At 38.7% G+C, this 72089-nt stretch overlaps 2 protein-coding genes across 3 annotated transcripts; both read left to right on the top strand.

The window, feature by feature from the left end:
* The first annotated feature begins 19991 nt into the window (after nt 1–19991).
* On the top strand, nt 19992–29775 carry LOC106003410 (glutamate-rich protein 2). Its single transcript, XM_013051831.1, has 4 exons — nt 19992–20566; nt 20692–20737; nt 29461–29509; nt 29735–29775. Exons 1-4 carry the CDS (start codon nt 19992–19994, stop codon nt 29773–29775), a joined length of 711 nt encoding a protein of 236 aa, XP_012907285.1.
* A 4416-nt stretch (nt 29776–34191) lies between these two features.
* Nucleotides 34192–63198, top strand: ERICH2 (glutamate rich 2). 2 transcript variants are annotated; one of them, XM_045066777.1, is made up of 6 exons: nt 34192–34309; nt 37253–37359; nt 37886–38073; nt 51922–51979; nt 62270–62341; nt 62995–63198. In XM_045066777.1, exons 2-6 carry the CDS (start codon nt 37284–37286, stop codon nt 63114–63116), a joined length of 516 nt encoding a protein of 171 aa, XP_044922712.1. In that variant the 5' UTR covers nt 34192–34309; nt 37253–37283; the 3' UTR covers nt 63117–63198. The 2 variants fall into 2 exon arrangements, with proteins under 2 accessions (XP_044922712.1, XP_012907510.1); XM_013052056.2 differs by lacking the exons at nt 34192–34309; nt 37253–37359 and adding an exon at nt 34861–34962.
* The last annotated feature ends 8891 nt before the right edge of the window (nt 63199–72089 follow it).

Below are 72089 nucleotides of genomic sequence, written 5' to 3'. Positions count from 1 at the left end.
TTATTTATTTGTCAGAGAGAGAGACAGAGAGAGCGAGCAAGCGCACAAGCAGGCAGAGTGGCAGGCAGAGGCAGAGAGAGAAGCAGGCTCCCCACCGAGCAAGGAGCCCAATGCAAGACTCGATCCCAGAACCCTGGGATCATGACCCAAACCTAAGGCAGCAGCTTAACCAACTGAGCCACCCAGGCATCCCTTACAACTGTCTGTTTTGATTTTGAGAGATTACAGTACTGAGACACACACAGAAGTGCAAAGACCATGGGTATTATAGGCAAATTGCTTCACTCTTGTGAGATTAGTTTTCCCATCTATAAATGGGAGGGAAATTAGGAGTTTCTAAATGTAATTCCTTAGAACTCCTGGTGACCGATGGGATACCTCAGGAGTCTCCTTGTAGATGGGGTGTTCAGTTTCTGTTTCCTATCCTGAGCTCTTTTGAGAACTACCAACCAGCTGGATGATCCTTTCTATTTAGGTCACGAGTCTGTATCCCATACCCTACAGGCATAATTTAGGTCTTCCTAAACCATTAGCTGATACACAGGGTTTCATTCAAACACAGTGTTGAAGAAAGGAAAATCAAAGAAATTTGTGGAGTGGAAGAAGCCGCAGGAAGGAGAGAGAGAGAGAGAGATCAAGGAAAACTGAGAAAGAAAGAAACAAGTTGGCCAGTCCAGTAACGTGATCCAAGCTGACTCTTCAGACAGGCCCCATAGGGAGCTTCAGCTTAGAGGTTTACACAAATTCAGGGCTTTATCCCTCAAGAGTGAGATCTTTAGTGAAGATCCTATCTCTGGAAAAGCAGCCTATACTGTTCCTGTTCACAGGAGACTGCCGTGTGGTAGACATGTCTGTACTGTAATAGAAGAGGAGTCTAGGCTCTTGGTCTGCTACTAACTAATGGCATGATTGTAGGTAAGCCGTGTAACTCTAGGAGGGTCAGGTTTTTTTAATCTAAAATCTGAGTCAGTAGGAGTGGGTGATCTCTTGAGGTCCCTTCCTGCTTGAACATGGCATGATTCTTAGGATAACTTGTGTATAATCAAGTGTTCAGGTTTATCTATTGCTAAATGAAACCACCCAACACTTATCACCATAAAATAGCAAATATTGTATTATTCTCACACATTCTGTGGGGCAGGAATTCATACAGAACACAGTGGGGGTGGATTGTGTTCCACAGTGTCTGAGGTCCCAACTGGGAATGACTCACTTGGGGGTGACTCAAGGGCATGGGGATCTTCTTCAGACTGCCTCACCAATATGTCTGGTGCCTGAGGGAGAAAGACAGTCTGAGCTCAGTAGTAAGTAGTCTGTCAAGCAGACCACCTATTCATGGCTCCCCATGTGACTTGGGCTTCACAAAATAGCGTGCGTGTGTGTGTGGAGGGTGCACCTGAGTGGGTCAGTCGGCTAAGCATCCATCTCTTGATTTCAGCTCAGGTCATCATCTCAGGGGTGTGAGATGGAGCTCCACATTGGGCTCCATGCTGGGTGTGGAGTCTGCTTAAGATTCTCAATCTCTCTCTCTCTCTCTCTCTCTACCCCCTCGCCCCCCCCACCCCCAACACAAGTACACACACTCTCAAAAACAAAACAAAACAAAATCTAGCATGGCAAGTGGGTTCTCAGAGGGAATGTCTTGAGATTGAACATCCCAATAGTGAACATTGTAAAACAGGCAGAAGCTAATGGTCTTTTCAGACCTAGCCATAAAAGTCACTTCATGACACCTCTACCACATTTTATTGGCTACAAGCAAATCACTAAAGCTAGCCTAGATTTAAGGAAAGTGAAAGTAGACTCCAGATCTTTCTGGGGGGTTAGCAAGTTCACATTACAAAAGGGCCATCACTGCTACCACCTTTGGAAAAGTACAGCCTTCCACAGTTTGCACTCTGACAGTAACAGTTCACATCCCCCCTGTATACAAAATATCCCATCTCTCTTTCAAAATCCCCAGAGGCTCATTCTCAAGATCTTTATCATCTGTACCAATCCAAAGTCCAAGATCTTGGATCTAGTCAGGACTTCGTGCTGATAAGGACTCTCAGGTACAGCCCCTTCTGTATGGTTCCTTGACATCTGAAGACTTGAACCAAAGAGACAAGTGGTGCCTTACCATCCTTAAATGGCCAATTATTAAAAAAAAAGCCAATTATCTGTCTGAAATATTTCATAAGGCAGCACTTTAAATCTGTCCAAGATCTTAAGAAGTATTTAAAGTCACATCAGTGGCTTTATTTCAACCCTGGTACTATGTCTTCCTGATAGCACCTTGGACCTTTGCACTGAAGATCTTTCTTTGAGAATGCTTTATTGACTAGAAGACTGGGTTGAGTCCCCAATACTTCCTCTAAATTTTGCTGGAAAATTGAATGGTTCCTCTTTCTTCCACCATATTTTATCAGCAGTAACTAAAAGAAACCAGTTGGTACTTTCAACTTTCTGCCAGGAAATCTTAGCCAGATCTACCAGTTCATTCAGTGTATTTTCTATTTTTCATGTTACTAGAGGTGACAGTGTTGCTAAACCTTTTGCTACAAGATAGCAAGGTCACATTTTCTATCTTCCAACAATAATTTCCTCCCGTCCCTGTTGCCTTCACTGACAGTCTTCTCAAGGCCCATCCACATTTCACTAACAAACGTCCCAAGGTCATTCAACCTTGAGAGATTGAATATACAGATTATGGCCAGATAATATATAGAAATGGAACTCTGACTCACAATCTATGACAACCAGGCTAAAAAACTTACCCATAATCTACAGTAACAAGTCCAGGAAGTCAGCCTACTATAAGTCAAACTGGCAGGAAGTCAGAATGTCAATCACTAGCAAAATTCCAGAAAAGCAGACAGTAGCCCTTGTAACGATCAGCTAAAGTAACCAGGACTTGATTAATAACTAATAGCTTCCCAAATTTTTGTCACTGCTTCCAACTTAGGACCAATCAGAAAAAGCTAGATATGTACCCTAACCAATCACACAGGATGTCCTGCTTCTAGCTGGCCCACCCACGGCAGCCCCATGCCAACAGCCTCTAATAGAACAAACTCAATGTTTTCCCTTTTTGCACTAAAACTATCCCACTCCTCTGTCTGCCTTTGAGTTTCTGCCAAAATTCAACTGATGGTGGCTGACTCCCTGTAACAAGTTCTGAATAAGGGTTCTTGCCTCTTCTTGTGTGGTTGGTTTTACTTTACTTCCACAAGCTTCTTCCTGCTGCTCAGTAAAAAACCAACGGCTTCTGCTTTTGTTTATGTTATTGTTGTGATGGAGTAATCCCACTTCCAGGTACGAAATTCTGTTCTGGTTATCTATTACTGCAGAAAAACCACTCCCACCTGGTGGCTCAGTAGGTTGTGTCCAATTCTTGATCTCAACTCAGGTCTTGATCTCAGGTCATAAGTTCAAGCCCAGCATGGAGCCTACTTGGAAAAAAAATAGTGACATAAAACAACCATTCTAAAACTTAGTGAAATAAAACAAGTCACCTTATGTTCACAGATTCTGTGAATCAGGAATTCTTACAGGGCAAATAGGGATGGCTTATCTTTGCTCCACAATGTCTGAGCCCTCAGCTGGGAAAACTCCTATGGCTGGGGGCAGGAATCACCTGGAAGGCTGCCTCATTCACATGTCCAACGCTGGGGCTGGGGCAACTGAAAGCCTGGGCTCTCCTGGGGCTGGCAACCATTGGCTTGAAGACTTGCCAGCAAGGTGGCTGGGTTCTGTGAGGGAGTGTCCGGAGAGATACTGCCAGACCATGTTCTAAGACAGAAAGGCAAAAACTACACAGTCTTTCCTGAATTAGCCTAGGGAAGCAAGTCCCTAAAGCTCATGTAAATTCAAAGGGAGGGAATTAGACTCACCTCTTAATGGGAGAGTAACAAAGACCCTCTGCACAATTACGCAGAGGATGGGAGATGCTGCTGCAGCCATCTTTGGTAATTGGGATTCGCCACTCTGGGTCACCTTCTTCCTGACATCTGTCTACTCATTCATTCCTACCATCACTTACTTTTATCCTGCTTCCTCTCAAAAAGAATTTGAGGGCACTGGGTCATAGGTAGAAGGAAAGGGCTGGTGGGCATGGAAACAAAACAAATAAAGTTGATTGATCGCTGGTGAAAATCTCATACAGGTATTCATTTATTCATTCTATAAGCATTTTTTAAGCATTAACAGTGGGTTGGACACTGTGATCACCTCAGGAGATGGGAGGTGAGCAAAATTAACTCAGTTCCTGCTCTCATCATGTGTAAGCCCAACTGGGGAGGAAGACATTTAAAAATAATCCCACAAATATCAGGTGCCTGGGTGGCTCAGTGGGTTAAAGCCTCTGCCTTCGGCTCAGGTCATGGTCTCAGGGTCCTGGTATTGAGTCCCGCATCAGACTCTCTGCTCAGTGGGGAGCCTGCTTCCCCCTCTCTCTCTCCCTGCCTCTCTGCCTACTTGTGATCTCTGCCTGTCAAATAAATAAATAAAACCTTTTAAAAATAATGATAATCCCACAAATATATAGTGACAATCTCTCTCTCTTTTTTTTTTTTTTAAGATGATTTATTTATTTATTTATTTATTGAGAGAGACAGAGAAAACACAAGTTGGGGGAAAGGGACAGAAGGAGAAGCAGACTCCCCACCAAGCCGGGATCCTGATGTGGGGCTTGATCTCCGGACTCTGGGATCATGACCCAAGGCAAAAGCAGACATCCAACCAACTGAGCCATCCAGGTGCCCCTGCAATTTCTGTAATCTCATGAGCATTACACAACAATCGTAACAAGTGGACAACACAGAAGGTTGGTCCAACCCACAGAATGAGAGATTTCCCTGAAAAAAAAAAAAAAAGCCGTTTAGGTTAGTAACTCAAAGATGAATCAAAAGGCAGGTCACTCAACTAGGAGGTTCTCAGGTATGTTACATGAACCACTGGTAGCCCCGAGGTGTGTTCTTGTTGTCATTATCATGCTTTTATTTTACAGCCTTGTGTGATTTGTAACAAGTGATACTGCTTTTCCGGATTTGTTAGCAGGTAAGGTTTTCTTGTAAGAATAAATATTTTTAAGTCTAACAAAGTTGTCAATTTAAAGAAATTTGGTAAGTTAAATACTAGGCTAAGCCTTACACAAGAAAGTCAAACATCACGCAGGTGATGGATAGCTACCTGAAGCTTAGGATATACTGAGTTTGATGTGTTGGGGGATGGAGTAGGGAGGGGAGTCAGGGGCAGGAAAGGGAACATCCTGGTGCCAAAGCACTGAGGTGGAAGCTGGGGGAAGGGCAGTCTGAGAAGCAGAAAGGTAGCTAATATGGCTTGAGCAAAAAGCAAGAGAAAGTAGCTCCTAGTGAGCTGGGGGAGGTTCAGGGACTTCAGCTCACAACTGAAACCTCCAAAACTAAAACTGAGCAATTGTACTTTTTTCCCACCTTAAATATTGTACCTGTGGTAGGTTTGTACAAAATCACTGGCATTTGATTAGTACCCTTGTAACAGAACAAATTTAGACTATAGATAGTCATACTGACATTTCAGAGGCTGGGAGCTAATATTCAGTGGAAATGGTGTCATTTAACTTGTTTTTATTATCCTAATAGCAATGGGAGATCACGGAAGAATTTGGGAAAGGAGAGTGATAAAATCTAACTTGCAAGGTCTTTAAAAAAAGAATTTTTATCAATATAATCCATGCTTTTGAAAAAATTCGTACAGAAGAGCTAATAGTACCAATGCCTGGATGGCTCAGTCGGTTTAGCGTCTACCTTAGGATCAGGTCATGATCCCAGGGCCCTGGGATCGAGCCCCATCTTGGGCTCCTTGTTCAGCAGGAAGTCTGCTTCTCCCTCTCCCTCTGTGATCTTACTCTCTCACTCTCTCTCAAATAAATAAATTTAAATTAAAAAAAAAAAGGTAATAGAAAGTAGTATTTTTACTCTCCAACCTCTTCCCCACCCCCAGAAACAACCGCTTGAACTTTCGTTTTTATTCTTTCCGGACAGTTTTCTTATCTCTATATATGAACTATATATGCTTGTCTCTCTATTTCTTCTTTTTTTTTTTAATAAATCCTGATAACTGATAGGGCAAGTGTCCTCTTTTTCTTTTTTTTTTTTTTTAAGATTTTATTTATTCATTTGACAGACAGAGATCACAAGCAGGCAGAGAGGCAGGCAGAGAGAGAGGAAGGGAAGCAGGCTCCCTGCCCAGCGGAGAGCCCAACTCGGGGCTCAATTCCAGGCCCCTGGGATCATGACCTGAGCCGAAGGCAGATGCTTAACCCACTGAGCGACCCAGGAGCCCCTCTCTATTTCTTGATTTATGGAGTTCGGGCTGTGCACAGCACACACCACATGTGCTTGCTGAGATGTCTTCGGGCTCACCTTCCTCCCAGTCTCGCGGCTTGCCCTGCCTAGGCCAGCCCAGTTGTGACCACTAAGTCTGAGCTTCTGGTTCTGCTGCAGGAGGCCATCAGGCCCAGTACCCAGATCTGGCTTCCCCAGTGGGACCACCGTGCAAGCGATACAACCTGGAAGGGGGTGGGGGTGGGTAACGCTCCTGGCAGCACATTTTGACCGATGGAACGCAGAACACAAAGGGAGGTTACAGTTATACTTTCTCTTTTTTTCTCTCTCTGATGAATTCTTCTGGCACAGTATTTCCATACAGGTCCAAAGAGGTCCTTTGTGACTGAGCCATCACCTGCTAAGGAACCAGCTACGCTTATTGGCAGCCCTTTATGAAACCAGGCTAGCACAGTAATTCAACGCCTTGGATTTGCTGCCAGTCCTTTCCCGATTCTCTTCTCTTCCTGTTTCCTTAAGTCTCGAGGAGCTGGGACGGCACATCCTAATAAAGCATTAGCTCTTAAGCTTTGCCTCAGGCTATTTTCTAGGAAAATTCGGCTCAGACAGATATTGCCAATCTTATCTATTGATTTACAGCTATGACTTAACACCATCACTCACGTCGTTCTCCCGTGTTCTTCTAGTTAACTCCTTGTTCTTAGTTCTGTGAGCTATGCTTGTAGCTTCCAGCTTTGGGCTTATAACTTTACTTGTTTTTGGAACCACCAGAGACAGGATCTCTGGTCTCTGGTGTTTTGCAGGATGAAGACACTGGTATCCCTTTCCTTCCTTCACTGGCTTTCCTTTCATTCCAGACTTCTGCATCACACTTTCACATGCTGGCACCGGACAGCATTTATATCCTGTTCTTTAATCATGGTCGCCATGAGCACACTATGAAGGCGCACACTCGCGTTATGTCTTTCCACGATGTCAGCTTTATTCCATCATAAAGCAGTGTTAAATCACAACGATAAAGCAGGTTTTGAATTCCAAACTCAATGGCAATTCACCATGTGATTAAACCTGGCTTCTCGCACAGCACACAAACCAGGACAGGAGACAAGCCACACAACGAACAAGACAATTAAGGAACCAAACTTAAAATCAGTCCTCGGGCATGTAGTTGAGATAAGGCCTCAGTCTGGTCCCAGTCAGCTCTCGGCCCTGACTGCTTCTGATGTTAAAGCGGTGAAGGATCTCGGTTCTGTCCAGAGATCCATCTGGCAAAGCCTTTGACGGCAGTTGCCTTTTTAAATTGGTCAGACACAGAGGTCATGCCTGAAGAGTCTGACAGTTTGCTGCCAAAATCCTTTCCTTTGTAGGGGTGCCTGGGTGGCTCAGTCCATTAAGCATCTGCCTTTTGGCTCACGTCATGATCTCAGGGTCCTGGGATGGAGCCCTGCCTCAACTCCCTGCTCAGCAGGAAGTCTGCTTCTCCCTCTCCCTTTCCCTCAGCCATCTCTTTTTCTCTTTCTCTCTCAAATAGATAAATAAAATATTTTTAAAATTAATTAATTACATTTAATTTTTTAAAAATCCTTCCCTTTTTAAATGGATGTAAATCAGTTTGGGGCCTCTGCAGACCTCCTCTGGTTCTGCTCATGATCAGTTCTGAGGTGTCAGCTGACATTGGTCCCGGCGATATCTCTTAGCTGTGGTACCTTAACTGCTTGTGTCATTACTTGACATAGGCTCGCGCTTGACATGAGAGACTCCATTTTGTTCTCTACCGCTGTCTTCTGTTATTTCCCTCAGTGCTGAGTCTAAATTTGAAGGTCAGCGTGCAATGCATATACTATGATGACTACCCGTTGAACAATAAGTGTTCACTGAGAGTTTACTGTACTTTAGGTGCTGTTCTCTAGGCTGCAGGGATAGAACCATGAACAAAACAGAAAGATCCTTGCCCTTGTGGAACTCTCACTTCGGTGGAGAGACAAAGAATAAACAAGATAAATATGTAAAATATATAGTTAATGGAGAAGAACTAAGAAGAAAATAAAGCAAAGAAGGAGAACAGGAAAGGTGCTGAAATTTTAGATAGGCTGGGCAGGGAAGGTGACCATACAGAAGTGAGGGAGAAAGACAAAGCGCCAACGGAGCAAAGGGAACAGCATTCAAAGTGAAAGGAACAGTAAGTACAGGGGCCCTAAGGCAGGAGTGTGCTTATCATGTTGGCATGACAGCAAGGAAGCCCATGTGGCTGGAGCAGATGCATCATGGGGGAGATGCAGAGGGGAACAAAGAGAAGAAATAGGGAGCAGATTGTCTAGGGCCAGTGCGGACACTGGCTTTTGCTGTAGGAGAGATGGGGCACCTTGAGAGGTTTTCAAGCAGCGGGATGACAGGATCTAGTATACATTTTGACGGGATCACTCTGGATATCGTGTTGAGCAGAGATTGAAGGGGGCAAAGAGGAAGCAGGAAAACTAGTTAAGAGACTGTTGACATAATCTAAGCAAGAGAAAAAGGTGGCTTGAAATAGAGTGGAAACAGTGGGAAAAATGAGAAGTGGTCAGAATCTGGATACACGTTGAAGGTAGAACCAACATAATTGGTGAATGGTTAGATGTGGGAGAGTGGAGTTAATAATGACTATGGTTTTTGACTCGAGCAATGGGAAGAATAGAGTTTTATGCTGAGACAAGGAAGACAGTAAAAGCAGGCTTTGAGGGAAAATATCAGGGACCCAACTGTAGCTGGTTTGGGCTGCTATTTTGGTTATCTACTAGGGCATAATAAATCAACCCCAAAACTTAGTGGCTTAAAACAGCAATAATTAATTGCCATGGCTCATGGTTTCTTTGAGTCAAGATTTAGATAGGGTTCAGCTGCACAGTCTTTTTTTAAGGTTTCTCATTGAAACTATCCTCATTTTAGCACTGAAAGCCCTGGTTCACTGGGACACCCCTTCCAAGGATGCACAAAATCATGAGTTTCAGTGATGAGTGCCAAATTTGGTCAGGGAAGAGTATAAAACCCATATGGTGGCCAAAGAAATAGGGCGTGAAGGCAGCACTGTGTTTAGTGCCAATGAATATAGTATAAACTCTCAGCCCAAAGTAGTCACCACTGATTTCTCCCCTGACCACTGATGTTGGCAAACATGATTTTCAGTTCACAATAATGAATCACCTGTTGTTACCTCCTTTCAAGTGATAGGAGTTAAGTTTACAACTCAAGTGCATTGTGATCACATTATTAATAGTCCGTGTGTGACAGGGCTCGTGGATTCACTGTTGTACTTTGTATTAAGATTCTTGTGGCCCCCTGGAATAATCAGGCTCGAACCCCACCCAAAATTTGGTTCAGATGTTGAAATTGATGCACACATGAAGAGGCTATGGAAAAGTTAATTTATTTACATCGTTGAAGTCTCTGAGGGAGAGCAGGACAGCCATCTCCCCCAGGCCCCAGGGAGGGCAGTGACAGGAGACAGACTGGCTTGGGGTTTCTGTGGTGAAGGGGTGAGCATGGGATGAGGGTTCCCAGTATGGGTACAGGTTGTGTGGTTTGAACCTCCCACCAGCACCAAAAGAGAGAGCAGACTTTCATAGGAGCTTGCCCAGATGGAGGGCGGAGGGGGAAAGGGAAGAGAGGAGGTTTAAAGCTATTGGCAGCCCAATATAAAAAATGGATCAGCCTCCTATTACAGAGAAAGTACTAGGTTAAATTTTTTTTTGCACTACGTTAATTTTTAACACTGAAAATATTGTGACAATATTTTTAAAGGTTCAGATTATAAAAATGGGAGCACCTGTAACATACAAGCATGATCCAGATATCCCTGAAAGAAGGAGGCTAAATGTATTGTTTTATGACAGAGGGAAAGACACATCCAGCTGGACCAGGGAAATAAATAGCCCAAATAGAGCACGAGGTACAATATGCAGAAAATAATTTTAGGTTGGGCACCGCAGAGGAGGAGACTGTGAAAACACACACGGAGACTGAATCTGCCAAGTCTGGTATTGGACAAGGAAGCATTAAGTTAGTCAAATGTTTGTCCCTCCTAGGTGGCGATGCTCATTTGAAAATAGTGACCACAGAGTCCTCGTGGGCATACCACCTGAATGGACCCACATTACTTTATTATGCCTTTTATGGCTCTGTGGACGTGAGTGCAGTTACATTTATTGAGTCACCGGCTGGAACTAAAATATCCTATGGGGAAATTTGAGAACAAATATGCTGGTCTCTGTATGAGGTTGTTAGGGCCACCATAACGAAGTCCCACACCCCAGGTGGCTTCAAACAACAACAAAAAAAATGTTAGTCCCTCTCAGTTCTGGAGACTGGAGGTCTGAAATCAATGGGTCAGCAGGGCTGTGCTCCCTCTGCGGTTCTAGGGAGGAATCTGCTCTGGCCCGCGTCAGTTTCCGGTGGCTCCTGGCAACCCTCGCCATTCCTTGACTTGTAGCTTCATCAGTCTGGTTTCTGCCTTCATCTTCCTGTGGCCGTTTTCCTCCTGTGTCCAAATTTCCCTCTCCTTAAAGGACACCTGTCATGTTAGATTCAGGGCATGCTAATCCAGTACGACTTTATCTTAACTTGATTATATCTGCAAAGACCCTATTTTCAAATAAGGTCACACTGAGAGGTTTCAGAAGGACATGACTTTTGGGGGGGAGGTTGTTCAGCCCAGAACAGCTCTACAGTGTAGAGCTCATTCTGTTGGATCATACCTGTGATTGCACTTTCTATAATATACTAAAAAATGCATTGGATTCCAGCAACAACAAAAAATGTTCACCCCCCCACTTAGGTATTTTTTAAAAATTTTTTTATTTTTTAATTTCTTTCCAGTGTACCATAATTCACCGCTTATGTACCACACCCAGTGTTCCATGCAGCATGTGCGCTCCACAATACCCACCACCAGGCTCACTCAATCTCCCACCCCCTACTTAGGTATTTTAATTTGAAAAATGGAGTCTCAAAGGATTTTCTTGGTTTCTATGAAGATTTTAATAAAACTACAGAAGACAAAAGACAAAAGATTGTTGATATCTTGCTCAAATAAAAACTAGACTTTGCTCATCTATCTGCATATTCAGCAGAGAGTGCAAATGTAAAACCTGGTAAACTCTTTTCAGTCTATAAATTTCTATAAGGCAGACTCGATACTAGTAGTCAACATGGATTTACATTTGACTGTATTTAGTTTAACCACTACATAAAAGAAAAAAAAACCAACAACGATGTCTTAAAGACTGTAGTCAGTTCAGAGAAATATTATCAGAAAAGGAAACAGAGATTCAAAATAACCTACTTATAAGACAGAAAAAAAGCATGTTGTTCTTATTTTTTATTAAATATAGGGTATACCTGTTTAATTAATGCTACTGTATGTATGTTCTTTTAAAATATCTTACATTTGCATATCTTAAGATCTATGACTACATAGCCTATAAAATGTAAATATAAAGTTTCAAAAGAGATAAAATAAATAGCTATATCCAAGGACAAGAAGGAAATTGTTAAAATATTGTTGCTTTTCTCAAACATATTTGTTTAATTAGTCTGATTAATTACTTCTAAATGCCATTGTTGACTAGTCCTATTATTGTTTATTTATGTACTTATTTTAGCATTTATGTTTATGACCACATATTGATCTCTACCCTTCTGCTTTTGAGAGTAGTTTTCAAGTAAAAATTAGAAAGAACTCCATCAGTTTTAGACATCATAATCGCATTTTCCTATGTATTTAATGAAATAATCTATAGCCAGATGAAAAAACAAACTAATTTGAAGCTAGCAACCATTTTTTAATAGAAGATAGACATATTTAACATTTTATAAGGTGACGATTAATTGTAACTGAAATAAATATTTCATTATATGATTTAATAAAGTGGGTACTAACTACGTTATTTAATAATGTACAGCCAATCTGAAAGAAATCACATGAAAGCTTTATCTGTGGCTTTTATCTAAAGTGTCTTTTAAAACTCAGTAGTCCCAGGAATCCTGCCATTCACACTGAAAAGAATCCATGTTATTAATTTACAGTGATTTGCTGTTCAAAATTCTTTCCTTCTAGCTAATGACTTGGCCCTAAGGATGAATACTGAGAATAGCTAAAAAGATTTGCTAATGTTTAAATACTTTTAAAAAGCCAATTTGAGCCTTCATTGTTTTTCACCAATCTTCTGTGGACTCTTTCCCAAGAATACCCTTTTGACAGCCTGGGGGTGAAGGAAGCCGGGTCTTTCCACAAAGACTGCCTTCATTGGCCTTATACCCACCGTCCCCCTCCGCAAGGTCTCATCTCATGGCTAAAAACATTTCAGCATTTCAAAATACCCTATTTCTTTTTTTTATGATTTTTAAATTTTATTATTATGTTCAATTAACATACAGTACATCACTAGTTTTTTATATAGTTTTGAGGTGGTTTGCTGTGTGGCAGTAGACCACCAATGCAGGAGTCCAGGAAAGAGTCTTGAGAAACTCCAATATTTAAATAAAAGGCAAAGAAACAATAGATGCCGCCCTCAAAAGTGGTAGCCAAAAAGATGGAGAGAAAAATCAGGAACATATTGTGCCACAGCGACAGGCAAAAGACCCGCAGAAACCAAGGAGTGTTTTGTGAATGAGGGCCTGTCAATGGTATCAAATATGGCTGACGGGTCAAATAAGAAGAGAGGAAAACAGTCTTTTGGATTTAATGACATGAAAGTCATAAAAACTCAGAGACAGAGGCACCTGGGTGGCTCAGTGGGTTAAGCCTCTGCCTTCAGCTCAGGTCATGATCTCGGGGTCCTAGGATTGAGGCCCACATCCCTGCTGAGCAGAGAGCATGCTTCCCCGTCTCTCTCTGCCTGCCTCTCTGCCTACTTGTGATCTCTGTCTGTCATATAAACAAATAAAATCCTAAAACAAAACAAAACAAAACAACTTAGAGACATGAGACATTTAGGGCAGAGGGAAAGTTGGTAAGTTCGGTTTTAGACAGGTACCGATATCTGAGGTGCTTAAGGTACGTCAAAGTGCGTAGGTAGAATATATGAGCTTGGAGCTCAGTGGAAGGTTTACCATTAGTCAGCATGTAGGTGATAAAGGAACTAGTCCACATGTGGGTAGATGAAATCCATAGAGAACCTGTGCAGCCTGGCATGGGGAGGGATTGTGGGGGGCACACCAAGATTGTGGAGGGTAGGCAGAGGCAGAAAGCACTATAAAGCAGCCCATGAATAAGGAGAACTGGGAATAAGAGGTGTGTGAAAGCTAGAATACTAGTATTTCAAAAAAGGGTGAGAAGTAGCTGTGACAGACATAGCAGAGAGCTCTAGTAAGACAAGAACCAGGAAGGCACCCCCATTGAATCTGACCCCATTTCCAGGAGAATTTTCAGCAGCATGCTGAGCAAAGACTGATGTGCAAAGAGAATCTGAGAGAAAGAGGACACTGTTAAGAGTCAAGTGTTTTGGGTTTTGGCTCATTCTGTTTTAAGCTATTTGACTTAAGCTTGTTAACTGAAGGGGGGAAAAATGTAATTAAGAAAAAACAGTAGAAGGTTATAATCTAAAGGGATTTTTCCAACATTTGCTTTACTAGCTTTCATGAAAAATCGTATTTGTATTTAGTTTTTACAGTATCACTCTTCATTTCAGTATATAGTTGGCTAAAATTTGCAGATTTGTTTGCTTTTTCCATTACAATTTTAGGTTAGCTGATTCATGATTAAATTGCAGAGGGATAAGGGGTGCCTGATTGGCTCAGTTGGTAGAGTATGTGACTTTTGATCTCGGGGCTGTGAGTTCAAGCCTCATGTTTGGCAAAAAGTTTACTTAGAAAAATAAGAAATTTGGGAAGGGACAGGGGATTTTTCTCACTTGGAGCTATCCTCAAGTCACAGAGGAAGTGTCTGGTGTTCCAAGAGTTCCCAAATGATGCTAAGAAAAGATGTGAAATTCCCTGGTCAAATAAATTTGAGAAAGGCTGCACATTTAAAATCTCCCTCTGAAAGACTGACAAAGTACCTTAGCATATTAAAGCCTAGAGATGTCCTATGTTAAGCAAAACAAACAAACAAACAAAACCTGTTTAACAGTTTAACAGACTAGTTTCCCCCAGCGAAAGGCTTTTTATTTTGTATGTTATTAGCGTGGCAGAAGAATTTCCCCTTAACACCTGTTTAGGAAACCCTCCCATAGCAAATTGATTCTAACTATGTTCTGTGGATTCCTGTTAGGTTTTAGAATACAGAAGTTCTTCTCCATCTTATCTCTATATTTAGGGATTCACATTACCTCAGGGACTTTCTACAGTGAATAGTGGTGACACCACCAATTACCTTGGGGACTCCTTTATAACACCATGGTGAAGGGAATTAGCAAAAGACTGGACAGACATGAGGCATTTGGGTGGCTCAGTTGGTTGAGCATCTGACTCTTGATTTCGGCTCAGGTCATGATCTCAGGGTCCTGAGATCAGGCCCCATATCAAGCTCTGTGCTCAAAGAAGAGTCTGCTTGTTCCTCTCCCTCTGCTCCTCCCCCTCCCCCATGTGCTTCCCTCATGCATGCTCTCTCTCAAATAAATTTTTAAAATCTTTAAAAAAAAAAAAAGATTGGGCAGAGGATGAAGATGGTTGAGGAGAGATCAGCAAGAGACAACATTTTTTTTTTTTAATTTATTTGACAGAGAGAGACACAGTGAGAGAGGGAACACAAGCAGGGGGAGAGGGAGAGGAAGCAGCAGACTCTCCGCAGAACAGGGAGCCAGATGTGGGGCTTGATCTCAGGACCCTGGGATCATGACCTGAGCCGAAGGCAGACACTTAGCGGCTGTGCCATCCAGGCGCCCCAAGAGACAACATTTTTAATTAATGTTAATGAAATTTCCCATTCTGCAAAATGATTGGCAATTAGAAACTTTTTTTTCTAGAAGGGTACGATTGAGGACAGGATCAAAGTGCCTCCTTACATGTCTGGAGGAAGTGATCTGCTAAACTATAGTTACTTTAAATTAAGACCTACCACTGGAGATGCTAATGTATTTTGAGGTTCCAATGAAATAATCATGATAGAATCCTCACAGAAATGGGTGATCTAATTGCGGAGTGAAAGGGGAAAACTGTGGAGCCCAGATATGTCATCGTGGCACGTGCAGGCTCCAGCATCATGCGGAGAAGAGCAGAAAGCAATTGAATTCAGGGTGGTCCCAATGTGAACCCTGATGCGGTCTAGCCCGAACTGGCAGCCAACCTTACCCTACCCATCTTTTAAAGTAATTATTTAGGGGCGCCTGGGTGGCTCAGTGGGTTAAGTCTCTGCCTTTGGCTCAGGTCATGATTTCGGGGTTTTGGGATCAAGCCCTGCATTATTTAAGGGGCACCTGGGTGGCTCAGTCATTAAGCGTCTGCCTTCAGCTCAGGTCATGATCCCCGCGTCCTGTGATTGAGCCCTGCATCAGGCTCTCTGCTCCATGGGAAGCCTGCTTCTCCCTCTTCCACTTCCCTCTGCTTGTGTACCTGCTCTTGCTATCTCTCTCTCTGCCAAATAAATAAAATCTGGAAAAAAAAAAGTGAATATTTAACTACAACTTTTTTTTTAAAGATTGCTTTTTCACATATATACTAGTATTTAAATTCATCCACACGTCAAGAATTGGAAGACCATCATCACTAATGTGAGGCTTAAAATAATGTTTTGGCTCCAGGCTCCCTCTACTGTCTTTGCAATAATAGACAAACATTTTATGGCCCTCTCCGGACTAGATTCCAATATTTGTGAATGTCGAATAAACATAATCCTTGAGCAATGATAAAGGATATTCTCAGTATGACAATCAGGAAGTTCAATATTTGGAGAGAGTTGAAAAATTATAAACCGGTGAATGAAATACTTACATAGATGGAACCATAAAAAGTCATAATTTGACTGTGTTTAATCCACAAGTGGTTATTTCATATAGATCCACCTTTAGATAAACATTGCAATTGTTAAAGATCAGGAAGTGGTGTGTAGGTGTGTGTGTTGGGGAGTGGTTATCGCTTTTAATCTCTATTATGAAATCCCCTAAATACATTGGTTAATTTACATGATGCTTCTTGACCAAAATTAACTAAAGGATGTGTTAAATTCAGTGTCTTTTGCATACAATATAGTATATCCTGTAACTTGGGTTTAGAAGAAAGAAATCTGCTTTCAGGTTAAAAAATGTGAAGATACAAAATGTTTCACACGGGAAAGTAAATGAAACAGATGTTTAAAAAAAAAAAAAAAAGCCCTGTGTTTACAAGAGGAAAGCTGGAAATAAAATAGTTAACATTTTAACAGTGAAAGGAGGAAATAGGGCACTTTGCATATACTTCAAACAATCTCACACTATTGTGAAAACCTGCAAATCCTGGAAAGAATTAGAGGTAGAAGCCAAAGTCAATACACTTCAAATACCCTTGATGTTTCACAGTCACTAACAAGGAAGCATCTTCTGAGTAAGTTCACACTTGGCACAAAATAAATATTAATTCTATTTTTGGTAATTTTCCAAAAAGTTAATATTTTACAGTTCAGAATTTTATTTCTTAAGTCTGCCTTTGAAGCTGGGAAAATGCTTTTTGAAGTTCTGTTTTCATCGCCCTAGGAATTTAGTTTAAGAATGAAAGACGCTATCAAAGATTTATTTACAAAGATTTTCATCAAAACCTTCTTTTTATAGTTACTATCCATTACTTGAGTTTTATGCCTAGCACAGTGCCTAGTATATAGCAAGCACTCAATAAATGTTTTTAAAGAATTACCAGAGAAAAGTTGGGAATTTCCACATTGGGAACTGATTGAATAAATTATGAATAAATTATGGCTTATATGTATTATATAACATTACATGGCCATTAAAAAACGTTTTGAAGACTTTTTAAGACTTTTTTTTTAACTTGACAGAGAGATAGAACAGGTAGGCAGAGCAGCAGGCAGAGGGAGAGGGAAAGGGAGAAGCAGGCTCTCCACTGAGCAGGGAGCCCGATGTGGGCTTGATCCCAGGCCCCTGGGAACATGACCTGAGCCTAAGGCACTTGCTTAACCAACTGAGCCACCCAGGTGCCCCAATTGAAGACTTTTTAAAGATATCAGGGAAATGTTAAGAAATTGGAGAGAATGATAAGCAAAGAGAAATGCTAACAACGTGTGCACAATACAAACTTTACAAATATATGCACATGAAATGGCTAGAAGGAAAAAAATGACTGACTGAAGTGGTTTTTATTTTTTTCTTTGTGCTTCTATGTTGCAAATTTTCTATCATGAACATGTATTACTTTTGTAATCAGAAAAACATCAAATGTTGAACATTTTATGATGTTCTGCTAACATTCAGATCTGTAATAAAAATTTATCCATTAAAAAACATGGAATGTAAAAAAAAATAAGTGAAAAACATAGAGTGTAATAAGAGATAGTTGTTATGGGGTGATTCAGTATTTGGATGGGTGTTTGACTTTGTTCCTTCGCTTTGTCAGAACAAATCCTTACTATATAGATACTTTGAGCAATTTATTCAGTGGCCTGAATGCAGGAGCCAGAACTAAACTATACTCTACTGCTGAGTATTACACCAGTGATAACTTACTTCTGCACAGAGGTTATAGAGGGAGGTGAGTTATTTCTAAAGTTATGCAAAGATGAAATGTGATATTTTTTCATCAGAGAGAAACAAAATAACCATCGTGGGTTCAAATAGGCACTTTATCTAAATGATCTTTAATCCTTACAGCTATCCTGGAAATAGGTACTTTTATTCATATACATAATATTATAGTGTAAGTAGTAATAGCTAAGTGCTATTGATCAATTGCCATGTGCCATGCTCTATCAGAGGCTTATTCTCTCTCATTTCATGTTCTAAGTTACCAGAGTGAATAGTGTTATTATCCTGCATTTTGTACTTGAAGACCCTGAGGCCCAAGGTGGAAGGCCAGATCTGTCTAGCCCGTCCTCCACATAATGTATTTATTTATTTATTAAAGGTTTTTATTTATCTATTTGACAGAGACACAGTGAGAGAGAGAACACAAGCATGGGGGAGTGGGAGAAGGAGAAGCAGGCTTCCCGCTGAGCAGCCGATGCTGGTTCCATCCCAGGACCCTGCACTCATGATGTGAGCCAAAGGCAGATGCTTAATGACTGAGCCACCCAGGCACCCCTTAAGTAATCATTTAAGAGATAATACATTTATTCTTCAAGGTCGTTAAACCATTTATGCCCCTTCTTTCAGAAACAATAAATAATGAAAACACTGCATTCTATAAATGGGCTTGAGCTCTTCTGTTGGGGGAAAGAGGGGTAGGAAGAGGAAGTTTGATCAGTTAAATATGAGGTTTCTTTACTTCTCTGTGAAGTAGGATAATGGGGATAGCCAGTCAGACATTACTCATTTATCAGTACTAAGCAAATTCATCAAAACTAATGTTTTAAGGGTATTGATAGAAAAATATAATCAATTTCCCTTTGTCTTGCTTGAACAAAAAGGCTTCAAACTTAATACATCAGTGATGTAATGGTGTTCCTGTAATAGTGGAGATAGTAGTTTTCTATGTCTTTATCAAACTGGGTATGTATTTGTCAGTAACTCATTGAGCTCTTTAAAAATTTCCATTCTGGGGGGGCCTGGGTGGCTCAGTGTGTTAAGGCCTCTGCCTTCGGCTCAGGTCATGGTCTCAGGGTCCTGGGATGGAGCCCCACATCAGGCTCTCTGCTCAGCGGGGAACCTGCTTCCTCCTTTCTCTCTGCCTGCCTCTCTGACTACTTATAATATCTGTCTATCAAATAAATAAAATCGTTTTTTTTTTAAAAGAAATCTTTAAAAATTTTCCATTCTGGCTTTTTTTTTCCTTTGCCTCCTTCCCTTCATCCAGGAATCCAAGGAGATTGAGTGAACATGGACAGATGATTAAGATAATTTAAAGATAACTAAGTCTCTATATACTTGGATCCTGGAATGGTCCAAGCTGTTCAATTTTGATGAGGATGATGATAAAATTTACCATTTTTTGAAACATCTTCTATATGTCAGAGCTTTATATACTTTGTTATTTGAAGCACACAATCTACCAAAGTACGTATTCCCAAAAAGGTACCTAACCCCAGAGGCTAAATAGCTAAATAGCTATATTAGCTAATAGCTAAATACCTCAGATCATGTGGCTACTTAGTGATATTCGAATCCAGATTTGATTCCAACAAATGGGCATCCTTTAAAACCTATTGCTTAGCAACAAATGGACCCTAGGGACCTCCCCATCCCAAGTGGAGAAAAGCAGACAATTCTTTCCTAGAAGCCAACCTTGAGGGACAATTAGAATTTTCTAATAGAAGTGCTCCCCCACCCCCTTTTGTGACCCAAACAGTTATTTAGGGCGTAAAACCTCTCATTGGCTGAGGTCAATTTCACATCCTAGGACTTGCGCCCCCCCGCTGGTGGAAGAGGAGGGTCCAAGACCCCCAGGAAATTCTTAATTTTCTTGGGGCGACCTCAAGTTGGGGACCAAGTCCTGCAAGCGACATTTGTTCATCCACATCTAGGGATAAACCTCTCTCCCAACTCAAGACTTCTTTTACTTCACAAGTTTAAAACAGGAACGAGGTCACCCCCCGCTTTTTCCCTCTCCCTGACAAGAAAAGGATCAGGTATGGACGACATTCCAATCCCTCTCCTTTCTTCATTTCTCAAAGTAACGTGTGCAAGTGCGGACGTGTGTCCGAGATTTTGTACACCTGATGCGCAGCGTGGCGGAACAGCTGGGCTCCCCCAAACCCGGGTTTCTCGCCCCGCCCCCTTCGTGATTCCCCGAGCTTGCTCCGCCCCCGCCCCGCCCCCGCCCTGCCCCTCAGCCCCGCCCCAGGCTCGCCCCGCCCCACCCCCTCTGCCCCGTTCCGGGCTTGCACCGCCTGGTCAGGCTAGCCCGGCCGGCCAGCGGGAGGCTCGTCCCGCCAGGCTTCTCCGGTGTCGCGCCCTCCCGCGCTACCCTGGCGCGTCCCGCCTCCTCCCCGCCCCTCAGCTGCGCTCCCAGCTTGCCCCGCCCCCGCCCGAGCGCTCCTTCCGCCTCTGCGCTCCGCTGCTCCCCCGGCTCCAGCAGCCGGCAGTCTCGTCTCCATGGCGACGCTGTGTCTCCGGCTCCCGGCACCGAACTTCGCGCGACCCGCGAGCTGGGCTGGCCTTCGGTGTCTGCCCTGCGGACCGGCGGTGTGAGAGGACCACGAGCGGGTAAGAGGCACTGCGGCGACGGAGGGTCGCCCTCTCCCCAGCTTCGCGTGCGGACAGACCCAGCCCTGGCCTCGGACTCCCCCAGGCCGCGCGCCTGAACGCGCAAACTTCTCTGCCCTCTCCAGGTTCGCGCTCCGGAGCTCCACGGCTGCCGAGGCGGCGCGCGAGCAGGTAGGCTCGGCGCCGCTGCTGGTGCACCTGGGACTTGGCTTCCTCCTTTGGCTGTAGTCAGGCACTCGGGAAGGGGGGTAGTCTTTGTGTGTACATGGGTGTGAGTGGTAACTGGGCATTTCTGACCACCATTCTCGGACCAGCCAATTCGCGAGCGCAAACTGCTCCCCCCCACCCCCCGAACTGTGAAAATAGCCTTGTTGCATCTCAGAGCTTCCAGCTACTTCGCTCCATCCTTACCCCCCAAGTCCCCACCTCCTTTTTTAAAAAACAACTTTTTTCCCGTTTTATCTGTTTTTTTCTTCTTACATTTTTGGGGAAACAGCTTAATGACCAGTAGGAGCCAGCATTCACTGACTGTAAAGATGTCATTACTTGCTAGACTTAACTTGCACGACCATAAATAAAAAATTCTTGTGGAATTTAGGTAAACCATTGAACCTCCCCGGGCCGTGCTTTTATATTCTGTAAAATGAGGGGCTAACAGTGGATCAGTCACTTCCAAGGTCCGGTCTTCAGCCTTCTGTGAGGTGACAAAATTGACTTGAGATTTCCAAAATCAAGATGTGTGGCCTTTGATTACTCAAACTGTGCTGCACTGCGCTGTTGTGGCACTTAAATTAGCACAGGGCAAAATTATAAATTTATCATTTTCCTTCCCAGAGGGCATAGGTGAATTGGGCCAGTTTGTTTTTACCCCAAGAGACCCCTGGAAGTGGCTTTTTAAAAATAAACCTGAAAAAGGCACTAAAAATGTCTTTTGAATTGTTTCCTTCTAATTATAATTGTAGTAGAAGATAGGTGCTGTTATTTATTATTAGATATTTATATTAATCTTCACAATAACTATGAAGTGGGTAGTATTTTGTCCTCATTTTACAGTTGAGGAAAGTGAAAAATAGATTAAGGAACTGGCTCAAGTCCACAATAATTTGCTGAGGTTTGGACGTAGATAGTCTGGCTCTGGAGTCTGGGCTTCCAGCTCTACATTATACTGTAAAGGAAATATCTAAAATTTATATGTCATCACTTTTGTTTATTTTTACAGATTTTATTTATTATTTGATAGAGAGGGATCACAAGCAGGGGGAGTGGGAGAGGGAGAAGCAGGCTTCCCACTGAACAGAGAGCCTGATACAGGGCTCCATCCCAGGACTTTTAGCCTAAGGCAGATACTTAACGACTGAGGTACCCAGGTGCCCCATGTCATCACTTTTATATAAGAATGAAAATGGTAGGGGGCGCCTGGGTGGCTCAGTGGGTTAAAGCCTCTGCCTTCGGCTCAGGTCGTGATCCCAGGGTTCTGGGATCGAGCCCCGCATCCGGCTCTCTGCTCAGCGGGGAGCCTGCTTCCTCCTCTCTCTCTCCCTGCCTCTCTGCCTACTTGTAGATCTCTGTCTGTCAAATAAATAAATAAAAATCTTTAAAGAATGAAAATGGTAGAAGATCATTGAAACCATTTTTATACACGTTCAAGACTATGCAATGAAGATTGCCCCCGAATCCTATTGTGTTCACAGTTGGCTCCCCTAGGATGGAGGATGGTGCTTAATCAGCTCTCTCATCACAGTTGCAGGACCTGAGCATGTGGCTATTTCTTAATTCATCCTTTGTCTATTAGAATACTAGGTGACTTTTAAAAATAAATAGCCCAAAAGGATAAAATAATTGTACAAAAGGGATAGAGGAACATGAACGTATCTTCCAGTATTCCAAGAGAAACCTAAAATGAAAATTTTGTGAATCCTAAATTTTGAATGCTCTAATTCATTTTATGAAACCTAGAAAATCTAAATAAAACCTATGTGGCCTATTGACTACTGGTTAGTGAACATTTAGCTAGAGGAGTAAGGGAATGAGATTTTTCTGTTCTTTTTTAAGAACTAAGTCCTTATAATCTGGTGTGTATATCTTAAATTGAACCCATCACAGCCACCTATGTCTAGGGGCTACCATATTGGATAGCAAAGATCTAGTTTAATACTTTATTTTGCTTTCTTGCTTTCTTCCTTCCTATTCAACAAATATGTATTGAGCACCAATTTATGTGGTATGTGGGTTTTTCTGTTCTTTGTTGCCAAAAACAAAAAACAAAAAAACCTAGCTGAACTAATTGGGCCTTTGACTGGTGTTTTTATTGAGAGAGTCAATTTTTCCAAAAGGCTACAACTATATCACATAAAAGTCTTGTTTTCTACCATGTGTAGAAAATCTGTCTGCAGTGAGAGAAGCATGAGGTCCACCTGCAGGGAGAAGCTGAGATGAACAGGGAAAACCCCCATGCTCCTCCTTGAATACAGCTGTATTCACTGTTCTAACTTGTGCACAATTTGGGTATTTAACTCTTGGATTCTGTGAGCCAACCCTTTTCTTCTTTTTCCTAAGCTAACTTGAGTATGGTTTCTGTAACTTGCAACCAAGAGTCCAGACTAACATAGCAAAGAAGTCAAGAACTAATCCTTTTCTTTTAGAAATGAGCCCATGATTGGGGCACCTGGTGGCTCAGTGGGTTAAATGTCTGCCTTCCACCCAGGTCATGATCCCAGGGTCCTGGAATAGAACACCACGTTGGGCTCCCTGCTCAGAGGCGAGTCTGCTTCTCCTTCTCTTTCTGCCCTTCTGCACCCCGCCTCCACTTGTACTCTCTTTTGTTCTCTCTCACATAAATAAATAAAATCTTCAAAAAAAAAAAAATGAGCCCATAATGACCCCTACCCTGACCCCCAAAGTACATTTTAATTTACAAAATAAACAATATTTTCAAACACATATAATCACATAATTACACCTTTATAAATCACTTTGTCATGTACATTTTTAATATTTAATGGTATACATTTATCTTCTGATGAATACTACCCATTTTTCTATATTAGTCATTCAGAATTTTTTTCATAATAAAAATAAATCTATACCTGCTTTTCCCCAACTCTTTTCTCAGAATCATCCCTCCCAATTCTGTGGGCCTTTCTTTTTGATTATAAGAGTATTCTCAGCCAATTAAATTACTTATATCATTCCAGTGGTTTTATTCATTTAGTCAATATCTGAGTGCCTTTGAAATGATATGAGACCCATACTCATGAATAAGAACCAGGCTGTGCTCTCCAGAAACTTCTATCCTGGTGATATAATCATTCTACCACTCTGTAGTTATCCGTCAACATATTGCTTATGGGCATGTCCTTGACTGATTCTTTTACTCCACTTGCTTCTTAAATGTTGTTTCCCAGGATTCTCTCCTGGGCCTTGTCTTATTCTACATGGGCCATGCCATCCATTCACATTTTTTTCACAGCTATCCCACACATCATCTTTTCTCTTGAGTTCTAACTCTCTATAATAGAACTGGACAACATTTGATTTCAGATGACTTACAGACATCTCCCATCCAGAATTTCCCCCAAACAAACTCATTATCCACCCCTCAAGAATGTTCTTCCCCTGGTGTCCTCATCCTAGTCATCCACATGAGAACCATCAACTTCTTTTCTTCTCCCTCACTTCTATGTCTAGTGATCCTCAGTTTTACCTCTCTTTTGGTTCCAAAAGTACCTTCTTGGCTTTGTACACCACTTTTTCCCCTGGAGTAGGGTTTGGCAAATTTTTTCCATAAAGGGCCAGATAACATGTATTTTAGGCTTTGTAGGTCAGACAGTCTTTGTTGTAACTAACCATTCGACTCTGCTACTGTAGCCTGAAAGCTGCCCTTGACAATGTACAAACATTGTCTGTATTCCAACGTAATTTCACTTATTAAAGTAGGCAATGAGGGCGCCTGGTTGGCTCAGTTGGTTAAATGTCTGCCTTTGGCCTCAGGGCATGATCTCAGAGTCCTGGGACTGAGCCTCACAGAGCCCATGTTGGCAAGCTCCCCTGCTCAGCGGTGGTGGTGGGGGCGGGGGCTGCTTCCCCTCTCTCTCTGCCTGTGGCTCTGCCTGCTTGTACTCTCTCTCTGTCAAATAAATAAATAAAATCTTTTTTTTTTAAATGTAGGCAATGAGTCATATTTGGCTTATGAGCTTTAATTTTCCAGTCCCTGCTCTAGACTATTTCATTGGCCTTGTAACTGGTTTCCCCACCTCCCATTCTCTCTCAGGTTTACCCTCCACAGACTTTCTTTTCTAAGATAGATGTAATCATATGATTGGCTTCTTCAGAGCCTTGGTTTGCTTTCCATTGACTACTGGCTAAAACCCCACATTCCTTACACATGATAATTAATGACTTTCCAGGTTTGCTCCCACATATATATCCGACTCCATCTATTACTGTTTTTTAAGACACTGCTGTTCTTCTCCTCCTGTTGACTGCCTACTTGGCTAAATAAATAGCACCTCCATTATGAAGCCTGACTCTTGCTTCCCATAGCAGGTAGAATAATATCATATTCTAGGGATACTTGTAGAAATCATACCTGTGGGAATACAGCAAACCTGGAGGACAGTCCTCAGAACTGTATTCTAGAACTGCAGAGTTGTTCAGGGACAGCTCTATTGACTAGACTCTCTCTTCCTTTGTCTTTCCAGTTCTGTTTCCTTGGGCATCCCCAGTTCATGAGCTCAAAAGAAGGGATTTGACTGATCCTGTTTGGGCAGTATGGAAAATTATATTAGAGGGAAGCATTTAGTACAGTGCTTTGGAGCTTGATCTATCCTGTATATGGAAAGTTAATACTTGTTTCCCCTATAAAATTCTGAGTTTCTCTTGTATCCCCAGAGCTTATCAAAGACATATCTGTGCTGAAGTACATGGTAGGTGCTCATCAAATATTTGTTGTAAGTAGACATTAAATTTCAGGACATGAAATAGACATGGAAATCAGGAACTGTCATAATTGTGTTGTTCCCATTACCACTGGGACTGTTGAAATACATCAGAAGAGTCTGTCGTGTCCAAAAACCAGCAGGTATACTTGGTAGAGACTCCAAAGGCTGATTAAATGGATGTAGTGATGTAAACATTAACCATATACAATAGTAATGAATATACAAGGTGTGCATCTCTATGCCATTCTTTCTGGATACCATGACCCCAGTTTGAATAGGGACCACTGGGTGGAGAAAAGAATTAAAGTAGCACAAGACCATCATACAGCTTACAAGCCTGTAAGAGATGAATAAACAGAGATAAAAACAGTGTTGCAAATTTTAAATGGTATTTGTTTTTTAATAGATAATAAATGTATTTTGTTCAAATATCAAGAGATACAAATGGACATAAAGTAAAAAAACTTCCACCTGCCCCAGTCCTGCAGCCGTCCGGTTTTCCTACTCAGAGTCAACTATTATGTTTCTTTCCTGAAAGCATTTCCTTTCTGAGATATTTTTTGCATACTGATAGTTATTTGAAAAATATATATTACTTATACAACGGTTAGACCTTATTCTGCTCAACTTACCAGTCACTGCTTTAACTCTACCTTTGTTCTCAATTACTCTGTTTTTTCCCTGCAGTCAATGATCTTTTTAAGCAAGTATCATTACTTTGGAGCAGATGTGGTTTTTTAATTAATTAATTAAAAGTCTTCAGAGCTAGTCTGCTTGTCTCAATCACAGTAAAACCTTCTTTTTGGTTCCCTAAGCAATCTTAACCAGCCCCCTAGGACATCTTGCTAGCTTTTCCTTTAGATAAAACATACGTTGTTTCTACAGCATCCCTCCTATATGCCAGGTGCTATGCTAAACACTTTACCAGATCATCCTATTTAATTCTTACAATGATCCAGTGAAGATGGCACTATTGTGATTCCTGTTTTACAGATGGAGGAACGTAAGCCTGAGGAAGTTAAGTAACCTACTGAAATTTACATGGGAAGTGGTAGAACTGGGCCATGAATCTAGTCTCTTTCACTAAAGAGCCCCAACTCTCGAGTGTCACACTGTACTGCCCCCCACCCCATAGAATTCAGTTTTATGGAAGGAGATTAAATGGACATTTCCTAGGTAATGATAAATCCAGACTTAGCAGAGCTTGAGTTTCCATCAAGGGCTGGGATCTGCCCATCCTGGGTTTTTCTTTTGCCAGGTGAAAATGAGAGAATTATATGTACTGACGTTTCATCCAGGTAAAAGGTATAATGTAGCAATTCATAAAGATCCTAGAGCTAGAAAGGAGAGAATATAAATATAAAGAGGATGTCCACTCAGACATATGGGTTACCATAGGATTGTGGAAATCTAGGAAGTACCTCTCACAACAGGTCATCTTGGATTTCTTTTGTTAGGGCCTTTATTGTTTCAGCCTTTGAGCTCTACTGCCCTAGAGAAGCATTTATCCTAGAGTATGGTCTAATGCAACTTTTTTTTTTTTTTTAAGATTTTAAGTATTTATTTAGAGGGAAAGTGGGCTCCTTTGAGTCCCTGGGGTGGGGCTGCAGTGGGGTTTGGGGAGCAGAGCAGAGGGAGAGGGAGAATATGAAAGCAGATTCCGTGCTGAATGCTGAGCTGGCCACCACTGGGCTCCACATCAGGCAACCCTGAGATCATGACCTGAGCCAAAATCAAGAGTGCCTGAGCCACCCAGGCACCCTTGGTCTTCTGCAACTGTTTTTTCTGAAAAGATACCTTACTTTTATGATGGACTTTAGCTCTCTCTGAATTTCTCAGAGGGATAATCAGATTAATAACATATATAATGTCTGGCTTGATCAGGATTTCCCAGAAAACAAAGGCTGGGGCAAAAATTCATGTACCCATGCTTTATTCCAGAGTGCAAATCGGTACGAGGGAGAGAGATTTAAAAAGAGAAAAACTTAATACAAAATAGGAGCTTCTCTTTTATTGTCCTGGGTTTTGGCCCTGAATTTTGTATTCCAGAAATCCCTAGTATGTACTATTATCACCAATTTTTTTTTAAGATTTTATTTATTTATTTATTTATTTGACAGAGAGAGATCACAAGTAGGCAGAGAGGCAGGTGGGCGGGGGGGTGGGGAGGAGAGCAGGCCCCCTGCTGAGCAGAGAGCCCAATGCGGGACTCGATCCCAGGACCCTGAGATCATGACCTGAGCCGAAGGCAGAGGCTTTAACCCACTAAGCCACCCAGGCGCCTCTATCACCAATTTTTTAAGTCTTGCTTGGGATATGGGGACAGCAAGTGTTGGTGAAGGAGAGGGCAAGTGAATTGTTATTTATGAAAAATTTAAGTGTGGTCTCTCTCATACTTAAAACAAAAACCACTAAAAGTTGATTTTTGTCTTTACAGTTAAAATTAAATTTACCCAAATATGTAAAGGGCTAATTATAGGAAAATCTATTTAGGGTAACCTAAGAAAGGCAAACATTCACAAAGAAAATATTGTAATTTATGAGTATTAATAAATACATAGGGGAACTTACAAGGTAAGAATTGCATTTTTTTTTATTTTAATTTTTTATTTTTTATAAACATATATTTTTATCCCCAGGGGTACAGGTCTGTGAATCACCAGGTTTACACACTTCACAGCTCTCACCAAAGCACATACCCTCCCCAATGTCCATAATCCCACCCCCTTCTCCCAACCCCCCTCCCCCCAGCAACCCTCAGTTTGTTTTGCGAGATTAAGAGTCACTTATGGTTTGTCTCCCTCCCAATCCCATCTTGTTTCATTGATTCTTCTCCTACCCACTTAAGCCCCCATGTTGCATTTTAAAATGTTTCTTTGGGGGGTGCCTGGGTGGTTCAGTCATTAAGCATCTGCCTTCCGCTCAGGTCTTGATGCCAGAGTCCTGGGATTGAGCCCCACATAGGGCTCCCTGCCCAGCAGGAAGCCAGCATTCCCTCTCCTACTCCCCCTGCTTATGTTTCTGCTCTCTCTGTGTTTCTGTCAAATAAATAAATAAAATCTTAAAATAAAATAAAATGTATCTTTAGATAAAATAAAAAACATTTCTAACTGTATTTATTGAAATAAAAATATTTTATTTAAAATATCTCATATTGAAATACCATGAAAAAATTTCTTGTTCTGGCTTAAATACACTGTTTTTCATAACACAGATGAACTGGAATGTGGCAGTTTGATTTATGTTGTTTTATTTTGTTGAAGTAGGGGAGAAAAGTGGTGTTAGAAGGATGAGCCAAAATGAATTTATGATTTCTGGGGTCAGCTCAATAGGAAAGGGAGGGGAATCCTTAACCTGCTGTTGATTGTATTTGGATCTGGATCTAGAGTCCAAATTATGTAAAAGCAAAACAGAAGCACAGAATTAGAGGCTTATTTAATACATCACTTTTCTAACACGCAAAAGCATTCCTACAGCTCTTTTTACATAAGCTCTGATGTGAAATGGGGAGAAGGGGAAGGGCTACTTTCTCTAGACTTTTTTTTTTTTCAACCCAATTTCATAATCCAAAAGAATGAGGTTTTAGAGTTAGGATGGAAGTGATACTACTATATAAAAAAGCCAAAATATTTAATATCCTTCCGATAGACTCCTGCATTGTTTTATTTACAGTCTAAATTTATATAGTATTTAAAGACTTAGGAAGTTGGGGGTTTTTCTGCAAGAATTATCTAGACAAGACAGATGCTGTAAGATACGACTATATAAATTATTTTTAGGATGTTTTAAATCTCTTTTACTACCAATTTACATAGTTTCTAAAAAATTGGCTTTAGTATAAAATTATATTTTAGCCTAGATAAAGAAATGTTTATTTAAAGGCTATGCATAAATTATTTCAAATACCTCAAACTAAAATAATAATGCTAGTTTTTATTTTTGCTTCTATTTTAGGTACAAAAATATAAACAGAATGGCAGATTGCTAGTGTTTGACTCAACGGGTAAATGATTCATTACTTAAAAAGAGCATGTTTCATCACCATTTGGTCCTAAATATTAAGAAGATAGTCTGCTGGAGTGACTGAATGTAGTTGAAGTCTTAGTAGTTAAATCCTTTATTATGTTGCTTGTCATTTAAAAAACGCTGAAATGTATTTGCAGATCAGGAATTTCTGTTAGGAACATCATGACAGATGAAATACTGAGTTGGTTTTCTTCTCTTTCAGGAAAAGTGATGATTGAACCAAATGAAGCAATGTCAGAGTAAGAAGATGTCTCTGGTTGTGCAGCTGATCTATCACATGCCTTTTAAGCAATTAGAACTAGATAATGCAATCATTTGTCATCCAATTAAATTTGAAAGGCCAGAAATGCATGGATTAGCACTTTAACTTTTGCTTCAGTGAAAGCAATTGTTACTTAGATAAAAGAACATTTAAAATGAAAAATGAATTTTGATAAAAATTTAGTGGTATACATAATAGTCATTTCTACTTTTTAAATGCTGAAATACCAAGTAGTCTGTATTTTACTTATATTACTTTAATTGTTCATTCCTATTTCCTTTTGATACTTTCTCATTTCTTTCAGAATTTCCCTTTAAATGAATATTTACTTTAAAATTAAAGATTCTTTATTTACTATGAGATGAATTGTTACTACTAAATAAGGGAAACTGATCACCCCAATTAGTTGAAGGGGCTAGTGTTAAAAAGAATCATAGTCCAGTTTCAGTGTAGTAGCTAAATATTAAGTACCTGCTTTGTTCAAGGCACTAATTCTGATAATTCATCAAAACCCTTCCTGATATGATCATCTCCTACCTCCTGGGGAAAAAATTCTATTAATTCCATGAAAAATTATACTTTGAAAGTTGATCATAAAACACATTCATAGAGATCAATTATTGACAGATTGGTAGAATGGTGCCAAACTGATATTATTTTGGTTTATTCTGAATAAAATTGACTGGGAAATTTTTCACATTATGCAATATACATTTTAATTTTCATGCTGTCAAAGCTAAAAATTAAAATTAGAGTCACCTTGGCCTTTGTTGTAAATTATATTTAATTACATATTTTTGTATTAAAGAGAATGTATAACAGATCAAAGACAGAGAACCTATGTTTATTACAGATTATTATAGATAATCAGAAAAAACAAATGCCTCATTAAGTATATTAATCTATATGTGAATATGTATATCCAATTACATGGTTGAAAAATATTTAAATTTTTTAAATGTAAGAAAATTTTAGTCTTTGAAGGAAGTATGATATAATTTTCAATAATAATAGGTCATTAATGAAAATATATTACTATTGTGTCTGTGAATACTGATGTTCATAGATCGTTGATAAGCAGTGTTGGAACTAAAGCAAGGGGAAATCCACATACTGAGTTAAACCCCAGGGATAAATCAAATGTAGCCTGGGCCAAAATAGAAAAGCAGAGTGATTACTTGTTCTCTTGATCTCATTAATAATCGCATCTGCTTATCAAATTAATTTGTACAAGGACAAAAATCATCTTCCCTTCAGTTCACTTGCAGAGAATATTTTGGGTTTGGTTTGATTGTTGTTTGGAGGGAGGAGGAGGAATGGTTAGTGTAGCCAGTAAGTTTCACAGGTGTGTGACTTTGTCACCTGGGTACCTTACCCAGAGTTCAACGTAAACAGGGCCAGGCCTGGGAAAAAAATGATCAAGTAGGAAAATAGAAAATCATGGAAGATCTTTGCTTGAAGAGCACTGTGACCTGGAAAGGTGATGCATTTTCTCGGTATAGCTTTCTTTCCACTCTCCACCTCCTCTGGCGGCACCTCCTCCTAGGTCCTCCCAACCCCCCCACCTTCTTTGTCAAGTGAAGCAGTGGCAGTAGATTTGCCTTAATCTTCTGACAACTACTTTATTCTACTCTGAGGCATAAGGAGTGTATGGACTTATAACCAAAGGGTTTCAAATTTTTGTGCTACAAAGCCCACATTTATTATTTCCTCTTTTCCCATGGATCCCATGTGTGAAAGAGTTTGTCTACCCAACAAATTGCATGTAATTAACAATTTTCAGCGATAAAAGTAAAATATGTCTTTCATGCTAGATGAAGTTTTATAGATCTTGGACCCTTGATCTGTTGGGTTTGGGGTCAAGCTTTCAAGCATACTTAAAGATGTAGGGGGTGGGGAATGCCTGAAGTAAATCCACAGCATTCAATTGAAAAAATGTATCTCTAGGTTTTCCATAATCGTATGTTTTATCTCTTCTAAGATGAATGACAAGTCTGTTTTTTTTATTTCTATTTTTATACTTTAAGTAAATGCCTCTTTGGACGTAGACCAGGATTGGCAAGCAAACTTTGTACCTTACCAACACAAGTCTCTCTAAATGTAGCTAGGATATTCTCAGAAAAGTAAGTTTTAATCAATTTCAGTTTTAAGCCTATGTTTGACAAGTTTAAATTATTTTTAAGACAAAGTTTGAAATCTAAACTTACTGAAAAAATTATCCCAATAGAAATTTGGGGCCATTTCATAAATATGCCCAAAACTCTTAATAGATTTTTAGGAACAGTCCAAAATCTAGGTTATCTATGTTCTAACATAAATATGTTTCAGTAGGATATCTAATTTGACTGACTCTTTAACCTAAGTAGAAACTAAAATAAACATCTTCCATTTCCAAAGGATATTATATAAAGTAAAAATTTGAATCTTTCCTTAACTGTAACTATTTGAATTAAAGAAAACAAATCTTTTAGAGTATACCAGTTCAGTTATCTATTTTTCTTAAATGCTAGAAGCATTACCATAAATAATGTCACTTTCTCAAATGGAAATCAAAAGATTGTAGTTGAAGAGGAGGTTAGACCTCGGGCCTTTGATTCTTTAAAACTAGATATGAGAAAGACTACAGAAAGTGAGCAGAAAAGGAATTCGTATTTTACTGTTAAAATGATTTTGTTGATTCTCATATGTATTTTTATGACATGTTCACTACTTCCAAATAGTAATATCCCATTTAATATTGGGCATTGGTTTCCTCCATGTTGTATCATTAAGGTTTATTAGAGGCATTTCTAATTATTTAAATACTCAAAACTAGACCAGATAAATTCTCTCTTTTAGGGATATAATTAGTGAATATCTAAGTACCATATCTCATAGACTCTAAGCACACATATTTTCTTCATATTTTAACATCTCTTACAATTGATGGCATCTTACACTTAAACTTCTTTCTTAAATAACAGTATATCTTATAATAAATACATGGTATCTTGGATTCAACTAAACATTAATTTGTTGGGGGGAAGACAGCAAAGTTATTTTATTTAGATTAGATGTTAGAGCATATAAATTCTAGTAATCACTTGTGGCAAACTATAACATAACAGGAATCTCACTAGAAATTAAATAGTTAACTGATTTCTCAACTTTTTAGATGTAGAGTTTCATCTTGGATGCTTTTTTTTTTCTCCACAATTAGAAAAACGAGGAGGGCAGAGGCAGAACAAATGTAAATCAACTTTGCATTTTTCATACTAGAGAGGGGTTTTACTTTAGGTGTATATATTGAGGAAATGAGATTCCGTTCCCTCCCATGATAGGCTGTTCAGCCTGTTGGCTAAGTCACTGTACAAGATCACTGACTTAACTGTACTCATGTTCTGGATTCATATGTCAGTCAGAAGAAGAGCCACCATAACTGGGGCAAGAAAAATGCTTCACATCTTTTTATGTCTTGACATGCAAAGTAGAAGTTGAATTTTTTTTTTTTTTTTTTTTTTTTTTTGGTGAAGGAGACATATTCAAAGAATCTTAAAAACACAGAAAAGAGACTTGGGATGATTTTTCAAGGGGCAGGAGTATCTTTCTCTGTAAACAGAGTGTGCCACACAAAAATCTTCTGTCTTAATGCATTATTAGTGACATAAAGTTTCAGGCTTAAAGGCTAAAAGAGAAAATTAACTCACCTTTATTTCGGCTGCTTAATGAAAAAGCAGGCTACTTTATGTCATGACCAAGGTTTGATATTAGTGTTAGACTCTCAATAAGTGTAGCATTTAGCAATAGTGAGAACTGGTTTATAAATCTATAAAAACCTCAAGGCTAGTATCCCTAGTTTTATTCCAACATATTATAATGATGTGCCAAAGACATTCATGTAATTGATTGCTTGTATTCTCTATGTTAAAGAACCCTGAGAAGATTTTAAGGATCATTACATGATAATGACAAATGCTAAGTAGAAATTGAATTTTAATCATCAGTAAAAATTATTTTTAATACTTTTCCACAAAAAAGATATTACATTTTAGCTATCCAGTTTATTGTTGATATATTTTGTATTTATATTAAGTGTGTATGTATGGGGGCGCCTGGGTGGCTCAGTGGATTAGGCCGCTGCCTTCGGCTCAGGTCATGATCTCAGGGTCCTGGGATCGAGTCCCGCATCGGGCTCTCTGCTCGGCAGGGAGCTTGCTTCCCTCTCTCTCTCTCTCTGGCTGCCTCTCTGTCTACTTGTGATTTCTCTCTGTCAAAATAAATAAATCTTAAAAAAAAAAAAAAAGTGTGTATGTATGAATGCGTGTGAAGGTTTAAATAGAACTGTGATCTAGGAAAGTATTTTTTCACTATTTACGTTAACATTTAGGAAGGAAGTCTCTTCAAAAAATATTGAAAATACAGCTCCTTTAAAGAACACTGAAAATAGAGCATCTTCAAAGAGTATTGAAAATAAAGATACAGAAATGAACCTACAGTCTAAGCTACGGTCATCTTCCTGTTTAAAGGAAAGCACAGGTGATAACATTTGTTTTGTGTGAGTAAATGTAGCTTTTTATTGAGGCCTCCTCCGTGACCTTTGGGATATTGATATTCTATAGGTCTGGAGCAGGTCATAGGAACCAGTAATTTTTGAAATTCATGTACCACATGATTCTGATATGCAGTTGGGTGTGGAATCCATGGTATACATTATAAAAAATGATAATGATGAAGTATTAAATTTTCAAATGAACTAAAACACTTGTGAAAGCATTAAGTTCCATTCATCCAACATGGTTTATTGAGTCCCAGGACTGTTTTAGAAGCTGTGGATACAATAGTTCACAATAGGCAACTTTATGAAGTTCACATTCTAGTGGGAGGTAGTCAACTATTAAAAATAAATAATACTAAAAAATAAGACAATGACACATTGTGGTAGGTGCTATAATATAAATAAATGGCACCTGGGGGAGGACTATCTTAACTCTAGGGATCCGGAAATTTCCCTTGATGCTCAGCATTTGTGAATTGAAGGAGACCCTGTTATGTCACATAAAGTCCTTAATTCCTTATTATGACCTTCCCCTGATGACATCAGTGTGATGAGTCTGTGAGCAGGCTGGGTACCCACCAGAAGATCAGGGTGGCTGTGAGCTGAATGGAGACTGTAAATGAAACAGAAGCAGGTAGATGTCCTAAAGAGCCTAGCCATTCTAGGAAGGACTGGTGACCCTTTCCAGGGTAGCATATTTTGGTTTAGTCAGGAGTTTGCTTTAGAGTGGGGAATTTTTATCAGCTTTTCCTTTCCTCCTTTCTTTTTCTTTGTTTCTTTCTTTTCTTTTCTTTTCCTTTTTTTTTTTTTTTTTTTTTTTTTTTTTTTTTTTTTTGGCCTGCATTTTCTTAACATTGTCCTCTCTCAAGCTCTCCTGGATTTCTTCATTTTCTTTCTAACAAGTGTCTCTACATGATTTGGAGTAGCCAATGGCCAAACTCCCATGTCACAAGACTTGTGTACACTCAAAATCTTACATGAAAGCAAGGTATCATGCAAGTTCTGTTTGAAACTGAAAGACATCGGGAGAGCCAGAGGAATTGACAAGCTCACTCAGTAGTCTTTCCCAAAGAGAGAATTTTAGGAAACACACATTTTTTTCCTATTAATTCGTTTAATGGAACTGTATATCCTTATGCGTCAGGAAAAGGTAAGACACGGTTAGGAATATGAACTCAAGCCAAACCGACTGCCAGATCTGCCACTTAATTAGTGTGTGAAGTCAGGTAGGTTATTTAACCGCTCTGTCCCTCAGTTTCATCTGTGAACAGAGTGACAATAGTATATACCTCATTGAGATGCTGAGAGAATTAAATGAGTTGATATATGTAATGTTCAGAAGAGTAATGGTATATAATGTTTGTTAGGATTATTGTATGTTATTTTTATTCATACATGTATCAGTTTCATGGATGGTAATATTATGACCTGATAAAATTTGTATGTTAAAGTAGATTCAAGGAAAAATATTGAGTAAATAGTTTAGGTGATACTCATATGGCAAAGTGAATGAAGATAGTGTAAGAATTATACTATTGGAAAATGTTCTAATAGATTGTATCATGGAGATTTTACTTTTTTTTTTAAGGATTTTATTTATTTATTTGACAGAGATCACAAGTAGGCAGAGAGACAAATGGGGTTTGGGGCCGGGGGGAGGGGGGGGAGGCAAACAGGCTCCCTGCTGAGCAGAGAGCCCAATGCGGGCTCCATCCCAGGACCCTGAGATCATGACCAGAGCCGAAGGCAGAGGCTTAAACCCACTGAGCTACCCAAGCGCCCTGAGATTTTACTTCTTAAATATTTCTCTAAGTTCCCCCTCCTCTCCATCCCTATTTTACCAGTGCCCTATCATTAATCATCTCTCTCACCTGGACTTTTTAAAGAAACCTCTGACTTCTCTTCTTGCTCTTATTTTTTTTTTTTTTTTTTTTTTGGTCTCCCCTCAACTATACTTTCCACCCTGCTAGCCAAGTGTTCCTTCAGAAATGCAGAATTGAGGATGCCTGGGTGGCTCAGTGGGTTAAGCCTCTGCCTTCAGCTCAGGTCATGATCTCAGGGTCCTGGGATTGAGCCCCGCAGAGCAGGGAGCCTGCTTGCCCCTCTCTCTCTGCCTCTCTGCCTACTTGTGGTCTCTGTCTGTCAAATAAATAAATAAAATCTTAAAAAAAAAAATGCAGAATTGGGGGCACCTGGGTGGCTCAGTTGTTAAGCATCTGCCTTCACCTCAGGTCATGATCCCATGATCCTGGGATCAAGCCCCACATCGGGCTCCTTGCTCAGCAGGAAGCCTGCTTCTTCCTCTTCCACTCCTGCCTGTTGTTCCCTCTCTCTCTCGCTGTATCTCTCTGTCAAATAAGTAAATAAAACCTATTAAAAAAAAAAAGAAAAAATACTTTAATAAAAAAAAGAAATGTGGAATTGATCATACTTGTTTTCCTACTCAAAATCCTTTATTAGTAACCCCTTTATTCTTAGAATATGGTCCTAACTCCAGGGTTCCTGGTCTACAAAACCCCATGATCTACCTACCTTTCCAGACACATCTGTCACCATTGCAGTTTCAACCTTGACCCCTAAGTAGCGTCAAAGTGCTTTGTCAATGCCACACACATTCTTGTTTCTGTGTTGCCTCGTGTTGTCCTCTCCCCTTGGAAAAACTGATCTGCTCGGACTGGACGATTCTTGACCACTGTCCAGAGTGGCATGGGGTCCTCCTTTCTGCTATCATTTACCTAGTACATGTCTGTCACCGTACTTCTATACTGTTTTATAGTTATCCTTTATGTTTCCGACTCCCCAGTTAGAGTATGAATGAGTACCTGAGGTCAAGAACTGTTCATTTTTGAGTTCTTGTGACTCCACCTAGTGTAGAGCACTGGATGAGTAGTCATTGGTGCTTATTTTTATTTTTCGGTATCCAGGTGTCTGAGCAGTGAGCTGACCTGCCTAAGAATGATTTACTCTTCAGCCTCTCCAGTCTTATTTTATTCTCCAAGGCTTTATTTCATATTTACCTTCCTATGTGAAGGTAATGTATTTCTGGAACTATGTTATAATATTATATATTATATATATTATAATGTACATCATACTATATATTATATTATATTATATATAATGGGCTTTGTATTATTATATAATAATAACGTATAATGTACATTATAATATATAATAATTTATAAAGTAAATTATATATATAACATATAATACAAATGTATTTCTGGAGATAGAATAGCATTAATTTATTTTTCCTTGAAATCATCATTTTTTATAAACAAATTGTTTTCTGTATATTAAAATTTTAAGCACCAAAAAACACTCAGATTAATTCAGCATTATTGGTTTGGGTTTTTTCCTCATGGCAGTTTTACTGCCTTTTTTGGAAATGGAAATCACATAAGATCATTGTGGTACCATTTAGTCATGAAAAATATAAACTACAGGAGACCATATAGTTAACATGTACATTTGTTACATTTTAATTTAGGAGTAACCATTTTTAATTTTTGAACTTTTCAATATTTATTGATTAAATTATGTATATTCTATCTTAGGTCAATTGGTTAAAGATACAGTCCTTGCAGAGCAGGAGAAAAATAATGAACATTGCCTTCAGGATATTGATGATAAGTTGTCTGAATCAACGGACGATGATGGTGAAGGTGATACCAATGATGAAGATAATGATGAAGACGGTAACCCTAGTAAGGATACTCATGCCCCATTAGAATTAATGGCAGAAGTAAGTTTAACTTGTGCATTGTAATTTAAGAAACTTAATATTAAAATTACTAAATAGTATATAGCCTTGAAGATTTAAAAAATAATAGAGATCCTTGCCCATATACAGATGCTTACCTAGCTTCTCATCTCTCTTACTGCCTTCATGAAGTCAGAGGTGAGAGAAGATTCTGTAAGTGGCTTACAGTATTCTGGTAAAGGCAGAAACAGGAATAAAAGAAGTTTTGGTATAAAACTCTGCAAGGACTGCTTTGAGGAATGCTTGCTACATTAACTAGGAACCATGCTAGTTTGGAGGGATATTTAGAGATAAATAAGAAAGATAAGTCTTTACCCTTGAGAACTAACAAGTATATATTATATATATAGTACAATTTTATAAACAATGAAATGTGTGCTAGCAGAAGTATTTATGAGGTTCCCTGGGCATGGGGAGGGTTAAATGACTAATTGAGAATAGAAGTAGGAGAAACGGAATAAAGGAAGGATTTTTAGAAGAGACGTGGAGTCTCTTCCTCCTGAAGGAAGAGGGAAGCTTAGGAATTCATCTGGTAGAATGGAGAAGGCATTCCTGGCATAGGAAACAATATTTACAAAGACACTGAAGCCTGAAACATCATGTGCAAAAGCTGTACATAAACATTTCCTGATAATTCTATGGAGAACAAAACAGTTTTACCCCACTTGTATCACAGTCTAATTAACATTATAGAACTTCACGTATATTGTAAGAACTTTATAACTCCCCCTTCTTATCCTTTATATTATTGTCATACATTTTACTTCCATGTATATTATAAGCCCTATAATACATTGTTATTATTTTTAGTTTTAGTTGTCACTATTTCTAGTTTTAGTTGTCAATATTTTAAAAAGTTTTTTTAATTGGAAAATATCTTTTTTGGAACACATTTCTGGTGTTCTCCATAGCTTTCTGTTGATCTGAATTTTCACCTGATATTATTTTCCTTTTACCTGAAAAACTTGCTATAGTATTTTTTTATAATGCAGTTCTTCCAGCAGTGAATACTGTTAGCTTTTTGTTTGTCTGAAAAAGTCTTAATTTTATCTTCATTTTTAAAGCATGCATGAGCTAGAGATTTATAAGTTACCAGGTAGTTTTCAGTACAGATGGTCCCTGACTTATAATGGTTCAACTTAGAATTTTTTCACAATTATGTGAAAATGATACATATTCAGTAAAAGTTTTAAATTTGAATTTTCATTTCTTTCTCAGCTAGTGATGTGTGGTGTGATTACTCTCTCATGATGCTGGGCAGCTGCAACTCCCTGCCAGCCAATCCATCATGAGGATATGTTTATATCCTGATACACTACAATCATTATGTTTTTCACTTTTAGTACAGTATTCAGTAAGTTACATGAAATACTCAATACTTTAGTATAAAATAGGTTTTGATAGATGATTTTGCCCTATGATTTTGCCTAGGCTAATATAAGTGGTCTGAGCATGTTTAAGGTAAGCTAGGCTAAGCTATAATGTTTGGTGGATTAAGTGTATTAAATGCATTTTTTTTTAAGATTTCATTTACTCATTTGACAGTGAGACACAGCAAGAGAAGGAACACAAGCAGGGGAAGTGGGAGAGGGAGACACAGGCCCCCCACAGAGATCCCCCCCTCGATGCGGGGCTTGATCCCAGGACCCTGGGATCATGATCTGAGCTAAAGGCAGACACTTAATGACTGAGCCACCCAGGTGCACCTTAAATGCATTTTCAACTTATTTCAATTTATGAGCGTTTATTGGGCTATAACCCCATTGTAAATTGAGGAAGATCTGTACTTTGAAAGACTGCTTCATTTGTCAGACAGTTTGTGTCATTTCAGACAAGATGTCTGCTTTACTGCTTTTGTCCAACTTATATATCTTTTTCTCAGACTTTAATAAAATTTTTTTTCTTTTGTATTGTTATTTTTGGCAATTTATGATGTACCTTGATGTGGTATTCTTCATGTTGTTTCTGTTCATTGAGATCCTTATATCAATGAGTTTATAGTTTACACCAGATTTGGAAAATGTTCAGTTATTAAGTCTTTAAATAATTTTTTTGAACTCTTCTCTCCCTTTCTTCTTCTGAGCTACAAGTTACATGTATGTTAGATCACCCAGTGTTGCCCCAAACGTCACTGATGTCACTTTTTTGTTTGTTTTATCTATATATTTCATTTTAGAAATTTCTCTAAATTTCTTTGGAAAGTTCCAATCTTTTCTTTGTAATTATAATCTGCCATTTAATCCCAACCTCCCAGCCTTTCTCTCTCCCTTTTTCTCTCTCCATGTGTATATATAAAATGCACATATTTTATCATCTCTACAAGTTTTATTTAAATATTTTATATCTATTTCCATCATGTTCATATTTTACTTTTGAGTATATGACATATTTGTAATGACATATTTTTAAGACATTAATAATGACATATATTAACATGCTTCTCAGCTGTGCTATCATTTTTGTAATTTTTAATCCTGGGTCAGTTTCTATCGATTAAGTTTTCTCCAGTATATGGGTCATATTTTTCTGCATCTTTGCATGCCTGGTAATTTTTTTACTGAACCCTAGACATTATAAATTTTATGCTCTTTGATATAAGTTTTGTTGTTTTCCTTCAAATAGTTTTGGATTCTTGAACTGGGTCATAGTTGAGTTTCTTGGAATCAGGTTTCTTTTAGAGTCTTGCTTTTTATGCTTTGTTGGGAGGGTTCAGAGCAGCCTTTACATTATAAGGGAGACTACTAAGGCAATGCCCTAATGAGGACTCTGCCCATTGATCTGTGTATTAAAATGACCTTCCACTCTGGCTGGAGAAAACATGACCTCTGTTCAGCCCTGTGTGAGATTCTTTGGTTGTTCTACCTGCTCATCCAGCAGTTCTTTTTCTAGCCTCAGATCATTTCTGCATACTCATATGCAGATGAATTCCAGCCAAAGCCTCAAAAAGATACCTCTGCAGATTGTTGGAGCTGCTTAAAATATAATATTGGCCTTTCTGAACTTCAGACTGTCTTATTTCAACTCAGATCACTGGTCTCTGGAATGCTGCCTGCCTGTGCTGTTACCTGAAGACAGCCCACAGCTGTAAACTGAGGCAATCATAGGACCCATCTGTTTCCCTTCTCGCAGATCACTCTCCTGTGACAGCTGCTGTCAATTACTGAAAACTCTTGTTTCATATATTTTGTACAATTTTCTGGTTGTTTTAGGAAGGAGAGTAAATCTGGTCTCCGTTAACTTCATCATGGCTAGGTGCCTCAATTAGGGTTTTAGCATAAAGAAAAATACTGATGTGCTTGGTGCTTTTTTTTTTTTTTAAAGATTTTGTATTTATTTGACAGAAGGGGAGCAGGAGCACATAAAGGGGGAACAGTAGATGGAGAGGGAGAAGCAGCCTCCCTGCTGAGTAGGGAGCCTGATGCGGGGCTCTATCCCAGGACTCTGGGATCATGACCTGAGCCCAAGGCAGTTGATTAACCAACTGGGCCTTCCAGGTGCCCCTGTGCTTGCCTTTTTATATAATTTAACCCAAATGCTAGCCATGGAATCATATAAAGAAATCAGATACATTTGTTATATTTTCCTCCTAAAATAAAGCATATAGAGAGAATAAAGAATAAGGCATAAAGAATAAAGCATATAGAGAGAGTTTTGAAACTTCCTTAATATTATAAGTTGCTTTTAACAAGGGAGAAAAAAGTTGATGCCAGGTATTGGAAAGATTTTACTTAAGCACATTTCCTTTGAATGAACATCTAAATCATTCATGAATCATAGAGCATTCAAATTCTATTTGCCATCACCAAACAACTCTTTGGAGTTGTTCATTTTATTTCTATTTTCTTTTTGACATTTAATTATAAAAGTAATCCATGACTTCATTTCAGACAAATATCCAGACAATATGAGATTGCTCATTGTCATATCTTGGGCTATACCTGTGCTTAAGCTCTTCTCTTTTCAGAATGCATCCCTTTTTAATTTTCTCAACTTATAATTTTTTATTTTTTTTATAAAGATTTATTTATTTGAGAGTGAGAGAGTTGGGGGAAGGGCAGAGGGGGAGACAGAGAGAATCTCATGCAGACTCTGCTGACCGTGGAGCCTGACACAGGACTCAGTTTCAGGACCCATGAAATCTTGACCTGAGCTGAAATCAAGAGATGGACCCATAACAGACTGAGCCACCCAAGCACCCCTCAATTTTTTATTTTGAAAATTATCAAGCCTATAGAAAACTTGAAAAATTAGACACAAACCAAGAAACAAACTGTTAACTATAGAGAATAAACTGAAGATTACAGAGGGGCGGTTGGAGGGGTATGGGTGAAAGAGATGATGGGGATTAAGGAGTGCACTTGTGATGAGCAGTAGGTGATGTATGGAATTGGTGAATCACTATGTTATATACCTGAAACTAATTAAACACTGTATATTGTCTATACCAGAATTAAAAAAAAATAAAAGTGGTTAACAACTAAAAACATGAATTTTCGTGGAATCCTGATTGGAAAAAAAAATCTAGCTATAGAACCATTTTAAAGACAAATTGGGAATTCCCAATTTAAATGTAATATTTTATTACAAAATTATGGTTAATTTTCTTAGATGTGGTAAGGATATGATGTTACAGTGAAGCATAAACTTAGGAGACCCATGCTGGAATATTTAAGGGCAAAGTTTTATGGTGTTTGCAACTTACTTTCTAATGTTTCTTTGAAAAATATATATATATGTAGGCTATATCTATACCTTATCTATCAAAAGAGAGATAAAGCAAATGCAGCACAGTGTTAAGCAGCACTGAATCTAGGTAAGATGTGTACATATATTCATTGTTAAAATCTTTCAATTTTTTTTTGTCATGGTAAGTGTATTCTTTAATCCATAATATTCCATCATATATATAATATGTTATATTATTATATATGATAACATATAATATTATAGATTATATTTTATTATTACATTATAATATAATATATTATTATATATATTCCATTCTTTAGCCATTTTTCTATCAATGAACACTTGGGGCTGCATCTGTAATTTGGCTATTGTAAATAATGCTGCAATAAACATAGGGGTGCATGCATCCCTTTGAATTAGTGTTTTTGTGCTTTGCGGGCAAATACCCAGTAGTGCAATTCCTGGATCATAGGGTAGTTCTTTTTTTAACTTTTTGAGGAACCTCTGTACTGTTTTCCAGTGGCGGCATCAGTTTGCATTCCCACCAACAGTGCAGGAGGATTCCTTTCTCTACATATACTTGCTGTTTCTTGTGTTTTTATTTTATCATTCCAACAGGTGTGAGGTGATATCTTATTATAGTTTTGATTTGCAGTTTGTATTATCAGGGGATGATGAGTGATATTGAGCATCTTTTCGTGTATCTCTTGGTCATCTAAAGGTCTCCTTGGGAGAAATGTTTGTTCATGTCCTACCCATTTTTAATTGGATTATTTGTTTTTTGGGTGTTGAGTTGTGTAAGTTCTTTATAGATTTTGGATACTAACCCTTGATCAGATTTGTCATTTGCATATATCTTCTTCTAATCAGCAGATTACCTTTTAATTTTGTTGATTGCTTCCTTTTCTGCACAGAAGCTTTTTATTTGGATGTAGTCCCAGTAGTTTATTTTTGCTTTTGTTTCCCTTTCTTCACGAGACGTATCTAGAAAAATGTTGCTATGGCTGATGTTAGAGACATTATTGCTTGTGTTCTGTTCTAGGATTTTTATGGTTTCAGGCCTCATATTTAGGTCTTTAATCTATTTTGAGTTTATTTTTGTGTATGGTGTAAGAAAGTGGTCCAGTTTCATTCTTTTGCATGTTTCTGACCAGTTTTCCCAGTGCCATTTGTTGAAGACTGTCTTTTTCCCGTTGGCTATTCTTTCCCGCTTTGTTGAGGATTCATTGAACATATAATTGTGGACTTAGTTCCTGGCTTTGTATTCTATTCTGTTAATCTATTTGTCTATTTTTGTGCCAGTTCCATACTGTTTTGATTTCTATAGCTTTGTAATATAATTTGAAGTCTGGAATTGTGATACCTCCAGCTCTGTTTTTCTTTTTCAAGATTGCTTTGGCTATTTGGGATATTTTGTGGTTCCATACAACTTTTAGGATTGTTTGTTCTAGTTCTGTGAAAAGTGTTTTTGATATGTTGATACATATCATTAAATGTGATTGCATTACATTAGATTGCATTAAATGTATAGATTGCTTTGGGTAGTATGGACAGTTTAATAGTATTTTTTCTTCCAATCCATGACCATGGAATGTCTTTCCACTTCTTTGCATTGTCTTCAATTTCTTTCATCAGTGTTTTGTAGTTTTCCGAGTATATGTCTTTCACCTCTTGGGTTAGGTTTATTGCTATTATCTTATTATTTTTGGTGCAATTATAAAAGAGATTGTTCTCTTAATTTCTCTTTCTGCTGCCTCATTGTTAGTGTATAGAAGGGCAACAGATTTCTGCACATTGGTTTTGTATCCTGTGACTTTACTAAATTCATTTATCAGTCCTAGCAGTTTTTTTGGTGGAGCCTTTTGGGTTTTCTACATCTAGTATAATGTCATCTGCGAGTAAAGTTTTACTTCTTCCTTAACTGATTTGGATGCCTTTTATTTCTTTTTGTTGTCTGATTGCTGTGGCTAGGACTTCCAGTACTATGTTGAATAAAAGTGGAAAGAGCTGACATTTTTGTCTTGTTCTTGTCCTTAAGGGAAAAGCTTTCAATTTTTCCCCATTGAGGATGATGTTAGCTGTGGATTTTCATATATAGCCTTTATTATGTTGAGGTATGTTCTCTCTAAACCTAGTTTGTTTGGGGGGCTTTTATCATGAATGGATGTTATACTTTATCAAATGCTTTTTCTGCATCCATTGAAATGGTCATATAGTTTTTATCCTTTCTCTTTTTGATGTATCACATTGATTTACAAATATTAGACCACATCCTGGGAATAAATACCACTTGATAGTGGTGATAGCTTTGTTAATGCCTTCTTGGATTTGGTTTGCTAGTATTTTATTAAGGATTTTTGCATCTATGTTCATCAGAGGTATTGGTGCGTGCTCGCCCATGTACTCTCTCTCTCTCTCTCTTTTTGTGGTGTCTTTTTCTGGTTTGGGTATCAGAGTAATGCTGGCTTCCTAGAGTGAATTTGAAAGTTTTCCTTCTTCTTGTACTTTTTAGAATAGTTTGAGAAGAACAGGTGTTAACTCTAAATGTTTGGTAGAATTAGCCAGCAAAGCCTCTCATCTTGGATTTTTGTTTGTTTGGAGTTTTTTGATTACTGATTCAATTTCATTGCTGGCACTCAGTCTATTCAGATTTTCTATTTCTTCCTGCTTCAGTTTTGGTAGGTTATATGTTTCCAGAAATTTATCCATTTCTTCTTGGTTGTCTGATTTGTTGACATAAAATGTTTTATAACATCCATTATAATACTTTGTATTTCTGTGGTATTGGTTGTTATTTCTCTTTTTTCATTTCTGATTTGTTTATTTGAGCACTCTCTCTTTCTTTTTTTATGACTCTGGCTAGAGGTTTATAAATTTTGTTACTCTTTTCAAAGAACCAGCTCCTGGTTTCATTGATCTCTGTTCTATTGGGTTTTTTGCTTTGTTTTGTTTTAGTTTCTATATCATTTGTGCTCAGTCTTTATCATTTCCTTCCTCCTGCTACTTTTGGGTTTTGTTTGTTGTTCTTTTTCTAGCTCCTTTACATGTAAGTTTAGGTTGTGTATTTGAGATTTTTCTTGCTTCTTGAGGTAGACCTCTATTGCTATAAACTTGCCTCTTAGAACTGCTTCTGCTGCATCACAAAAGTTTTGGATTGTTGTGTTTTCATTCTTGTTTGTTTCTATGTACTTTTTGATTTCTTTGATTTCTTGTTTGACCTGTTCATTATTTAGCAGCATGTTGTCTGACTTCCATGTATCTGTGGATTTTCCAGATTTTATCTTATGGTTGATTTCTAGACATAGAGTTGTGGTCAGAAAAGATTCATGGTATGATTTGATATTTTTGTTAAAGCTTGTTTTGGCATAATATGTGATCTATTCTGGAGAATGTTCCATGTGTACTTGAAAAGAATGTATAGTCTGTTGTTTAGGATGGAATGTTATGAATATATCCATTAAATCCGTCTGGCCCAGTGTGTCTTTCAAAGCCACTGTTTCCAGGTGAACCATGAGAGACTATGGACTCTGAAAAACCATCTGAGGGTTTTGAAGGGGAGGGGGTGGGAGGTTGGGGAAACCAGGTGGTGGGTATTAGAGAGGGCATGGATTGCATGGAATACTGGGTGTGGTGCAAAAACAATGAATACTGTTACACTGAAAAAAATAAATAAATTTTTTTAAAAAGAGTAACAACTACAAAAGAAAAAAAAAAACAAAGCCACTGTTTCCTTGTTGATTTTCTGTTTGGATGATCTGTACATTGATGTAAGTGGGGTGTTAAAGTCCCATACGTCCCCTACTATAATTGTATTACTGTTGATTAGTTTCTTTATATTTGTTATTAACTGTTTTATATATTTGGGTACTCCACGTTGGGTACATAAACATTTACAATTATTATTATCTGCTTGTTGGATTGTCCCCTTTTTATTAAAAAGTGTCTGTCTTTGTCTCTTGTTTGTCTGATAAGGTCTAGTTGTCCAATATAAGTATTGCTACCCTGGCCTTTTGTTGTTACTGTTGTTGACATCCATTTACATGATGAATCTTTCTCCATCCCTTCACTTTCAATTTGAGGGTGTCTTTAGGTCTGAAATGAGTCTCTTGTAGGCAGCATATAGATGAGTTTGTTTTTTAATCTACTCTGTCACCCTGTGTCTTTTTATTGGAGTGCTTTGTCCATTTCCATTCAAAGTAATTATTGATATGTATTTATTGCCATTTTGTTACTAGTTTTATGGTTGTTTTTATAGTTTTTGCTGATCCTTCTCTTGCTCTCTTTCTTTATTGACTTTCTTTAATGATATACTTACACTCCTTTTTCTTTATTCTTTGCCTATCTATTAGTGATTTTTGATTTATGGTAACTATTAGATTTATTTATAACATCTTCTGAATATAGCAGTCTATATTAAGTTGATGGTCACTTAAGTTTGAATCCATTATTTACTCCTCTCCTCACCATGTTTTAGGTATATGGTGTCATATTTTACATCCTTCCGTTTTGTGAATCCCTTGACTGATTTTTTATAGAAATATTTAATTTTATTGCTTCTGTGTTTCCTACTTTCATACTCTCACTTATGATCTTTCCACTCAAAGAGTTCCTCTTAATATTTCTTGTAGGGCTGATTTAGTGGTCTTGAACTCCTTCAGTTTTTGTTTGTCTTAGAAACTCTTCTCTCATTCTATTCTTCATGATAGCCTTGCTCTGGATAAAGTATTCTTTGCAGTGAGTTTTCCCCATTTGGCACTTTGAGTATATCGTGCCACTTTCTTCTGGCCTACCTAAATTTCTGCTGAAAAATCTATGGATAGCCTTACGGGGTTTCCCTATGTAACTGTCTTCTTTTCTCTTGCTGCTTCAAAAAAAACCTTTTTATCACTACTTTTTGCCATTTTGACTACTTTGTGTCTTGGTGTGGCTCTCCTTTGGTTGATTTTAATAGGGGAGGTCTCTGTGCCTCCTGGATCTAGGTATCTGTTTTCTTCTCTAGATTAGGGAAATTTTTTAGCTATTATTTCTTCAAGTAAAATTTCTGCCCCTTTTCTCTTTCTTCTTCTGGGATCCCTGTAATGTGAATGTCATTATACTTGATCGAGTGACTGATTTCTCTAAGTCTATTTTCATTTTACACGGTCCTTTTTTTTTCTCATTTGTTCAGCTTAATTACTTTCCATTACTCTGTCTTCTGGTTCATTAATTCATTCCTCTGCTTAGTCCAGCATGCTATTTATTCCACCAAGTGTATTTTTTTTTAAGATTTTATTTATTTATTTGACAGACAGAGATCACAAGTAGGCAGAGAGAGAGAGAGGAGGAAGCAGGCTCTCTGCTCAGCAATGTGGGGCTCGATTCCAGGACCCTGGGATCATGACTGGAGCCGAAGGCAGAGGCTTTAACCCATTGAGCCACCCAGGTGCCCAGACCAAGTATATTTTTAATTTCATTTATTATGTTCTTTATCTCTGATTCATTCGTTATTATCTCTGTGTTAAAGATCTCACTGATGTCTTCCACTCTTTTCTCAAGTCCAGTATCTTTATGATAATTCTTTATATTCTCTATCAGACATATTACTTATATCTGTTTCACTGAGGTCTTTTGCCGTGATTTTGTCCTATTCTTTCATTTGTTACATATTCCTCTGTCTCCTCATTTTGCGTAACTCTCTGTGTCTTTCTTTGTGTTAGGAACATCAGCTACAGTCCCTTGCTCTTGAAAGTAGTGGGCGGGATGTGCACTTTTAACTAGGTGGCACTGGCCCTCCTCCATGGGGGATGAACAGCCACCGTGGATATAGGGCTGGCTGGCTGCTCCACAAAGCACACATGGGCAGGGGGTGCTGTTTTAACAAAGGTGCACAGGTCCTCCATGAGAGGTCAGGAGAGGCAGTGTTGGCAAGGTTTGCAGAGGTTTTCTGGAGGAGGGCATCTGCAGCACCAGCACTAAGTGCAAGCCTGGCTGCAGGGGGGATGTGGTGTAAGTTAGGTAGAGAATGCCACTGCTGGGCCAGTTCCCACAGGTGGTTGTGTGTTCATGATGGGGTTGGGAGGTAATGGAGCCTGCCAGCTCCTTTGTTCCTGGAGACGTTCCTCAGCAAACTCTCAGCTCCTTAACTCACTCTCCCTCCCATAAGCCCCAGGTGCCTTTCAAACTGCTATTTCCAAGCTGTATTTCTGCAGGCTCTTTGCTCTGCTCTCTCTTTAATGGTAAGGGCTCAACTTCCTCTTGCCCTCTGGGCCCTCCCAGAGTCAAGCCTGCTGATTTTTAAAGTTCCAGGCTTTAAGTCCCAATGGTTGTAAGCACTCACAGAACTCAACCTCTCCGTCAAAGCTAAATGCTGTGGGGATTCCTCTTCCCCTTCCAGGCTCCCCCATGTGATAATCTGTTTCTCATCCCTCTTCATACCCATATCTCCCTTGGCTACCTCCCTCCAGTGTTCAGATCCATTGAGTTTAGGTTCCCACTGAGTCCTTGCCCTCTCTATCCTGGTCGATGTGGCCTCTTCTCTACATCTAATTGTGGAGGTTTTTTTTGCCAGTCTTTGGGTCATTATATGTGTTTTTGCAGGTATGAGTGTTATCTAGTTGTATCTGTGGGATGAAGTAGTTTAGGGTCCTCCTACTCTGCAATCTTCCCTGAAATTCCTAACTCTTTATTTTAAATGTCACAAATAATTTCAAACCAATTTTTTTAAACCTTTCTTCTCATTTTAGCTTGACTTTGAAGTTTTAAGCAATTCTCATGAAAGTCTTCAGACAAATATCCATTGCATGAATTTAATTTCACTGCATTTTGACTGTTAAGAGGAATTTTATGTATATTTTTGTTAACACAACAACAACAAAATAGGTCAATGCAAAAGACACTTTGAAAATGATTCCATTTTCCTTATCATTTTCTGAGGCTAGTACTGTTAATATAATGTTTCATTAAATAGACTAGATCTTAGCTGATATTGAGAAATTCTTGTTAACTTTGTTAGGTGTAATAGCCATAGTGTCATTGGGTTTTTAATTTAAAGTGAAATGAGATGATATCTGTAAAAGGCTTTGAAATAATTTGGCAAAATAATAATAAATAATCTAGGCAAAGTGGGAAAAAGAGTATGTAGTGATATTGATAAAATCAGATTGACAAAATATTAATTTTTGAAGGTGAGAATTGGGGCCACGTACTACTTTTACTATTTTTTCTAATTCTGTGTATATTTAAGTTTTCTGTAAAGATTTAAACATAAACAAAATGATTTAAACATAAACAAGATAAAATAAGCATAAGCACAAACAAAATAAGGACATAAACATAAACACAACATAAACATAAAAAAATAAAAACATAAACCATAGCTGTATATTATGCTGGTCACATTCTCTGATTATGATCAATTAAACTACACATTGAAAACAAAAATAACTACAATAACAAAGCAAAACTACTTAAAACTAAAAGATATTCTTCCAGATGATACTTGAATTAAAAAATCAAAACTAAACACACAAACTATTTAGAAAACAGTTGGGGTGCCTGGGTGGCTCAGTCATTAAGTGTCTGCCTTTGACTCCTGTTGTGACCCCAGGGTCCTGAGATTGAGTCCCGCATCAGGTTTCCTGGTCAGCAAGGAGACTGCTTCTCCCTCCCCCTAACCCCTGCTTCTGCTCTCTCGCTCACTCACTCTGACAAATAAATAAAAATTTTAAAATAAAATACTATTAAAAAGGTAAAATAAAGGAGAAATGATAACAAATGAACTAAATATTAATGCCAGAAATGGCATTAATGCCATTAATGCCAGAAATATTAAAGCTAAAAAAGGAACAAAATAAACATAATGTAAATAAGAAAAATAATTAAACAAAATTCAAAGTAAAAACCAAATTAATGTATCTGTTTAAGAGCAGGATATTTGAAAAAAGAAGAATATAGATAAACCACAAGGTATCATAATTAAAATGGAAGGAAATCACAAATAGGAGTAAAAATGGACAGATCTTAACCTTAGACAAAAAGAGATTTAAAAATGTAGAATTCTGTATAATGAGTTTAATGGAGCACTAATTAATATGACAATAAGTGGGGATTGTGGTGAAGTAATGGCTTGTAGAAAAATCTTCAGAAGAATTCTGTTTACATTAGAAAAATGTAAATAATCTAATACTCAAGGAAGAAATCAAGAAAACTGGTAAAGAACTTCTTAAAATGGTGCCTGGGTAAATATTACATGTCTGGAAATGTGTGGGAAGTGTCCTTTCTCATACTTCATGCCCCTGTCTCTTGCCCAGTAAGTCTACCATACCTGCCAGTGTTCAGAATAAATCTCACAAAAGCAACCACTACCATCCAAGTATAGGGTCATTTTTTTTAATGGAAGCAGTCTAAAAAAGTTAAACTAGATTAATAACCTATAGCCTAAGTTAAAAAAAAATGTAAGACTGTTTAATTTTATGGGGAGAAAATTAGCATGATATGTGGTTTATTTTTAAAAGTTACCTAATAATGCTAATTTTTGTAAATATGTGTTCATTGATGGAAAAATACTAAAACGATACATATGAAGATGGTAAAAATAAACATCTCTGGATGGTAGAAATATAAATGTTTTTTAATTGGGGACAGAATGTGTTTATTTAGTTTTTAAATTTCCTACATACAAAAATACGTACTACTTTGTAACAATAAAAATAGTAAAACAAAAATCGGACAGTAAAAGAGCTGCAAAATATTAAATATACATCACTGTAAATTTTTTTTCTTTTACTAAATACTGTCATGTAATTATGGATGAAGTTGACAAATAAAAGTTGTGTCTGAACCAAAGGGATATTTAAGTGATAGATGTCTTTACTATCTCTGCCAGTTGAATCAACCTATGTATTCTCAAATTGTTAAGTAGTATATATGTAGTATGACTGCAGCAACATGGAGGTATCGTACTTGTTCCCTGTGGCCTTGCCATGGGAAATCCTTAAATATTCTTGGATTGATTGATTGATTATAGATTCACTCCTGGAAAAACCTATAAATGTTAAAAGCCAAATAGTTCATCATTAATGGAATATTTTTTAGGGAGTTTATAATTGACATTTAAATTCTCTCTGGAAGTACTTATCTGAAGAATTTCTTAATGTTTTCTAGTTCCTGAGAGCAGAAATGGGCCAAGACTACCATTTGGCAAAAAAATTATGTCAGATGAGTAAGTACAAAATACTTGTGTTTTCTAATGCTTTTTGTTTCTAAATGCATTCCATAATGTGTAAGATGGCCTGATTATTGTAGCCTGGTGAATTCCTTGATAGTGTCTCAGTGATTCCTTATTAGTAAGTTGATTGGTATAAAGACTAATTTAGACTTCTAGAATAACTTTGAGTGGAATAAACTAACAAAAACTAATCATCACTGGAAAATAAGTCAAAATCTTTACCTTCATGATACTAGGTTAGTATCTTTATGCCTTTAGTTTCAAAGAAGTGTCAGGGAGTGCAGCAAACCTTACTTAACATGCATTTAGTCCACAAATATTTGAGTGCCTACATGTGCCAGGCACTGTTTTAGGCACTGGAAATATAGCAGTCAATAAGATAATCTCATGTTTATATCTAGTCCAGCAGATAACAAATTCATACATAATGAACATGTCATAAATGAGAGGTACCATGGGAAAAAATAAAGTAGGGAAGAAAAGTACTAGAAAGAGGCAAAGCAGTTTTGAGTAAGATGGTCCGGGAAGACAGGACACATAGTAAATATGCTGAGATGTGAGTGTGCTTGAGGAGGAACAGCAAGGAGGACTATGTAACCAGCATAGGATATGCAAGGGGAAGTGTGACAGGAGATGAGGTCAGGGAGGTAATAGTTTGGAGGTTCTGTAGGTTGCATAGTACCTTTTCACAAGTTAAGGACTTTGGCTTTTTCTCCGAGCAAGGTGGGAAATCACTAGACACTTTTCAAGTAGAGGAATGATCTGCTCTACCTTATTTTTCCTTCTTTCATTGGTTTTTAGTGATTTGACTGATGTATCTTACACTTAGCTCTTGTTTTTCCATTTCTTTTTATTTCTATACTTCATTTTGGGATTTTTCTGTTGACCTACCTGTTTTTGAGTTAACCTATCCTGTCTTCTGCTGTGTTCAGTCTGCTGTTTAAACTATCCAGTAGTAATCGGTTAAGCGGCTGCATTTGGCTCAGGTCATGATCCCAGCGTCCACAGATGGAGCCCCGTGTCAGGCTCTCTGATCAGCAGGGAGCCTGCTTCTCCCTCTGCCTCTGCTGCTCCCCTTGCTTGTGCTCTCTCTCACTCTTTATCTCTCTCTCAAATAAATAAATAAATGGTTTTTTTAAAGTAATAAACTATAATAAGAGATGAGGAAGGACACTATATCATACTCAAAGGGTCTGTCCAACAAGAAGATTTAACAATTTTAAATATCTATGCCCCCAATGTGGGAGCAGCCAACTATATAAACCAATTAATAACAAAATCAAAGAAACACATCAACAATAATACAATGATAGTAGGGGACTTTAACACTCCCCTCACTGAAATGGACAGGTCATCCAAGCAAAAGATCAGCAAGGAAATAAAGGCCTTAAATGACACACTGGACCAGATGGACATCACAGATATATTCAGAATATTTCATCCCAAAGCAACAGAATACACATTCTTCTCTAGTGCACATGGAACATTCTCCAGAATAGATCACATCCTCGGTCCTAAATCAGGACTCAACCGGTATCAAAAGATTGGGATCATTCCCTGCATATTTTCAGACCACAATGCTCTAAAGCTAGAACTCAACCACAAAAGGAAGTTTGGAAAGAACCCAAATACATGGAGACTAAACAGTATCCTTCTAAAGAATGAATGGGTCAACCGGGGAAATTAAAGAAGAATTGAAAAAAAATCATGGAAACAAATGATAATGAAAATACAACGGTTCAAAATCTGTGGGACACAACAAAGGCAGTCCTGAGAGGAAAATATATAGCGGTACAAGCCTTTCTCAAGAAACAAGAAAGGTCTCCGGTACACAACCTAACCCTACACCTAAAGGAGCTGGAGAAAGAACAAGAAAGAAACCCTAAGCCCAGCAGGAGAAGAGAAATCATAAAGATCAGAGCAGAAATCAATGAAATAGAAACCAAAAAAACAATAGAACAAATCAACGAAACTAGGAGCTGGTTCTTTGAAAGAATTAATAAAATTGATAAACCCCTGGCCCGACTTATCAAAAAGAAAAGAGAAAGGACCCAAATAAATAAAATCATGAATGAAAGAGGAGAGATCACAACTAACACCAAAGAAATACAAACTATTATAAGAACATACTATGAGCAACTCTACGGCAATAAATTTGACAATCTGGAAGAAATGGATGCATTCCTAGAAACATATAAACTACCGCAACTGAGCCAGGAAGAAATAGAAAGCCTGAACAGACCCATAACCAGTAAGGAGATTGAAACAGTCATTAAAAATCTCCAAACAAACAAAAGCCCAGGGCCAGACGGCTTCCCGGGGGAATTCTACCAAACATTTAAAGAAGAACTAATTCCTATTCTCCTGAAACTGTTCCAAAAAATAGAAATGGAAGGAAAACTTCCAAACTCATTTTATGAGGCCAGCATCACCTTGATCCCAAAACCAGACAAGGATCCCACCAAAAAAGAGAGCTATAGACCGATATCCTTGATGAACACAGATGCGAAAATACTCAACAAAATACTAGCCAATAGGATTCAACAGTACATTAAAAAGATTATTCACCACGACCAAGTGGGATTTATTCCAGGGCTGCAAGGTTGGTTCAACATCCGTAAATCAGTCAATGTGATACAACACATCAATAAAAGAAAGAACAAGAACCATATGATACTCTCAATAGATGCTGAAAAAGCATTTGACAAAGTACAACATCCCTTCCTGATCAAAACTCTTCAAAGTGTAGGGATAGAGGGCACATACCTCAATATCATCAAAGCCATCTATGAAAAACCCACCGCAAATATCATTCTCAATGGAGAAAAACTGAAAGCTTTTCCACTAAGGTCAGGAACACGGCAGGGATGTCCATTATCACCACTGCTATTCAACATCGTACTAGAGGTCCTAGCCTCAGCAATCAGACAACAAAAGGAAATTAAAGGCATCCAAATCGGCAAAGAAGAAGTCAAATTATCACTCTTCGCAGATGATATGATACTATATGTGGAAAACCCAAAAGACTCCACTCCAAAACTGCTAGAACTTATACAGGAATTCAGTAAAGTGTCAGGATATAAAATCAATGCACAGAAATCAGTTGCATTTCTCTACACCAACAGCAAGACAGAAGAAAGAAATATTAAGGAGTCAATCCCATTTACAATTGCATCCAAAACCATAAGATACCTAGGAATAAACCTAACCAAAGAGACACAGAATCTATACTCAGAAAACTATAAAGTACTCATGAAAGAAATTGAGGAAGACACAAAGAAATGGAAAAATGTTCCATGCTCCTGGATTGGAAGAATAAATATTGTGAAAATGTCTATGCTACCTAAAGCAATCTACACATTTAATGCAATTCCTATCAAAGTACCATCCATCTTTTTCAAAGAAATGGAACAAATAATTCTAAAATTTATATGGAACCAGAAAAGACCTCGAATAGCCAAAGGGATATTGAAAAAGAAAGCCAACGTTGGTGGCATCACAATTCCGGACTTCAAGCTCTATTACAAAGCTGTCATCATCAAGACAGCATGGTACTGGCACAAAAACAGACACATAGATCAATGGAACAGAATAGAGAGCCCAGAAATAGACCCTCAAATCTATGGTCAACTAATCTTCGACAAAGCAGGAAAGAATGTCCAATGGAAAAAAGACAGCCTTTTCAATAAATGGTGCTGGGAAAATAGGACAGCCACATGCAGAAAAATGAAATTGGACCATTTCCTTACACCACACACAAAAATAGACTCAAAATGGATGAAGGACCTCAATGTACGAAAGGAATCCATCAAAATCCTTGAGGAGAACACGGGCAGCAACCTCTTCGACCTCTGCCGCAGCAACATCTTCCTAGGAACAACGCAAAAGGCAAGGGAAGCAAGGGAAAAAATGAACTACTGGGATTTCATCAAGATCAAAAGCTTTTGCACAGCAAAGGAAACAGTTAACAAAATCAAAAGACAACTGACAGAATGGGAGAAGATATTTGCAAACGACATATCAGATAAAGGACTAGTGTCCAGAATCTATAAAGAACTTAGCAAACTCAACACCCAAAAAACAAATAATCCAATCAAGAAATGGGCAGAAGACATGAACAGACATTTCTGCAAAGAAGACATCCAGATGGCGAACAGACACATGAAAAAGTGCTCCATATCACTCGGCATCAGGGAAATACAAATCAAAACCACAATGAGATATCACCTCACACCAGTCAGAATGGCTAAAATCAACAAGTCAGGAAATGACAGATGCTGGCGAGGATGCGGAGAAAGGGGAACCCTCCTACACTGTTGGTGGGAATGCAAGCTGGTGCAGCCACTCTGGAAAACAGCATGGAGGTTCCTCAAAATGTTGAAAATAGAACTGCCCTATGACCCAGCAATTGCACTATTGGGTATTTACCCTAAAGATACAAATGTAGTGATCCAAAGGGACACATGCACCCGAATGTTTATAGCAGCAATGTCCACAATAGCCAAACTATGGAAAGAACCTAGATGTCCATCAACAGATGAATGGATCAAGAAGATGTGGTATATATACACAATGGAATACTATGCAGCCATCAAAAGAAATGAAATCTTGCCATTTGCAACAACATGGATGGAACTAGAGCGTATCATGCTTAGCGAAATAAGTCAAGCAGAGAAAGACAACTATCATATGATCTCCCTGATATGAGGAAGTGGTGATGCAACATGGAGGCTTAAGTGGGTAGAAGAAGAATAAATGAAACAAGATGGGATTGGGAGGGAGACAAACCATAAGTGACTCTTAATCTCACAAAACAAACTGAGGGTTGCCGGGGGGAGGGGGTTTGGGAGAAGGGGGTGGGATTATGGACATTGGGGAGGGTATGTGATTTGGTGAGTGCTGTGAAGTGTGTAAACCTGGTGATTCACAGACCTGTACCCCTGGGGATAAAAATATATGTTTATAAAAAATAAAAAATTAAAAAAAAAATAATAAAATAAAAAATAAAATGTACCTCTTGGCAGGCAAAAAAAAAAAAAAAAAAAAAGCAAATTGGATCTCAGGTATGAATATACACTCATCTTCCCTCTTCAGAGAAAATAATGGACAATAGCAAAATCTTGAAATAAATGAAAAGGAAGTGTCAAAAAAAAAAAAAAGTAATAAACTACCCAGTAAGTTCTTAATTTCAAAGTTTTTAATTTCCAATTTTAGAAAGTCCACTTAATGATTTTGAAAGATTCCTGCTCTTTTGAAATCCAGTCTTTTTAACTATTTTACCCATTTTTCTATATTAGTCAAATGACTTTGAAAGAACAAATGGCAACTCTACAATTAAACTTCATTGATAATAGGACTCAAAATATTAACTAGTGTTAGACCTAAGCCTTACAGTAAAAAGTCCTTGAGTGAAAACTCAGTATTAGGATTGTGAGGACCTGCTCTCCCTTGCCTCACGCAGACTCTCCACTGTGGATACAGTACTTCTTAAATCATTGGCTAATTTTTAAAAGGGGTTTCTTGAATGCTTTAACATGAATTTTTTTTTATCCAAAATAATTTGCCTTGTATAATCCTTTCAAGCACTTTGACCCTTAGAGCCATCAAATAGATATCCTGATTAAAACTATTTTGGGGTGGTACATAAGCATAGAATTTCTGATCAGAAGGAATCCTTCAAGAGAATAGTGTCCAGTTGTCTATTTTTATAAATAATGAAGCAGAAGCAGAGAGAGGATAAGCAGCTTGTTCAACTCTTCAGGGAACTAGTGGCACAGCCAGAATCAGAACTCAAGCTGCTGCCTCCCATAGCACCTTTCCTCTCTGAGGACTGCAGTAGAAGTGGGTGAGTCTGTAGCTTTCCCCCTCAGTTCTCAGAGTCTCTTGTGGAGCCTAGTGATGGAAAAATTTATATATATTTCCATATCCACCAATCACTTTAGAAAGCCTCTAGTTGAAGCTTACAAAATATATGCCCTGATATCACCACATTGGTTTTGGTTGTTGGCCTGCAGTACGCTACAGGAAATAGTAGTTGCTCAATAAAATGCTTATTGACTGGACTCGAATCCATGAACACACATTAAGTGCCAGGTCAGTGGGGATGAAAAAGTTCAAGTTGATCTATCCTAGTGGGTTTATGTCCCTGTAAAACATGTCTCTTCCTTCTTCCCTTCCTTCCTTCCAACAACTATCCATCAAGCACCAGCTCTGTACCAGACATTATGCTGGGAGCTGGAGAGGAAACAGGAATCATAGCACACATGCTCTAAACCATTTTGCGGTTGACATTAACTATGGTTTGCTTTGGTATTTTACTCCTACTGGTTCATCCAGAAACACTAGTCACTCTTTTCTGTCAGTGTCAAATAGCAGTGCCTCAGACTAAGGATCAGACTACAGGAAAGGAGGTGTGGAGAGCCCTAAGACAGGCCCCATGATCCAGGGAGCCAGTTGGAAAAGAACACTGTTCCCTAGAGGAAGAGGGAATTACTAGAAACTTGGGCAGAGAGGCCCCGAGATGGGAGTAGGGGGTGGGTGCATGAAAAATAGAATTGACTACCCCTGAGGCAGATTCTAGCCAGTGGTATGAAATTAGGGAGACCCCGGATTAACAATGTCAAACAAGTTCAAGAAAGAACAGAGAATTGGGGCTCCTGAGTGGCTTTCTCCTTGATCATCTCCTTTCGGCTCAGGTCATGGTCCCAGAATCCTGGGATTAAGCCCGGCTTCCTCCTCAGGCTCCCTGCTCAGCGTGGAGCCTGCTTCTCCCTCTCCCTCTGCCTGCAGCTCCCCCTGCTTATGCACTCTTTCTGTCTGTCAAATAAGACCTTAAAAAAAGAAAAAAAAGAAAGAAAAAAGAAAAAGAACAGAGAGTTGGAGACATTCTAGAAAGTACTAGTTTGATGCTAAAAGGAAACACTTGGCTGAGGACTGCCCGAAGTTGTTCTCTATATTCAGAACAATAGACAAAATTAATTTTTTTGTCTAGGATGGACCCCAGAATATTGTATATGTAAGTGACTACAGTATATTGTTTTGTCTTCTTTTTCCATCTCCTAGCTCTTTTACCAGACATTTCCCTTTTTCTCTATATTTATGTATATAAACAAATTATTTACATATTTATGTATTTGTATATGTATGTATTGAGTACCTACTAATAATGGGAGCATTCTTAAATACCTTGTTTAATTCTTAAAACAGTTCTATGAGGCAGATACTTATGAACCCCACTTTACAGATGAGAAAACTGAGTCTTAGTGAGGAGTACTAATTCACAAGTCACAACTACTAAGAGATAGAGTTAGGATTAGATCCTCGGTCTGGCTTTGAAAGCCTCTGATATCCTACTATATTTCCATTTCCTCATTTGGTTAATAAACTTATATTTCTGGTAGAGGAGGCAGGGATTTGGAAAGGGGGTACTTTTTTGGGTCACTCAGGCTTAAAATGGCTCCTGTGGTCAACTAATATATTTTCTTTATATCTAAGGGAATTGATTTATATAAAATAATGCATCCTTGTCCCTTCTGAAATGTTTTATAAACTCATTTTCTGAATAAAGCCACTGGTTGCTAGTATGTTTTCCAATCACAGTAAAGTCATGTATATCTCCATTGGTCCATTGGGCTTCAGGGCTTCTCTCCTGGCATTCCACGTGCTTGTGGTTTTTTTCCTTTGTCCTGATTTAAAAAAACAAAAAGCAAAAAACAAAACAAACATACTGCGTTCCTCCAAGAAATTTTTTTGTCAGTGAAGGCTTGAATTTTATCTGTTTTCCACACACAATATTTCCTCAGCCGTTTTCCTGCTGTGTGGTGCAGAACTGATACCCAAGCCATATGCCATTTCTTGCCAGGCATTGGAGGCATCCTGGAAAAGTGGTTTTTAAATTATACTGAAAGTCAAGTGTCCCAAGTACTTTTCTTAGTTCAACTCATGATTGACTATGAGATTTTGTGCCAGTCAATTTTGTTTATTGGTCTCTTTACCTGAAAGAAGGGAACCTGAAGCTCACTTTCCTCAGGGCACAGCAGTACTGCTCACAGACAGCCCAACGTTTCACACACAAAAATCGTTTAGGCCTGGAAGACCTACTTCATTAATTATATTGTAAGTATATAAAATAATGGCCTCAAAGCCAAAATGTTTCTCATCACTTTGGTCTAACACAAATACAGATAGATGTATCTTCAGAAGGATAAATACAATGAAGTTTGTTTTCTTTCTTTCTTTATCTCTCTCTTTTCCTTCCTACCTTTCAAGATTTTATTTATCCATTTGTCAGAGAGAGAGCACAGGCAGAGGGAGAAGCAGGCTCCCTCCTGAGCAAGGAGCTGGATGCAGGACCTGATCCCAGGACCCTAGGATCATGACCTGAGCTGTAGGCAAAGGCTTAACCCAATGAGCCACCCAGACATCTCATCTTTCTTTTTTTGAGTAAAATAAATCATTTTTTCCTATTAACCTAGAGTATAATTTTATCTAGGCATGAAAGGACTGCTTTCTACTATGCACTATTCCATTTTTTAATGTTTTAAGGGCTCCAGCTCTGTGTCATGCACTCTCATAGGCATGCCACGGTGAACAAGACCAATGTTCTGTCTAGCCTAGAAGAGCCTCCAATCTGAGGGACTTAGACCCCTATGAACAGCAGAATCCCCCAGCTCCTGCCCCGGCTCTTTAGCCAGAAGGAAACATTCACTGAATGTTTAGGAAGGAGCCAAGCCTTTATCTAGATCCAAAACCATTTCCAGAAAACTTATGATAACCAGCAGTATCTGGGCACACACAGATGAACCAAGGACTGGACTAAGTACTTTATCTACATTATCTCATTGATTCATCAAACAGCCTTAAGTTGTCAATCCTGTTATTACAGATAAAGAAACTGAGATACAGAGATATTAAATATTTTCCCCAAGGAGAGCCAACTAGACAGTGGCAGCACTAGGATTCACATCTGACAGTCTTTCTGCAGGGCCCATACTGGGATCTGCTTATGGGCTCAGGATGGGAACAGCTCCTAGGACACTACCTGAATATGCTAGAGGCTTTTCTTACCCTTTTACAAACCCTACTAGCTTGTGAAAGACTAAGAATTTTTTATTCATCACCTAGAATACATACACTTCTGGGCTGTTTCAAAGCAGATACCTTTCCCTCACTTTGAAAATTGACATTTGCCAGTGGTTTTTGTTAAACCATAAGAGTAGCTGATCTCATACTCCAGTTTCATGGAATAATCCTAATTCCAACATGAAATTTTCTAAACTAAATAAGATTTCTTATTAAGTGTTCCATCAAAAAGGATTCCATGGGAATAATAAGTTGGGGAAACCACATTCTCCACTTTATAAGATTCATAATAGTTATGAACATATTAATGGTTCTGTAAAATCCTGCCGTTGCTCCTACTGTAAACTTTCCATGATTAACCTCCTTTGACCTAGTTTCCCAAATATGTATTAATATCTTAAGAACCTAGTATCTCAAGGGGCGAGTTGGAGAAACTGCTCTGAAAAAAGGCTCGGAGCAAGATTTAGACTGCTAATGATAAGCATATTTTAGTCCAACTTAAAATGAACTGAAAGATACTTTTATTAGAAACCTTAAAAGGTGTCTAAATACCTACAGGATCCTTAAAAGCAGCTTCTGAGCAGGCGCACAGTCATGCTAACCTAGATCAATGGTAAAGTTATGTAGGTAGATTAAGAGAGAACCTGGTTTGGTGTGTCAGAATGAAAGCCATATGGGATGATGTCCTAGGAGCACCAGAGCCTAGATGAACCATCCACGTTTGTCTTACTGTTAGCCAGGTGAATGGCACACTTGATGTTTCAGTGCCCCCTGGGGGCCATTAAGATATTACATGGGAGTCACAACATTAAGTGGATAAAGCAGAATTATGAATACTCTTCAAGGCGTACAGTCATCTTATTAGTGAAGTCTCCACATTTTGCCTGATATGTCCCTTCTTTGGCTATAGTCAAAAAAACACTTTGTCTACAAGGCATGTGAGGAAAGCCTCATGTGATGGAGATTGCATTTTTGAGACAGGAGGTAGAAAATATAATGAGAATTCTTTCTCTTACAATGCAGCTATGATAAGTAGAGCATTTCCTCTATTTGCACTTAGGTATTCCTGCGGAATAATTGTTGGTATTTAATGCTTTGTGCATGTTCACTTACTCTGATTGACAGCTCCAGTCTCACTCTGAGGAGCCTGTTTGCTGAAATACTTTGAAGATTATTAACAAATGTTCTGTTGTTTATTTTCAGTCCTAATCTATGAACCAGAAAATCCTGAGGCCAAGGAGTTTTTCTCACTTATTGAAGAAATGTTGCTGATGGGTAAATTTTAAAAACTGAAGTTCCTTCTTTCTCAGAGAGCTATGAGCAGTCACTATTTAAAAACCCATCATCCCAGGGAATTGGTGAAGCACACCCTCAGGAAGTGGTTAAGAAAAGGCTAACTATTGTCTTGGGATAGTTTAATGAACCTTTGTGAGTGGTCCTTTGTGAGTGGTCCAGGTAACTCCCCTTCCCCCCTTGTGGGGTAGAACTGCCCAAGTCAAGCGGGCTCCCTGGTCACCAGGCATCAGGCACTGGCAGAGTCCTCACAAGCAACAGCACATGCTAACTGCTGCACAAGTTAGAGGAGCTATCCCACAATTCCAAGGAAAACCAATACCCTCTAAATTACCCTACATCTCACTCCTATTCTATTTAATTAAGAATTATGGTGACAATAGTAAAAAAAAATCGTATAGACCTATGTTTTAAATTTATTCTAAATCCATAAACATCTTTATACCAGTAAGACTATATTCTTCTTCGTACCACTACCTACTTTGACCCTACATCCAGTCAGCAAAGTTCATCTCAGTCCTCATGCTCCAAAGACAGATATTTCTTAGTAGAGGGAGAAGCAAGGAGAGTTAAGATTTTTCAAAGAGTAGTAATGTCAGGAACATTTTAAGCAATTCTCTTCCTTTCCATGGCAGAGAAATCTCAGAATCCTGAGGAAGATGATGAAGATAGTGAAGAAGACAGCAGCGGTGAGAGTGAAGGAGAAAGCAGTGAGGAGCTAAGTGAAGAAAGCTCCGACGAATGTGAAGACGGGTGATGAAAGTTGCTGCTGTGGTTCAGTCTTCATGTATTTTCGTTACCGACTACCAAACAAATATAAAGGACAAAGCTGCGTTTCAGTCTGATCCTTATTTGTCACACAGTTCTTATAATTTTTTCCATATTGGTTTGAGCTCCTTCCTAATATTTAGGTTCTTCCTCTAGGTGAGTTACTCAGAGAGGAAATTAATAATTGAAAATGCTTATATAGCAGAGCACTCACTGTGTGCCAGGTACTGTTCTGCACACATTAGTGCACTTAATCCATTCAGCTTAAAACAACACAAATTTATTCTCTTGCAGTTTTGGAGGTCAGAAATCCAAAATGAGCCTCACTCAGCCAAAATCAGGGTGTCAGCAAAGTTGCACTCTCTGGAGGCTCTAGGAGACCATCTCTTTGCTTGCTTTTTCCAACTTCTAGAGCTTATGCACAGTCTTGGCTCAAGGCCCTTTCCCGCATCTTCAAAACCAGCAACATCTTGCTGAGACCTCCTTCTCTTTAATCCTCACTCCCTTGTGTTGTCATTTTTGCTAAATTAACATCTGTTAAGGAGAGCCCTGGTGTGTCAAATGATGCTTCCAGAAAGACCACAGGGGAAAAGAGAAGTTTATGACAGGTCCTAGGGGAAGGACACAGCATGCATCAGAGGGGCTACATAGGGAAGTCAAGTTGCAGACCAGAAGTGGACAGCAGGACCTGGGGCATGCCTTTAGTAGGGCCTTGAGTGGGGTGATTTTGGGGTTCCCAAGCTAAGGTTGGATTGACCAAACAAAAAAAAATCAGGGTTTTGGTAAGCTCCATGGGAGTCTTATCTAAGGGGGTGCACAGGGGAAGCAGTTGAGAGGTATGACGGACTATCACCGGGGCATTGGGGAAGTTGTATCAGTTTACACTTGTGATTCTGCAGGCTAGTATCTAGTGCATGGGTGGTTATGTGCTTGAGAGAGGGCTAGTGTGCTTCAGAATGGATATGATGGCAGCAGTAATATGGAATAGTTTAGTTAAACTCTCAACACTCTGCTTCCTCCTTCCACTTTTAAAGATTTATTTGGGGGCACCTGGATGACTCAGTTGGTTAATCGTCTGCCTTCAGCTCAGGTCATGGTCTCAGGGTCCTGGAATTGAGCCCCACATCTGGCTCCATGCTCAATGGGGAGTCTGCTTATCCCTCTCCCTCTGTCCCAACCCCCTGCTCAAGCTCTCTCTCTCTCTCAAATAAAAATCTTAAAAAAAAAAATTATGGGGGAGGGGTAGAGGGAGAGAAACAGACTCACTGCTAAGGGACGAGCCAGACTAGGGGCTTGACATGGGGCTTGATCTTACGATCCTGAGATCATAACCTGAGCTGAAATCAAGAGACAGATGCTCAGCTGTCTGAGTCACCCAGGTGCTCCATCTTCTTCCATTTTCAAAGACACTTGTAATTCCATTGGTCACATCTAAATAATCCAGGATAATCTGTAATCTTCCCTATTTTACAGTCAGCTGATTAGCAACTTTAATCCAATCTATAATCTTAATTGCCCTTTGCCATGTAACCTCGTATACATAGGAGTTCTGGGGATTTGGACATACACATCTTTGAGAGTTCTGGGTGGCATTATTCTGCCTACCACAGGAAGCATTGGGTAAGTATTCATTTTTTGGAATTCATGGTATGGAGTTGGAAGAAACACTTTGGTTTGAAATAGATGCCTTAATTAGGTGTCATCAGTTTAGACTCTATTAGATAACACAAAACAGAAGTATCTCTTTGATTAGAGAGAGTAATGAAAGATAAGGAAGTGATGGCTCATAGAGAAAGTATAGTCTGACTAGAAGAGGACTGAAAATACAATTATCGTCAATGATAAACATTAAAGTGGTAGTCCAAGAAAGAGAAGTGCACAAAGGAGAGAGAAGAACCAGCAGGAAAATCAAGAAAGTGAATATAGTGGGTGCTACGGTTGCCCGCTCAGCATCTCTCCCTCCCTGCATCTTTGCTGAGAGAGCCCTGACTCTGTTAGGGTCTTCACTCCACACACACATAGCCGTGGGACTCAGGAAGGATGGTCTCAGCCTGTCAGTACATGGCATTTCTTTGGTAACTGTTACTGTTCCAAAGGGGGACACATGACCTACATTACATGACTTTATTTCATGATTGAGAGGAGAGATTCCTCCATCCCTCTGGTTAGGAACCAGGAAGCATGTCGCCCTGCTTACTGCTGGCAGCGACTTGATGATGATGAGGGGACTGAATTATAGGATGAAGCTGATTCTGTGGACGGTAGAGCAAGAACCTAGACTTCCGGGGATGTTCAGCCACGCAATTAACTGCTCTAGAAGCCCTCTCTCTGTTAGATGAGAGAGATTTCTTATTATTTAAACTGGTTTGGATTGAGGCTTTTTAATTTGCTGCCCAAAACATCCTAACTGCTTATGAGTACTGCCACAGAAATGCAGCAGAACGTCTAGGTCCAGAAAGATCTGCTTGGCCAAACGTCGTAAAGAGGACAAGTAAGATAAAAACTAAACAGGGTGTTGGAGAGCAACAAAGAGGCGGTTGGGGACATTGGGGAGAGTAGTGTCAGTGGAGCAGGGTCGGGGAGAGCCATGTTTCAGGGAGTTTGCCCTGGAGTTGTTGGAAAGGAAAGCAAGGAATCGATTATGAAGGAAATGATGAAGAATTGTTGGAAGACACAAGGGAAAAGGAATTTTTTTTTTTATGTTTAAGATGAGCAGGTTTAGTAGGAAGGATGATTACATGTACTGATTAACCATTATGCACTAGGCACTGCACTAAGCATTCCATATGTTAATGTTTTTCATCTTTATAATACCTGTACAGGTGGGCATTATTATCTTCCATTTACATTTGAAGTAACTGGGGTTTAGAGAAATTAAGAATAACTCAAGATCATATACCTGGGAATTAACAGATTCAAATCTAGGGGATCTTTTTGGGGTATATGTGGTGGTCATAATGGTTTGACCATCTGGTCACTTCTTATCCACACTGACTGACTAGGTTTTTGAAAGTGGTGATAGGTACATAAGTAACTAATGTATATAGAGTTTATGTGGCAATCTTCATCCTCATTCCATTTTCTGGCAGACTGCATGTAAATACAATATATTCCTTTATAGGGCATTCCCTATTTTCTTTGTTGAGCCTCGTGTCGATGAGTACATCAGAAATTCCCATCTCCTCCATGCCAGATTTCCAGATCGCTATGAAGGTCTGAAGAACATACCTCTTAAAGCTTATTACGTGGATGAAGCACTTGTGAACGTTGATGGTGTGTTCTTTGGTCTGGTCACTGGCTCACTGGTGGCAGAGGGGCCCTTCTCACTGCCTCACTGCTCTTCTTTGTGAGAGAGCCATTCTGCTGGGTCCAGGTTGGAAAGGGAGAGTGCAAGGTATTCCAAGACCAGGTTATATTAATCTAACACTGCCCTGCCCTTCACGCCTGTGCTTCCCTCCCTAAAAGGTCAGTAGGGAGAAACAGTTTGAAGAAAGGGAGATAATTTGTGAAGTAAAGCCTATCTAATATCTCCAAAAATGCATGTAACAACCTTATTGTGTGGTGGTTGGTTCTGTTGCCCCAGCAGTCCAAGCATGGAACCAGAGATGCCTCTCCTTCTTTCTCCAGTATTGGTCCTTATAAACCCTTCAGTTATCCTATATTCTTTATATATTAAACAAGGTGACAACTTGCATTCCTTTCACTGAAGTGTGGGGTTTTTTTTTCCCTTTAATTTTACCCTAGTTGATCTGTAAGGTTTATATCATTTTGGTATTTGCCTAAAATACTGATGTTCAATAAGATTGAATGCTTGAATATAACTCATAGTGCCAGATGTAAAGGAAAGCCTAGATCTACTGGGAATGTTTTGGGTTTCTGGACAAGTGTCTTATATCATGAGGTACTAAGAGTTCACAGGTAGGATGAGGCTGCCCAGACTAAGGAGAGAACATTCTCTCTGATTGGCTTTCCTAATGAACTCCCCAGCTGCCATGGGATATGAGTTGTAATGGGGCTAACTTTGGTTTAACACCTGCCGTATCTCTGAATATCTTATGTAAGACATCTTACCATGCAAGCCTATTTGTTTCAGATTTTCTATTACAGTCAAGAGAGTCCTACCCAATGCCCATGCCACAGCATAACAAGCATGAAAACAATAAAATCCTTTTAAGACTATAAGCCAAACTGGGCTCTTGAGTTTCCAAGGAATCATGGCTACTCAAAGCCAAGAAAGGGGAATTGGTGGATCCTTGGGCCAGTTCATAGTATGTGTAAAATAGAAATATAGACATACCTCATTTTAGCGTGTTTTGCTTTATTGCACTGTGTAGATACTGCAGTTTTTTACAAATTGTAGGTTTGTGGGGACGTGCATTGAACAGGTCTCTTGGTGCCATTTTGGTAATTCCCACAATATTTAAAACATTTTCATTATTATGTTTGTTAATGGTGATCTGTGTGTGATTCGGTGTCACTATTGTAATCATTTTGGGGTGCCATAAACTATGCCCATATAAGACAGTGAACTTAATCGATAAATGTGTATGTTTTGACTCCTCTACTGACCTACCCTCCTCTTTCTCTCCCTGTCCTCCGGCCCCCCTATTCCTTGAGACACAATAATGTTGAAACTAAACCAATTAATAACTCACGATGGCCTCTAAGTGTCCAAGTGAAAAGAAGAGTCACATAGCCTGCACTTTAAGCCAAAAGCTAGAAATGATTGGGCTTACTGAGGAAGGCATGTTGAAGGCTGAGATGGGCTGAAAGCTAAGCCTCTTGCACCGGTTAGGCCAAGTTGTGAATACAAAGGAAAAGTCCTTAAAGGAAATTGAAAGTGCTAATTCAGTGAACATACAAATGATAAGAAAGTGCAACAGCCCTCTTGCTGATATGGAGAAGGTTTTAGTGGTCTGGATAAAAGATCAAACCAGCCACAACATTCCCCTAAGTCAAAGCCTAATCCAGAGTGAGGCCATAACTCTCTTCAAGTCTGTGAAAGCTGAGAGAGGTGAGGGGCTGCAGAAGAAGACTTGGCTAGCAGAGGTTGGTTCACAAGTTTAAGGAAAAAGTCATCTCCCCAGCATAAAAGTGCAAAATGAAGCAGCAAGTACTTGTGTAGAAGCTACAGCAAGTTATCCAAGATCTGGCTAAGATAATGAATGAAGATGGCTACACTAAACAGAAGATTTTCAATGTAGACAAAGCAGCCTTCTATAGGAAGATGCCATCTAGCACTTCCATAGCTAGAGAGAAGTCAATGCCTTGCTTCAAAGCTTCAAAGAAAAGGCTGACCCTCTTGTCAGGGACTAATGAAGCTAGTGGTTTGAAGCTGAAGCCCATGCTTACTCACCATTCTGAAAACCTAAGGGGCCTTAGTTGGCGAGGATACTGAGAAAGGGGAATCCTCTTACACTGTTAGTAGGAAGGCAAACTGATGTAGCCATTTGGAAATTAGTATGGAATTGTGTCAGAAAGTTAAAAGTAGAACCTTACGACCCATCAATTACACTACTAAGTATTTACCCGAAGGATACAAAACTAATAATTCAAAGGGATACATGCACACCTATGTTTATAGCAGCATTAGCAACAATAGTCAAATTATGGAAAGTATGCAAATGTCCATTGACTGATGAGTGGATAAATACGTACACACACATACTGGAATATTACTCAGCCATCAAAAAGAATGAAATCTTGCCATGTGCAACAATGTGTGTGGAGCTAGAGAATATAAAACTAAGCAAAATTAGAGAAAGACAAACACCATATGATCGCACTCATATGTGAAACTTAAGAAACAAAACAGACAAACATAGGGGGAAATAAAGAGAGGAAAACCAAGAACAGACTCTTAATGATAGAGAAGAAACAGCTGGTTACCAAAGGGGAGGTAGGTGGAGGGATGGGTCAACTAGGTGCTGGGGATTAAGGTGTGCACTTGCTGTGATGAGCATTGGGTGACATATGGAACTATTGAATCACTAAATTCTACACCTAAACTAATATTACACTGTATGTTAATAAACATGAATTTAAATTAAAACTTGAAAAAAATAAGGGCCTTTAAGAATTATGCTAAATCCACTCTGCCTATGCTCTATAAATGGAACAACAAAGCCTGAATGACAGCATATCTGTTTATAATATTGCTTACTGAATATTTTAAGCCTACTGTTGAGACCTACTGCTCAGAAAAAAAATCCTTTCAAAATATTAGAGCTAATTGACAATGCACCGGGTTCCCCAAGAGCTCTGATGGAGATATATAATGAGATTAATGTTGCTTTCATGCCTACTACACATCCATTTTGCAGTCCAAGGATAAAAGAGGAACTTTTAACTTTCAAGTCTTATTGTATAACAAATACATTTTATGGACTGTAGTTGCCTGCCATTGATAGTGATTCATCTGATGGATCTGGGCAAAGTAAATTGAAAACCTTCTGGTAAGGATTCACCATTGTAGATGTCATTAAGAACATGTGTGATTCATATTCATGAAAAGAAGTAAAAATACCAACATTAACGGGAGTTTGAAAGAAGTTGATTCCAACCCTCGTGGATGACTTTGAGGGGTTCGAGACTCAGTGGAGGAAGTAATTGCAGATGTGATAGAAATAGCAAGAGGACTAAAAGTGAAGCCTAAAAATGTGACTTAATTGCTGCAATTTCATGATAAAACTTGAACAGATGAGGAGTTCCTTCTTCTTTTTTTTTTTTTTAAGATTTTGTATTTGAGAGAACGAAACTGAGAGCACAAGCAGGGAGGAGGGCCAGAGAAAAGAGGGAAAAGCAGACTCCCCACTGAGCAGGCAGCCTGATGCAGGATCCCAGGGTCCTGGGATCATGACCTGAACTAAAGGCACATGTTTAACCAACTGAGCTACCCAGGCGCCCCTGAGGAGTTGCTCCTTTGGCTAAGCAACCAAAGTGGTCTCTTGGGATGGTATCTATTCCTGGTAAAGATGGTATGAGGATTGTTCAAATGACAAACAAAGATTTAGAATATTACATAAACTTAGTTGATGAAGCAGTGGCAGGGCTTGATAGATTGACTCCAGTTTTGAAAGAAGTTCTGCTTTGGGTAAAATGCCATGGAACAACATTGCATGCTACAGAGAAGTTGTTCGTGAAAGGAAGAGTCAATCAATGCAGCAAATTTCATTATTGTTTTATTTTAAGAAATTGCCATTGTCACCTTAACCTTCACCAACTACAACTGATTGGTTAGCAGCTGTCAACATCTGGGAAGGAATCTTCACCAGCAAAAAGATTATGACTCCCTGAAAGCACAGATGATGGTTAGCATTTTTTAACAAAGTATTTTTGAGCTAAAGTTTGTATGTTAGATTTTTTAGACATAATGCTAACACTTAACAGACTACAGTATAATGTAAACATAACTTTTATATGTACTGGGAAGCCAAAAAATTCATTTGACTTGCTTATTGTGATATTTGCTATATTGCAGTGGTCTGAACCTGAACCCTCAATATCTCCAAGGTATACCTAGTGAAACTGGTTTCAATAGTTATCCCCGGGTTAGGTAGTTGAGGAGGGGAGGTAGGTAAAAGAGTTTATTTTTAAATTTATACTTTTTATTTATCCTTTTTTTTTTTCATGGGCATGCATCACTTTTTTATTGTGGTAAAATATTCATAACATACATTTTACCATGTTAACCATTTTTAAGTGTATAGTTAAGTAGCATTTAGTATTTTCATATTGTTGTAATATCACCACTATCCATATCAAGAACTTCTTCATTTTCTCAGACTGAAACTCTATGCCCAATAAATAATAACTTCTATTCCCCCTCCCTCCAGCCAAGACAACTACTGTTCTACTTTCTATCAGTATGAATTTGACCATTGTGGGAACCACACACAGAAAGATTCTTTTGAGTTAAAAAGCAATTAAAAAAAAAAAAAAACAGCAGATTCAGAAAAAGCTCTTTACTTCCTCATCAGCTGCCTAAAAAGAATTTAGATATTCTCTAAATTCCAAGAAGAGAGCTGTCACCATACATAACTACAGTATAATATGAAATAGGTGTGGTAGACAAGGAGGAACCTAACAAAGCCTATTTGATCAAATTTTCTATGTCACATTTTCCTAAGTGGCTCAGTAAGCATTTGTTGGTAAACAATGTTTACTCTTTTTCACCTTCCTGTGAATTGCATTCCTTCCCTTTGAGGTCCCAGACTCCTAATCTCTTCTCCTTAGTTCATGATGATATATATTCCTCATTTTGCCTGCCTATCTTTGGAATTTCATGTCTGTGTGGATTTCCTTTAAGAACAGAACAAAATTTAATTTTCTCCTGTTCATCTGTCTTGTATCAGTTTGATTCGTTGTCCAACTAGAAAGACCTTGAAAAGCAGAGAAAATTATTTCTCCCCAACAAATAGTTGATTAATTTCATGGGCCCCTTTCCTCCTTTTTTAATATTTTAACTGGCCTCCTTTTCTACTCTGAAATGAAGTTTTTTCTGTTTCATACTCTCAGGTCCCTAAGTGTATCTTCACCTTTAATAAAAATTATTTTAAACGTCTTTCCATAAAAAGGATTATTTGAAAATGATAACTCTTGATAAATTTCATAGTACCCTGTCTACCACTGGACAGTGTATTATAAGGAAATCTCTTTCTCATCATAACAGTCACCAAATTCAATTTCTTCCTATTGGTGTCAGAAGAACTTATCCAAAGGTGAGGCAGAATACACAAATCAGCAGGCAGCATCATCATCCTAAAGCTACCTTCTCTTAGTTTGTAACCCACCAGTGAAAGAAAATAAGAAGAAAAATATTTAAAAATAATGTACCAAACAGAATTAAAAGAACACTTTGAGAAAGCGGTCTCAAAGCAAAACTTGCTAAATTGAGATCTTTTATAATCATTAGAGCGATGGCTTAAATACTAATGTAACTGGTGGCTCTTTGTAGGCTATT

Source organism: Mustela putorius, unplaced genomic scaffold, assembly GCF_011764305.1.
Source record: "Mustela putorius furo isolate JIRA1106 unplaced genomic scaffold, ASM1176430v1.1 tig00003869_pilon_pilon_pilon, whole genome shotgun sequence".
Taxonomy (NCBI): domain Eukaryota; kingdom Metazoa; phylum Chordata; class Mammalia; order Carnivora; family Mustelidae; genus Mustela; species Mustela putorius.
The sequence above is the reverse complement of the archived record's forward strand: the minus strand, read 5'-3'. Positions and strand labels throughout refer to the sequence as shown.

What these genes read in the sequence shown, in the direction of transcription:
- LOC106003410 (XM_013051831.1), top strand. Translation starts at nt 19,992, where the DNA reads ATGGACGACATTCCAATCCCTCTCCTTTCTTCATTTCTCAAAGTAACG. An exon ending in TGTGAGAGGACCACGAGCGG is followed by an intron (nt 20,567 to 20,691) that starts GTAAGAGGCACT and finishes TGCCCTCTCCAG; the next exon opens with GTTCGCGCTCCGGAGCTCCA. An exon ending in GCTAGTGTTTGACTCAACGG is followed by an intron (nt 29,510 to 29,734) that starts GTAAATGATTCA and finishes CTTCTCTTTCAG; the next exon opens with GAAAAGTGATGATTGAACCA.
- ERICH2 (XM_045066777.1), top strand. Translation starts at nt 37,284, where the DNA reads ATGATTTACTCTTCAGCCTCTCCAGTCTTATTTTATTCTCCAAGGCTT. An exon ending in ATTTACCTTCCTATGTGAAG is followed by an intron (nt 37,360 to 37,885) that starts GTAATGTATTTC and finishes ATTCTATCTTAG; the next exon opens with GTCAATTGGTTAAAGATACA. An exon ending in CATTAGAATTAATGGCAGAA is followed by an intron (nt 38,074 to 51,921) that starts GTAAGTTTAACT and finishes AATGTTTTCTAG; the next exon opens with TTCCTGAGAGCAGAAATGGG.